This window comes from Oncorhynchus kisutch, unplaced genomic scaffold (genome assembly GCF_002021735.2).
Source record: "Oncorhynchus kisutch isolate 150728-3 unplaced genomic scaffold, Okis_V2 Okis03b-Okis08b_hom, whole genome shotgun sequence".
Classification (NCBI taxonomy): domain Eukaryota; kingdom Metazoa; phylum Chordata; class Actinopteri; order Salmoniformes; family Salmonidae; genus Oncorhynchus; species Oncorhynchus kisutch.
This window is the reverse complement of record NW_022261980.1, coordinates 4252543-4324631: the sequence shown is the minus strand read 5'-3', so window position 1 is coordinate 4324631 and position 72089 is coordinate 4252543. Positions and strand designations below refer to the sequence as shown.

The following is a 72089-nucleotide window of genomic DNA, read 5'->3' as shown; positions in this document are numbered from 1 at the left end:
TTGTGGATGGCTGTTCACAAATGGGGAATGTGGAAGACACATTTCAGCTGAATGCATTCAGTTGTGCAACTAACTAGACATGCCCTTTTCCTTCACACCCGTAAGGCGCAAATAAATTAGAGAGCAGCAGTGTGATTCACATCATCAATGCGCCATGTAGCCTAGATATCAATAATACGTGATATCAGTGTAGCCTGTAGGCTACTCGCAACCCTGTACACAGGTATGTACATTTGACATTTTATGACATAATAAATCATTAAATGAGGTAGAAAGTTAAACCCTTACCTGCGTTGACAATGGTGTAAAATGACAGAACAAACAGAAAGACAGACAGTTTGCCCATGATTTTGATAGTATAGCCTTGTGTAGTAAGAAGTGAGTCTGACAGACTTTCCCTTCAACTTAAACTGCGTAGCAAGAAGTGTCTGTCATACTTTCTCTTTCACTTAGTCAAGTGCGTAGCATGAAGTGAGTCTGAAATACTTTTTTTGTATAGAGCTTGCATGCTTGTAGTCAAAGGTATTTATAACTAACCCAATTGGCGATCACAATTGAATGTGCATTCCGCCACCTACTATACAGGATGGAAACAGGATTCACCCAAAAAACTGAACTAACAAAAAACTTCCCAACACTGTTCAAATAAATAAATACATAGACCAGAATCTGATCCCTACAGGCTCAAGGGGAACCTGGAGGTTGGGTATTCTGGTGCCAGTACCCCTTGTAAGTCTATAGATCCTTGAGAATCCTCAAGAATCCAGAATCCTTGAGTCCCAAACACTTTTCTGCCGCAGCCACAATAATGTCCAGTTTCTTCAACTTCTTTGAGACTTGTGCTGTACAGTTTATAACTGTGGCAATGGACGCAACAAAATCCACCTTTTTAACACACAGGGTATCTTTTGTCTGGTAGCAAACATTTACTACAGGCTGTATTCTATCCAATACCATATCTTCACTAGCATCCCTTGTCTTAGTCCCCTCCTGTACTCCCTGTTCACCCACGACTGCGTGGCCAAAAACGACTCCAACACACATCAATAAGTTCACTGACAACACAACAGTGGTAGGCCTGATCACCGATGACAATGAGACAGCCTATAGGGAGGAGGTCAGAGACCTGGCAGTGTGGTGCCAGGTTAACAACCTCTCCCTCATGTGACTCCCTCAATGGACTACGGAAATGGCGGGCCGAACAGGCCCCCATTAACATTGACGGGGCTGTAGTGGAGAGGGTCGAGAGTTTCAAGTTCCTTAGTGTCCACATCGCCAATTAACTATCATGGTCCAAACACACCAAGACAGTTGTGAAGAGGGCACGAAAACACCTTTTCCCCCCCAGGAGACTAAAAGAATTTGTCATGGGTCCCCAGATCCTCAAAAAGTTATACAGCTGAACACAAATTATACAGAGCATCCTGACCGGCTGCATCGCCGCCTGGTATGGCAACTGCTTAGCATTTCACCGTAAGGCACTACAGAGGGTAGTGTGTACGGCCCAGTACATCATTCAGGACTTACAGTTGAAATCAGAAGTTTACATACACTAAGTTGACTGTGCCTTTAAACAGCTTGGAAAATTCCAGAAAATGATTTCATGGCTTTAGAAGCTTCTGATAGATGAATTGACATCATTTGAGTCAATTGGAGGTGTACCTGTAGATGTATTTCAAGGCCTACTTTCAAACTCAGTGCCTCTTTGCTTGACATCATGGGAAAATCTAAAGAAATCAGCCAAGACCTCAGAAGAAAATTGTAGACCTCCACAAGTCTGGTTCATCCTTGGGAGCAATTTCCAAACGCCTCAAGGAACCACGTTCATCTGTATAAGCAACAGTACGCAAGTATAAACAACATGGGACCACGCAGCCGTCATACGGCTCAGGAAGGAGACTCGTTCTGTCTCCTAGAGATGAACGTACTTTGGTGTGAAAAGTGCAAATCAATCCCAGAACAACAGCAAAGGACCTTGTGAACATGCTGGAGGAAACAGGTACAAAGTATCTACAGTTGAAGTCAGAAGTTTACACCTTACACCCATACACCTTAGCCAATTACATTTAAACTCAGTTTTTCACAATTCCTGACATTTTTGGAGTCACTGCTCCAAACCAACTATAAAAAGCCAGACTATGGTTTGCAACTGCACATGGGGACAAAGATCGTACTTTTTGGAGAAATGTCCTCTGGTCTGATGAAACAAAAATAGAACTGTTTAGCCATAATGACCATCATTATGTTTGGAGGAAATAGGGGGAGGCTTGCAAGCTGAAGAACACCATCCCATCCGTGAAGCACAGGGGGTGGCAGCATCATGTTGTGGGGGTGCTTTGCTGCAGGAGAGACTGGTGCACTTCACAAAATAGATGGCATCATGAGGTAGGAAAATGATGTGGATATATTGAAGCAACATCTCAAGACATCAGTCAGGAAGTTAAAGCTTGGTCGCAAATGGGTCTTACAAATAGACATTGACCCCTGCATACTTCCACAGTTGTGGCAAAATGGCTTAAGGACAACAAAGTCAAGGCATTGGAGTGGCCATCACAAAGCCCTGAACTGTGCGACTTCAACTGTATATACTAGGCGGTGTCAGAGGAAGGCCCAAAAAATTGTCAAAGACTCCCAGTCACTCAAGTCATAGATTGTTCTCTCTGCTACCGCACGCAAGCGGTACCAGAGCACCAGGTCTAGGACCAAAGGCTCCTTAACAGCTTCTACCCCCAAACAATAAGACTGCTGAACAATTAATCCACCCCTATACAGATGTACAAATTACCTGGACTAACCTGTACCCTGCACATTGACTCTGTACCGTTACCACCTGTATATAGCCTTGTTTTTGCTATTTTATTGTGCTACTTTTTATTATTTTTTATATCAGTTCATTTTGAGAAATGTTTCTTTACTCTTTATTGAACTGCATTGTTTGTTAAGGGCTTGCAAGTAAGCATTTCACGGTAAGGTCTACACCTGTTGTATTTGGCGCATGTGACAAAGTTTGATTTGATTTGATCGTCTCCACATAGGATATTCGATTGACTGCTAACTTTTGCCACCCCAATTTCCTTCACCCTTATAGGGCACTCCAGGAACTCAGAATCATGATCCCCACCACAACTAACACCGTCGTCCTTCTACACAATGTTCTTCTATATACTCTGTTCATCTACACACACTTGAAACACGGCAAAATCCTTTAAAGTTCTCACACTGCAGTGGTTTGGGAATGAAAGCTCTTATGGTGTATCTTACATAACCAAGCTTCACATCATGGTAGTGTGTGCTGTTTATCAACAACAACAGTACCGATAGACTTTTCTCTTTTTCTCTCATTCACCCATTGGGTCAGATGCCGGGCACCAACCACACCAGGAATTGTGTTCAGGTATTCAACCTGAACATCCGTCATCACCTCTGAGATTTACATTTTGTTCCAGTTTTTGTTCCAGTTTTTGTTCCAGTTTTTAATACTTGTATTTATTTGTTTTATGTGACCTTTATTTAACAAGGCAAGTCAGTTAAGAACAAATTCTTATTTACAATGACAGCCTACCACAAGGCAAAATGCCTCCTGCAGGGAGGGGGCTGGGATTAAAAAATTAAATATAAAATATAGATATAGGACAAAACACACATCACGACAAGAGAGTCACACAACAACACTACATAAAGGGAGACCTAAGACCAAAACATAGCAAGGCAGCAACACATGACAACACAGCATGGTCGCAACACAACATGACAACACAGCATGGTCGCAACACAACATGACAACAACATGGTAGCAACACAACATGGTAGCAGCACAAACATAGTACAAACATTTTAGGGCACAGACAACTGCACAAAGGGCAAGAAGGTAAAGAAAACAATACATCACGCAAAGCAGCCACAACTGTCAGTAAGAGTGTCCATGATTGAGTCTTTGAATGAAGAGATTGAGATAAAACTGTCCAGTTTGAGTGTTTGTTGCAGCTCGTTCGGTCGATAGCTGCAGCGAACTGAAAAGACGAGCGACCCAGGGATGTGTGTGCTTTCGGGACCTTAAACAGAATGAAACTGGCAGAACGGGTGTTGTATGTGGAGGTTGAGGGCTGCAGTAGGTATCTCAGACGGGGGGAGTGAGACCTAAGAGGGTTTTATAAATAAGCATCAACCAGTGGGTTTTGCGACGGATTTACAGAGATGACCAGTTTACAGAGGAGTGATAGAGTGCACTGATGTGTCCTATAAGGAGCATTGGTGGCAAATCTGATGGCCGAATGGTAAAAGAACATCTAGCCGCTCGAGAGCACTCTTTACTTGCCGATCTATAAATTATGTCTCCGTAATCTAGCATGGGTCGGATGGTCATCTGAATTAGGTTTAGTTTGGCAGTTGGGGGGAAGGAGGAGCGATTACGATAGAGGAAACCAAGTCTAGATTTAACTTTAGCCTGCAAATTTGATATGTGCTGAGAGAAGGACAGTGTACCGTCTAGCCATACTCCCAAGCTTGGCACACAACCATTTATTCAAATATATGTTTAGTGTGAAATGTAATGAGAACATTGGTTTAATTCACCAAAACACAACATAATTATATTTCAATGTACCTGTTTTAATATCTATCTAATATCCAATCACCTGCCTTTTGAAGAGGCACCAGGTATCTATGAAACACATTTACCTGGTGCCTTTTGAGAGAAACAATGACCTGGTGAAACAACTGGCGGGCCGAGTATGTTCAGGTACAGCACTATATACTGTATTACTGTTATTATTTGATGTACATGCTACTTCACAATATCAAAATATATTTTAGAGGGTGATGGTTGCTTGATGCTGCTGTGAACCAAGTATATCTTTGTTGATGAAGCGGGCTTCAACCCTGGCCAAAGTTGGTTGCTGTGGGCGGAACCTCATCCGCCATCAGGCGACCGTCCAAGTGCCTGGACAACGTGGGGGAAACATCTCCATATGCTCCCTATCTCTGAAGATGGTGTGTTAGGACGTAGGCCATACTTGGATCCTACAACGCTGCACATCTCAATGTGTTTCTCAATTAAATTAAGCAGGCCTGTCAAGGTGAAGAGGTCACCTATGTCATTCTGTGGGACAATGTCAGGTTCCACCATGTAGAGGTGGTTCAGGCATGGTTTCGGGCCCATCGCCGATTCATGACCCTATACCTGCCACCAATACTCTCCTTTCAGCATGGAGGTGGAAGGTGTACGATCGCCATCCCCATGAGTGTGCCACCCTCCTTCTGGCCATGGACGAGGCATGAATGACATCAATGCAGAACATTGTCAAGCTTGGATTCGCCATGCCGAAAGGTTTCTCCCACGGTGCATGAACAATGAGCACATTCACTGTGATGTGGATGAGAATGTATGGCCCAATTAGCCAGACAGGCTTGATGCAAATGAATGCCTGCTAAATGTTGTTTTGTTTTCATTCTCATTTAATTTGTTTAATTACATTTCTTACATTTGATTACAGACATACACCTCTGTTGCAATTATATCGGAACAATGAAAAAAAATCTAAATTTGCATGAATGAATGTACAGGATGTCTTCACTGATCACATCTTTGATTACACATTGGATATATATGGGAATTATAGATGTTCTGTCAATTGTGTTGGGTAATGTAAGTGCATTGCCTAATGTGAAAACTGTGTAATCTACTGTAGTATATTTACAGTACTGTAGCATATTACTTTCTGCACTTCTAAGGGCGATTTGAAAACGTATCTTACATTGTTTGCTATTGGAATTAACTGGTAAATATCTCATCTTTTTTTCTAACTGTCCACACCTCAATTTTACATGTGACCAAAATCAGATTTGCACGTTCAGGATGTGGCATCTGTAGTAGCACACATATGCAATGCTCATTTCCTGTCACTGTTCCTTAAAATTTTGGGATGGTTGTCATGGTAATGGCAGGTCATGTACAATACTTCAGAGCAAAACCAATCTGATTTTTGAGCTTCCAGACTGAGGTCAAATGTGGAGCCGATTGTATCAGGATTGAGATCCAAATAATTGGCAAAAGATAGAGGGGGAGAGGAATCAGCTAACTTCCTACATTTCAACACATTTTGCCATGGTGCAGAGACAACATTTTGCAGTTTTATAATGCTATTCTACACATTTTGTCATGAGGCTAAAAGAAAATGTTGCAGTTTTAAAGCTTTCTAAACTTTTTCTTCTCACATGCTATCTAGGGGCCCCCGACCTCCAAGTCTGTCCGTACCGGCCTGTGTGTGTGACTGTGTGCCTGTGTGTGTGTCAGATGTGGATATTTTGGGTTATTTTGTGCCCCAGTGCAATTTCAGGAAGTATGAACGACAACCAGGCAAGTTTCACAATGAACAATACTTGATTTGGAAAAGGGTAGAAGCACTAACTCTGACCAATTTCAGATTGACAAATGACATTAACTCTTTATTAGGCATCAGTCTCCAAGACAATACAATTAAGCTTTTTTTCTACCTTTAGGTGTTTAAATGGTAAAACATTGGAGTGTGCAGACCTGGGGAACTTAATTGACTAAAGCCAGTATGTCACGTCCTGGCCTTAGTTACCTTTGTTTTCTTTATATTTTGGTTAGGTCAGGGTTGTGACATGGGAAGGTATGTGTTCACCTGGTCTAGGGGTTTTTGTATGTTTCTGGGGCTGTTTCCTTTCTAGGTAGTTTGTAGGTCTATGGTTGTCTAGATTGGTTCTCAATTAGAGGCAGCTGTCTATCTTTGTCTCTGATTGGGAACCATATTTAGGCAGCCATATTCTGTGGGTATTTTGTGGGTGATTGTCTTCTGTCTTTGTGTCATTGCACCAGATAGGACTGTTTCGGTTTTCACATTTATTGTTTTGTATTTTGTAGTGTTCTCGTTGATCGTCTATATTAAAGATGTTGAACACTAACGACGCTGAATTTTGGTCCTCCTCTCCATCAGCGGAAGAAAGCAGTTACACAGTAAATACGGATATGTCCCAAATGGCACCCTATTCCCTACATAATGCACTACTTTTAACCAGGGCCCATAATGCACTATATAGGGTGCCATTTGGATCACAGACATTGTGCACATGCCCTTTATGTCAGTAATGAAATGTAGATAAGATGTAGATGTTTATTTTATATCTAAAATTGCAGCAAGTTTAGGAATTTTGTCAGGGGTTGTGGGATTTGGCTCAGAGGGCTAACACAGAAGAACCTAGGTTCTAACCTAGCTGGGTTCATTAGGAAGAAGGTAACATGGAAGATACTTATTTAGAATGTGGAATGGAGACACTGGCTTTGCAGCCTTTTGATATACCATTCAGTGTTCATCATAAAATAATAGTTGAACTAGATCTTATATTAAAAATCATATGTTTATTGTTGTGGTCCAGCCTTAAAGTGGAAATGTAGGCATGAATCAATCCATTAATCGATTAGGCTACATTTTACTGTCTGTAATACATGTATTGTTGTGCAGTAATGATGAACATACACTACATACAATACAACACAGAGACTGTAAAGACATTCCAATAACAAACAGACCTCATACACATGATCACATGATTCTCCTTCTGGGTAAGATACTGGATATCAGCTGATACAGCACAGATATAGAGTACATTCTGAAATTAATGAATAGTCATGATTGGAAATGACAGCTCTGGACTTATGCCCAGATGTTGGTTACGTCTCCCCAAACTGATCCTTTACAGTTCTCTATTGAGGGTAAGGGAAGATTGACTGACCATAACAATCATTCATGCATTTTGTGTCTGCTCTGATAGGTGCTCTGGCAGTCATATTTTCATTGTGATTTGAGCTGAATCGACAAAGGTGCATCAGTGTCCCAAAAATGTATCAGGTCTCAGAATCTGAAGACAGGATAATTTCCTCTGACACTGTTGCATCAACATTGACCAGTTTAGACTGTGAGGCAGTGTTACTCCACCTCCCTTTGACACAAATGAAAATGCCCAATAGAATAACAACCAGCAGCATCACCAGTAGAACTGAGAGGGTGGATAGGTGAACTCTCTCTGTCCCAGACTCCCAACTGACATCCAGCTTGTTGTCCAGACTGAGGTGAGAGGCAGTACAGGTGTAGTTGTGTCTCTTCTTTAGCTCCTCAGTACTGACCTCCAGACTCTTCCTCAGCTGGTAGGTCCCATCTCCACTAGGCAGCACCTCCCCCCCTGTCAGCTCCTGTTCTGCCACTGGCTGGCCGTCTCTCAGCAGGGTCATGTTGATGTGGCGGGGGTAGAAACCAAATGCTAGGCAGCTCACCTGAAACCCTCCAGAAACCTCTTTCTTTATCAACCTGAGTCTGGGAGGAACTTTACGCATCACAACGTTCTTCTCTCTCTTCAGGATTGTCTTCAGTGTTCTGATGCAAAGAGTAAGTAAAACATTCTCATAAAGAATTTTTTCCTGTAATTGCCTCATTCCATCCCATCCTTGAAGTAGTTGACCAGCATCATATGTAAAATGTGTCATGTTGTAATATATTGCATGATCTACAAAAAACTGCATTGAAAGTGTTCTTTGTCATGATCAGGGCTGGTTCACCATTGTCAAACATCTCACAGCCAGCCATTCTTTGCTGAACTTGAACACCTTCCGTGAGATTCAAGTGGTGCTTTAGGTGAAAGTATCTCTCCTTCATGTGGTGGTACATAATTCTGAATACATAAGCTCCATCCTGAGCTTCGTCCTCATGTATTTTGTCTGAGGTGTTATGACCCCTGTAGATGAAGTGTTTCATGTTGGAGTCATAGTAAGTCACTTGAACATCATCCAACATCACCACAACCGTAAACTCAGGGAAAGGTGTCTCTCCACTTATATATGTTGCAAGTGCCCACAGAGAATGTGATCCTGAACCTGGGAGAGCAGTTAAAGTAAAATGAGTTATGAACATTTTATATTTTATAACATAAAACAATCATTAATGAGGTAAGAGTAAACAGTCCATATTACCTGACTTGACTATGGTGCAAAAGGAAAGAACAAACAAAAAGACAGACAGTTTGCCCATGATTTAGAAAATGTAGCCTCGCGTAGCAAGTTTCTAAGCTCTCAAGTGTGTCTGACAGACTTCCTTTTAGCTATGAATAACAATGTGCTACACAGTTGGTTATGTAGCTTTTGGGAGACAATACCAAATTCACGTAGAAATGTACGTTATAGATCTGTCATTCTCAATGAAAGCAAGTCTGAGAAGCGGTATATATGTTCTATTTCTGATATTTCTATGCTCCCTTTTATTAAAGCACGACTGCCCCTGAAATATCACTTCTCGTTTAGAAAATGTCCTGTGTGGCATCGATATGAGACAGAAACATTTATTCTAGTGTCAACATTGACTACAAAGTGTAAATAGGATAACTTTGGTCATAAAGTCAGTCTCGTCCAAAATGGAGATTTGCGAGATTATAGGAAAAAAGTGTATGTCACTGGAATTACTAAAGCCAATGATAATTATGCATCCCAAATGGCACCCTATTGTCTATATAGTGCACTTCTTTTGACCAGGGCCCATAGTGAACCATGTAGGGAATAGGGTGCCATTTGGAACATATCCTCTGAGCACCTGCCCTTTACATAATTAATAGAATGTAGGTTAGATAAAGATGTTTATGGCTTTTACATGGAAAAATGCACAAAGCAGGTTTAGGGAATCTAATATGGCCAGTGGTCCTAGGCTTTAGCTCAGAGGGCTACACAGTATTGTGATGTATCCAAGGTGGCATAGCAGTTCAGACGTCTTTTGTCCTCGTCTTGTCGTGTCCTGTATATATATATATTTACAACTTTTTCACATACATTTTATTTTTATTTTCCATCAACTCATCTTCAAAACACTCTCCTGCAACCCGCCTCACCAATGTATATTTATAAAAAAGTATTATTTACCTCAGATCTGTAATCCTCCAAGAAGCTAGCCAGAAACTCCAAGAAGCTAGCCTGAAACTAGCCAGAAGCTAATCCAGAAGCTAGTTCAGAAGCTAGTTAGCTCCTTTACTGGCAAATCGTTAGTATTCAGCTAACCACGGTTTGTGGTCATCAGCTATCCTTTAGCTCGAAAATCTATCGCCAGTTCTGTACGGCGCAGCGCGGCTCGGAACGGAACATACCGGACCAATTTTTCTCTCCATGTCCCTGGATTTCGACTGCTCTCTGGACATTCATACCCGGATCTCACAGCTAGCTAGCTGCTATCCGTGTGACTATCGGCCTTCGTCGATTCCGGAGCAAACATCAATTATTCCGGAGCCAGCAAGCTCCGTCAATCACTCCTGAGTTCCATCAATCACACCTGGGCTGCAGTCACCTATCCGGACCCGTTTTACTGCCTTCGCGGAGCCCCACCGGGCCTTCACAACTGGACTGCCGACGTTATCTACCCGAAGGAGTTATTCGGCTGGCTCCTCCGTCGCGACGTTACCTGAACGCCCATCTGCGGCCTGCTAACCATTCGCTGTCTTACCGGCTGCTATCTGAATAGACAATCGGACAATTTTTTTTATTTTTTTATTATTATTATTATGTTTTCTTCTTGGGCCTCTATAACTATATCTATTGTTTTTATTTTTGTTGTTGTTGTGTGATTTGGATTGATCCCCTCTACCACACGGAACCCCACTAATCTACTGACGGAACGCAAGAGGTGGCTAACAACAGACCTCCATCCTATGCTAGCTTGCTACCGATGCCCTGGCTAGCTGTCTAAATCACCAACCAACCTCTCCACTCACCGGACCCTTTTGATCACTCGACTAAGCATGCCTCTCCTTAATGTCAATATGTCTTGTCCATTGCTGTTCTGGTTAGTGTTTATTGGCTTATTTCACTGTAGAGCCTCTAGTCCTGCTCACTATACCTTATCCAACCTATTAGTTCCACCACCCACACATGCAATGACATCTCCTGGTTTCAACGATGTTTCTAGAGACAATATCTCTCTCTTCATCACTCAATACCTAGGTTTACCTCCACTGTATTCACATCCTACCATACATTTGTCTGTACATTATACCTTGATGCTATTTTATCGCCCCCAGAAACCTCCTTTTACTCTATGTTCCAGACGTTCTAGACGACCAATTCTCATAGCTTTTAGCCGTACCCTTATTCTACTCCTCCTATGTTCCTCTGGCGATGTAGAGGTGAATCCAGGCCCTGCAGTGCCTAGCTCCACTCCTATTCCCCAGGCGCTCTCTTTTGACGACTTCTGTAACCGTAATAGCCTTGGTTTCATGCATGTTAACATTAGAAGCCTCCTCCCTAAGTTTGTTCTATTCACTGCTTTAGCACACTCTGCCAACCCGGATGTTCTAGCTGTGTCTGAATCCTTGCTTAGGAAGACCACCAAAAATTCAGACATTTTAATTCCAAACTACAACATTTTCAGACAAGATAGAACTGCCAAAGGGGGCGGTGTTGCAATCTACTGCAAAGATAGCCTGCAGAGTTCTGTCCTACTATCCAGGTCTGTACCCAAACAATTTGAACTTCTACTTTCAAAAATCCACCCCTCTAAAAACAAGTCTCTCACCGTTGCCGCCTGCTATAGACCACCCTCTGCCCCCAGCTGTGCTCTGGACACCATATGTGAACTGATTGCCCCCCATCTATCTTCAGAGTTCGTGCTGCTAGGCGACCTAAACTGGAACATGCTTAACACCCCAGCCATCCTACAATCTAAACTTGATGCCCTCAATCTCACACAAATTATCAATGAACCTACCAGGTACCTCCCCAAAGCCTTAAACACGGGCACCCTCATAGATATCATCCTAACCAACTTCCCCTCTAAATACACCTCTGCTGTCTTCAACCAAGATCTCAGCGATCACTGCCTCATTGCCTGCATCCGTAATGGGTCAGCGGTCAAACGACCTCCACTCATCACTGTAAAACGCACCCTGAAACACTTCTGCGAGCAGGCCTTTCTAATCGACCTGGCCGGGGTATCCTGGAAGGATATTGATCTCATCCCGTCAGTAGAGGATGCCTGGATATTTTTTTAAATGCCTTCCTAACCATCTTAAATAAACATGCCCCATTCAAGAAATTTAGAACCAGGAACAGATATAGCCCTTGGTTCTCCCCAGACCTGACTGCCCTTAACCAACACAAAAACATCCTATGGCGTTCTGCATTAGCATCGAACAGCCCCCGTGATATGCAGCTGTTCAGGGAAGCTAGAAACCATTATACACAGGCAGTTAGAAAAGCCAAGGCTAGCTTTTTCAAGCAGAAATTTGCTTCCTGCAACACTAACTCAAAAAAGTTCTGGGACACTGTAAAGTCCATGGAGAATAAGAACACCTCCTCCCAGCTGCCCACTGCACTGAAGATAGGAAACACTGTCACCACTGATAAATCCACCATAATTGAGAATTTCAATAAGCATTTTTCTACGGCTGGCCATGCTTTCCACCTGGCTACTCCTACCCCGGACAACAGCACTGCACCCCCAACAGCAACTCGCCCAAGCCTTCCCCATTTCTCCTTCTCCCAAATCCATTCAGCTGATGTTCTGAAAGAGCTGCAAAATCTGGACCCCTACAAATCAGCCGGGCTAGACAATCTGGACCCTTTCTTTCTAAAATTATCTGCCGAAATTGTTGCCACCCCTATTACTAGCCTGTTCAACCTCTCTGTCGTGTCGTCTGAGATTCCCAAAGATTGGAAAGCAGCTGCGGTCATCCCCCTCTTCAAAGGGGGGGACACTCTTGACCCAAACTGCTACAGACCTATATCTATCCTACCGTGCCTTTCTAAGGTCTTCGAAAGCCATGTCAACAAACAGATTACCGACCATTTCGAATCTCACCATACCTTCTCTGCTATGCAATCTGGTTTCAGAGCTGGTCATGGGTGCACCTCAGCCACGCTCAAGGTCCTAAACGATATCTTAACCGCCATCGATAAGAAACATTACTGTGCAGCCGTATTCATTGATCTGGCCAAGGCTTTCGACTCTGTCAATCACCATATCCTCATCGGCAGACTCGACAGCCTTGGTTTCTCAAATGATTGCCTCGCCTGGTTCACCAACTACTTCTGTGTCAAATCGGAGGGTCTGCTGTCCGGACCTCTGGCAGTCTCTATGGGGGTGCCACAGGGTTCAATTCTTGGACCGACTCTCTTCTCTGTATACATCAATAAGGTCGCTCTTGCTGCTGGTGAGTCCCTGATCCACCTCTACGCAGATGACACCATTCTGTATACTTCCGGCCCTTCTTTGGACACTGTGTTAACAACCCTCCAGGCAAGCTTCAATGCCATACAACTCTCCTTCCGTGGCCTCCAATTGCTCTTAAATACAAGTAAAACTAAATGCATGCTCTTCAACCGATCGCTACCTGCACCTACCCGCCTGTCCAACATCACTACTCTGGACGGCTCTGACTTAGAATACGTGGACAACTACAAATACTTAGGTGTCTGGTTAGACCGTAAACTCTCCTTCCAGACCCATATCAAACATCTCCAATCCAAAGTTAAATCTAGAATTGGCTTCCTATTTCGCAACAAAGCATCCTTCACTCATGCTGCCAAACATACCCTTGTAAAACTGACCATCCTACCAATCCTCGACTTTGGCGATGTCATTTACAAAATAGCCTACAATACCCTACTCAACAAATTGGATGCAGTCTATCACAGTGCAATCCGTTTTATCACCAAAGCCCCATATACTACCCACCATTGTGACCTGTACGCTCTCGTTGGCTGGCCCTCGCTTCATACTCGTCGCCAAACCCACTGGCTCCATGTCATCTACAAGACCCTGCTAGGTAAAGTCCCCCCTTATCTCAGCACGCTGGTCACCATAGCATCTCCCACCTGTAGCACACGCTCCAGCAGGTATATCTCTCTAGTCACCCCCAAAACCAATTATTTCTTTGGCCGCCTCTCCTTCCAGTTCTCTGCTGCCAATGACTGGAACGAACTACAAAAATCTCTGAAACTGGAAACACTTATCTCCCTCACTAGCTTTAAGCACCAACTGTCAGAGCAGCTCACAGATTACTGCACCTGTACATAGCCCACCTATAATTTAGCCCAAACAACTACCTCTTTCCCAACTGTATTTAATTTTAATTTTTTATTTATTTTGCTCCTTTGCACCCCATAATTTTTATTTCTACTTTGCACACTCTTCCATTGCAAAACTACCATTCCAGTATTTTACTTGCTATATTGTATTTACTTTGCCATCATGGCCTTTTTGCCTTTACCTCCCTTCTCACCTCATTTGCTCACATTGTATATAGACTTGTTTATACTGCATTATTGACTGTATGTTTGTTTTTACTCCATGTGTAACTCTGTCGTTTTATCTGTCGAACTGCTTTGCTTTATCTTGGCCAGGTCGCAATTGTAAATGAGAACTTGTTCTCAACTTGCCTACCTGGTTAAATAAAGGTAAAATAAATAAATAAAAATAAAAATGTGCATCAGACCTAGCTGATCTCATTAGCAAGCAGGTAACATGGAGGGATACTTATTTAAAATGTGGAATGGAGACATTGGATTTGCAGCTTTTTGATATATTATTGGGTGTCCAATACAAAATAACAGTTAATTAAAACAGACCTTATATTCAAAAGCTATGTTTTATGTTGGGGTCCAGCCTTGGAGTGGAAATGTAGGCCTGAATATTTGACTGGGTAAAAGTAGCACTAAAAAAATTATGTTTAGAACGAGCGGTGTGCATATTGTAAAACAGAAAATGACTTTTCATGGCCCTGAACATGATCAAACAGATTCATTCTCTACTAAAGGTGTTCTATCATAAAACTGTTTCATTGTAGTCAGAACAACATTCACCTTAGTTTAATACTCATGCCAGTCTTAAACTGGAGTGAAATAGAGTCAGATTTCTTCCTTCCACAGGGATAAACTAGTTCCTGAGAGAAGTTATGGTGTACTTGACATTGCTTTATTACATTCATTAATGTTGTAGTTAACATGAATCAATGCAGTAATACATTTGGCTACATGTTATTGTCTGTAATAAAGGTATTACTGTACAGCCTGGGGGTAACAAACACTACATACAATACAACACAGAGACACTGTAAAGACATTCCAATAACAAACACTACATACAATACAACACAGAGACACTGTACAGCCTGGGGGTAACAAACACTACATACAATACAACACAGAGACACTGTAAAGACATTCCAATAACAAACAGACCTCATACACATGATCACATGATTCTCCTTCTGGGTAAGATACTGGATATCAGCTGATACAGCACAGATATAGAGTACATTCTGAAATTAATGAATAGTCATGATTAGAAATGACAGATTACATAACAGAAATAACTACCAGATTACAATTGTTAATGCTCAGGATGCCAAACCAGCCTATAAAATATATAAATGCAGATCTAGACTAACGCCCAGATGTTGGTTATTGTCAACAGTCTCCCCAAACTGATCCTTTACAGTCCTTTGTTGAGGGGAAGGGAAGATTGTCTGACAATAACAGAACCATTCACACATTTTGTGCCTGTTTCCCTGTTGCAGGAAATGTAAAGCATGTAGGATTTTTCCTGTTCCTGCAGTGTTGTTTTCCCGCTGTCGCATACTGGCTCAAATTAAGATCCTACATCTGTAATACTGCAATAATAATAAAAATGATAATAGTGTGGGTAGTCCTATTTTGTGAATTTAGCTGAATTGTTCTGAAAAGTTCTGTCCCAACATTTTATTAAATCTCAGAATCTGAAGACAGGATCATTTCCTCTGACACTGTTGCACCAACGTTGACCAGTTTAGACTGTGAGGCAGTGTTACTCCACCTCCTTTTAACACAAATGAAAATGCCCAATAGAATAACAACCAGCAGCATCACCAGTAGAACTGAGAGGGTGGATAGGTGAACTCTCTCTGCCCCAGACTCCCAACTGACATCCAGCTTGTTGTCCAGACTGAGGTGAGAGGGAGTACAGGTGTAGTTGTGTCTCTTCTTTAGCTCCTCAGTACTGACCTCCAGACTCTTCCTCAGCTGGTAGGTCCCATCTCCACTAGGCAGAACCTCCCCTCCTGTCAGCTCCTGTTCTGCCACTGGCTGGCCGTCTCTCAGCAGGGTCATGTTGATGTGGCGGGGGTAGAAACCAAACGCCAGGCAGCTCACCTGGAACCCTCCAGAAACCTCTTTCTTTATCAACCTGAGTCTGGGAGGAACTTTACGCATCACAACGTTCTTCTCTCTCTTCAGGATTTTTTTGAGTGATTTTATACAAATAGGAAGGTAAACATTCTCATAAAGTGTTCTTTCATATGCTTGCCTCATCCCATCCCATCCTAGTAGTAGTTTCCCAGCATCGTACGTAAAATGTGTCATGTTGTAATATAATGTTCGATCTGTATAAATGGCATTGAACACATCCTTAAACATGACCAAGGCTTGTTCTCCATTGTCCAACATCTCACAGCCAGTTATTTTTTGCTGAACTTGAACACCTTCCGTGAGATTCAAGTGGTGCTTTAGTTTAGCTGATCTGTCCTTCATGCTCTGGTATATTACTCCAAATACATAAGCTCCATCCTGAGCTTCATCGTCCTTGTTTTTCTCTGTGATATGTTGTCCCCTGTAGACAGACTGTTTGTCATTGGAGTCATAGTAAGCCACTTGAACATCATCCAACATTAACACAACCGTAAACTCAGGGAAAGGCGTCTCTCCGGTGATGTAGGTTGCAAGTGCCCACAGAGAATGTGATCCTGAACCTGGGAGAGAAGTGAAATTATACACAATTGTGTACATTTTACATTTTATAAGATAAAATGGAAACATAGATTAGCCAAATTGTTTTACCTGAGCATAACCCACTAATTAGCCTAATCTGTTATTTTTTATTTTGTTGTAATGGAGGACTGATTGGGCTCATTGCTTCTCGTTGAGAAAGAAAAACGAGATGGTAATTTTCCATTAAGAAAATAAAAGCCCCACTGGTGTCTTCTTAAATGAAACTAGTTTATGACGAGTGGAGCACAATACCACAGGGGAGTTTAGAAGGGAGGAACTCTAACGTTCACTCCAAAGGTTGGGATCCACAGCTGTTGTTGGAGCGCATTTTCACTGGCTGTCTACTGGGGCATATTCTCACATTTCAGTTGACTGCATTCCGTTGTGCAACTGACTAGAGCTGCGTTTCAAACTCATAAAAGACACCCTTGTCCACTTACCCTCGCCTTATGCCCTTGGGGGAATCACCGCAGCCATATTTGTCGTCGGTCCAAACGATTAGATAGCAAGGGACGTTTGCAACATAAGCCCCTCAGCCCTCGTTTTTAATGGAGTTTGCGAGTGTACAATTGTGTTCACTTTGAGGCCTTTATAAACCCCATAATTCAATTCACGATGTTTGTACGTCTGCTAAGAAAAGTCAGCAAAAACGTAAAACCTCAACGTCAATATGGAGTCAACATACAAATGTAAGTAAAAACACATGTAAATAAGTCAGAAATTGTGCTGCTAATGAACATGACGGCACAAACACATCTCCTAAAAGTAATGATGGTTTTTTTCGGTCAGCTTTTGGAAATTGGAGAAATAACGTTAGTTAGCTAATTAATTTGATAGCGATCATACATTAGGCATAATAATTATTATTATATAATTAATAATTATATAGTAAATTTAAGTAGACATAAAATCATAATTGACTGTAGCGCATATAAAGCACCCACAAGCTACATGTGGCTGAAAACACAACGTGGGATGAACGAGTGACGAATTTCCGAGCAAGGGAGGAGGGAATGACTTTTAAATGGACTTGCCCGGAAATTTGTCACTCGTTCATCCCGCGATGATTGCCCCTTGCCCTGCAAGTGTATACCCGTCAGAAGTCATGAGACGTCATCAGAAGTGTCCACTTAATTTGAGGGCACCGGGGATAGGCCGTGTCTTTCAAGTGTTTGGAATGCAGCCAAGAAGATATAGAGAGCAGCAGTGTGATTCACATCATCAATGCACCATTTAGCCTAGATATCAACTATAAATTATATCAGTATAGTCGGCACACTACTCCCCAACCCTGTAAACAGTTATGGACATTTTACATTGTCTAATAAATCATTAAATGAGTAAGTGAGTAAGCGACAAAGTTAAACCCTTACCTGCGTTGACAATGGTGTAAAATGAAAAAACAAACAAAAAGACAGACAGTTTGCCCATGATTTTGATAGTGTAGCCTCGCGTAGCAAAAAGTGAGTCTGTCAGACTTTCCCTTCCACTTAGCCGATTGCATAGCAAGAATTGAGTCTGTCAGACTTTCTCTTTCACTTAGCCAACTGCCAATGGCGACCTGTCATTCAGGGCAGGTGGGGCAGAGCAATAGGCTTGCCTGTTTTGCATGTTCTTTTGGCATTAATGTCCCATATCAGTGTCACATATCAGTTTGCAAACAATGTAAAAAAATATATATTTTAAATATAGAAATACAGGCTTGCCTGTATAAATATATATAAAAATATATAACAAATTCTTATTTTCAATGACGGCCTAGGAACAGTGGGTTAACTGCCTTGTTCAGGGGCAGAACGACAGATTTTTACCTTGTCAGCTCGGGGATTCGATCTTGCAACCTTTCAGTTACTAGTCCAACGTTCTAACCACTAGGGTACATCACAGAGCATTGCGCCGTGATTGGCTCAGTGTTCTGTCACTCATGGGGACACTACGTCACCGAAAAGTCTTAAGGGTAGACCTCGAAAACTTTAGCCCCTTGGATGCTACCATAGAGTTACATTAGATGTGCCCATCCAAGAAGGCTCAAGGTCATTGGCCACAGATAAAATGACGTCAAATCACGTTATATCTACAGTAGCTTTGATTGGTCTGATCATGTCAACATCATACTTTCAAAATCTTAGCTAGCAAGCTAGCAGTCATCATCATGAATCACGTCGACAATCTACTGGCAAATCCTTTTTAATCCTCGTCATATTAAGAGAATTAATGAAGAGAAATTATAGATAAAGCGTATCGGTGCTCATCGGCCATTGTACATAAACATTACACAAGTTTTAAAATCGCTGATTCAACCATGAGTGGTTTGGAAGAAATCAGTGACAGTTGATGTGTGGTCCCAAATCTGGGATTAAGTTCTTTCCCAATTTTAAAATGATAAATATTCAACATCGGCCATGCTGTCAAAACAACTGTTAACTCGGAACTGCGAAAACCTGACTTCAGTGAGTTCAAGACAACTGGGAATAAATGAGCTAAGACTGCTGGGAAGTCAGACTGCGAAAATACGTTTTGAACGGTCATCCAACTCAGATTTGTAAATCCGGCCTCTTTCTAGAGCTACGACCTGAAGATCAATGACGTCATCATGATTCAACATAGTTTTTTTTCAGAGTTCCCAGTTGTCTTGAAAGCATCATCAATCCAGAGAATGTCGGACTTTGATGACAACATTTGCCCACGAAGGGCCGCCGCGCCACCTTCCTGTTCAAGTGAGAACAGCAAAGCAAGGTGAGTCCAAAAATGCATTTTATGGTGCTGAATAAATGATGTAATATGGCAGGGATATATGTATACTGTCGCTAAGAAAGTAATACTAAGTGTATGTTGTGTAGTAAGATGTTAGTAGGCCATGTGCCTCACCCTAATCATTTGATCTATTTATCCCTCTTAATTTTGCCTACTGTTCTGACTTGGTGGTGCACATCTAGCCTATAACCTGTTTTAGAGAAATGTAATCATTGAATATTGTAAAAGCTTTCATTGTCTGCTTATTTATCATACGGTTCTGACTTGGTGTAGAGGGAGAACACTGTAAGAACCGCCCATGTTCTGAATTCTGTCACAATACATTTCAAAATTGCTGAACAAATAGTTATATGGATTACGTCCGTCCTAGCTCGCTCATTAATGTCCTAATCGAAATTACGGATCGCCTCTTATTCGCTTGTCATCCCCTTATGCCATAGTTTGTACATCTCAATACTTATTAGAAACCATATTTGTTTAAACAAGTCAGCCGTATCAGCTATATTTTTTTTAATCCAGTAAATGAGGCTGAATTAACTGCTTTGCTGCCGGATAAGGCTCCGCTGATGGCCAGGTGTAGCAATGGTAAGATGTTGAGACTGCTGTTGGGACAGCTTTATGGAGGCCCTAACTGTTTGAGGGCACTGTTTGTCACCGTTATAGTTTCATTCATGTATTGTTAAGTGTTGTGTTGTGTAGTGGCATTGCTGGCATGCATCCCACTTATTATTATTTTTGCCCCATCAAGATTTACATGCTAAAATCGCCACTGCCAACTGCATAGCAAGAAGTGAGTCTGAAAGACTTTCCCTTTCACTTAGCCAACTGAGTAGCATATTTTTTGTATAGAGCTTGCATGCTTGTTGTCAAAGATATTTATAACTAACCCATGATTGTTCATTTGTGTCTTCTTCTTCTATGGTATATTGATGATCACAATTGAATGTGCATTCCACCACCTACAATACAGGATGAAAACAGGATTCCCCAAAAATCTGAACTACCAAAAAACGACCCAAAAATAAATAAACTAAACAACTTTTCTGTTAATATAACTATATGACACAGATCTGATCCCTACACAGGCTCAAGGGGTAACTGGGAGGGCGGGTCTTCCGGCTCCAGTACCCCTTGTAAGTCTACAGATGTAAAATCCTTGAGTCCCAAAAACTTTTCTGCCTCAGCCACAATAATGTCAATTTTCTTCAACTTCTTTGAGACTTGTGCTGTACAGTATATAACTGTGGCAATGAATGCAACAAAGTCCACCTTTTAACACACAGGGTATCTTTTGTCTGACAGCAAACATTTACTACAGGCTGTATTCTATCCAATACCATATCTTCACTAGCATCTGACAGTGAATCTCAACACAGGAGATTTGGCTGACCAAACTTTTGCCACCTCTACCTCCTTCACCTTTACAGGGCACTCCAGGAACTCAGGATCATGATCCCCACCACAATAGCAACACCGTCGTCCTTCTACACAATGTTCTTCTATATACTCTGTTCATCTACACACACTTGAAACACGGCAAAATCCTTTAAAGTTCTTACACTGCAGTGGTTTGGGAATGAAAGGTCTTACGGTGTATCTTACACATAACCAGGCTTCACATGGGTAGGGATGTGCTGTTTATCAACAACAACAGTACCGACTTTCTTCTTTTTCATGTAACTTTCTGGCAGGCTAGACGCTGTGTTGCATATTGCTGCCTTTCACAGGTTTTGGTGTGGATTGCACATTTTGGTCACAAAAAGAAATAAAAAATACAAGGAAAAGGGAAATAGGAAAATATTGAATTGCACCACCATCTAACCTGCCGTTATACAGTGTCCCCAAAACAGCACCCCATCCCACCACTGTGGCCCTAAACGATCCTACACCAGGCCATCGGCCTGTTATGATGTAACCCATTCTCTCAACTTCCTGTAGATCTCTGCACTGATATCTCTCACATCCAAATACTTCTCTGCTGCTGTAACTACCACATCTATCTGCTGTGACGTCCACTCCATCATTACAGTGCAGATGATCCCTATGGCTATAAACTCAAGAAATCCAACCTTACTGAAACTCATCCTCTCAGGATCTCTCTCTTCAGGCCTACTCACAGGGAATCAGCCAGTCAACTCACTCACCCTTGGTCTATCCTCTGCTCTCTTCACTGCCTCAGCATAGGACACATTCTGTCCCACTCAAACTCTGGCAATCTCAACCTGTCTCTCTCACTTCAGGTCCTCAGCTGCATGAGCACCCCCACAGTTGACACACAGATTTTTCTCTTTCGCAACTGTACACTCCCTCTGACTATGCCCTCCTGGACATTTCTCACAGCGTGGTGATCTCCCTTCTACACACTGCTGCAACACGTATGAATCCTTGACACGTAAAACATCAGTGGATTATAAACATAGGCCCTCACAGAATAGCAAATATAACCCAACCTGACCTTATAAGGTAAAAACTCTGTGTCAAAGCTCAGCCCCACTTCTCAAAACTTTCACTGAATCGACCATTCCCAGTTTGTCATTTAACCAGCGCGACACAACGTGTGGGTCGGTGTGGGTCGGCCAAAAGTATTACTCCTACCGGTCCAAAATCATCTCTGGTAGAATTCTCAGGACAAACGTTGGAACTCTCCAATACACCTGTCGCTGCAGGTAGGCCCCCTTGATCCTGGGCTGGCTCAAGGAGAGCATGAAGACCAATAAGTCATATTTGTTGGTGTGTATTAGGAAGACGAAGGTATGTAATCAAGAGGCAGGAGATGAATCTCTGATCTTAACGGTACCATTCTTTCCCTTTCTTGTCATAGCGCCTCCTTCCGGTCTCCGACCCACAGCTGGACTTGCTCTCACTACCATATTTGGTGCTGAGAAAACGTTCTTCTTCTATGGTATTATGGCGGTCTGCAAACAAACGTTCAAAGTGTATCTTCTTCTTTGAGGTATTATGGCAGACTACAACCTACTGCTCTATTGCCGACACCTACTGTACGGGATGGGGAAACAAAAATGTTCCATTGTGGGAAAGTTAGGGGAAAACACAGACATCATACAAAATAAAATAAAAAATAAAAACATCCCACTTCAGTCACAATTCAAATCACATCCCTACACCGGCTCGGGGGCCTTCATCGACAGGATTCCTTGTAGTGCCTCTTTGGAAAGTCCATGAGTCCCAAAAAACTTTCAGCCGCACAGAACGGTGCCTATTTTCTCAGATTCCCTCTCTGTTTGCGCTGTGCAGTTGATAACCAATGCAATAAACACTACCATGTCCACCTTCTTTACATGCAACAGGTCAGGATCCCTCTGTTGACAAGAAACATTCTCTGGTGTCTCTTCTCCTACTACCATTACTTCTTCAACTTCACTCCTTTCTTCCACTCTTCTCACCACCTCAGGACAGGAGACATGCTGGACAGCCCTTATTCTCACCACCTCAGGACAGGAGACATGCTGGACAGCCCTTATTCTCACCACCTCAGGACAGGAGACATGCTGGACAGCCCTTATTCTCACCACCTCAGGACAGGAGACATGCTGGACAGCCCTTATTCTCACCACCTCAGGATAGGAGACATGCTGGACAGCCCTTATTCTCACCACCTCAGGATAGGAGACATGCTGGACAGCCCTTATTCTCCCCACCTCAGGATAGGAGACATGCTGGACAGCCCTTATTCTCCCCACCTCAGGATAGGAGACATGCTGGACAGCCCTTATTCTCCCCACCTCAGGATAGGAGACATGCTGGACAGCCCTTATTCTCACCACCTCAGGACAGGAGACATGCTGGACAGCCCTTATTCTCACCACCTCAGGACAGGAGACATGCTGGACAGCCCTTATTCTCACCACCTCAGGACAGGAGACATGCTGGACAGCCCTTATTCTCACCACCTCAGGATAGGAGACATGCTGGACAGCCCTTATTCTCACCACCTCAGGATAGGAGACATGCTGGACAGCCCTTATTCTCCCCACCTCAGGATAGGAGACATGCTGGACAGCCCTTATTCTCACCACCTCAGGATAGGAGACATGCTGGACAGCCCTTATTCTCATCACCTCAGGACAGGAGACATGCTGGACAGCCCTTATTCTCATCACCTCAGGACAGGAGACATGCTGGACAGCCCTTATTCTCATCACCTCAGGACAGGAGACATGCTGGACAGCCCTTATTCTCACCACCTCAGGATAGGAGACATGCTGGACAGCCCTTATTCTCACCACCTCAGGATAGGAGACATGCTGGACAGCCCTTATTCTCATCACCTCAGGACAGGAGACATGCTGGACAGCCCTTATTCTCATCACCTCAGGACAGGAGACATGCTGGACAGCCCTTATTCTCATCACCTCAGGACAGGAGACATGCTGGACAGCCCTTATTCTCATCACCTCAGGACAGGAGACATGCTGGACAGCCCGGTACTCCTCCCATCTACATACACTTGACACATGGCCAAATAATTTGCATTTATCACACTGCACAGGTTTAGGCATGAAGGCTCTCACACGGTATCTTGTAAAACCCAAATACACCAGAGAAGGGAGAGACTCTTCTCCTTATATACTTCCATTAATCTTTTTAACTGGTACTGGGGAACCTACAGACAAATCTTGTGAGGCCTGTGGGCATCCTCGAGCCAAACAACAGACATGTACATATTAGTGTGTAGTCCAAACGGTTTGGACGCTACAGACAGAAGTTGGTAGATCGGCTGTAGCGACTTCAGATGAGGGGGACAAACCTCATGGCTTGGTTTTTGCTCTGACATGCACTGTCAACTGAGGGACCTTATAGAGACAGGTGTGTGCCTTTCCAAATAATCTCTAATCAATTGAATTTACCACAGGTGGACTCCAACCAAGTTGTGGAAACATCTCAAGGATGATCAATGGAAACAGGATGCACCTGGCCTCAATTTTGAGTCTCATAGCAAAGGGTCTGAATACTGTAAACAAGGTATTTTTTTTTTTTTTTTTTATCCAGTTCCAAACCTGTTTTTGCTTTGTCATTAGCGAGTATTGTGTATAGATGAATGAGGAAAAAAATGTATTTAATCCATTTAGAGTAAGGCTGTAATGTAACATAATGTGGAAAAGGTGGATGGGTCTGAATACTTTCCGAATGCACTGTACATATTAATCATTTGAGGCTCCACAGAGGAGGACCATCCTCCTCAGTGAATTTCATGAAAATAAAAATGTTAAAAACATTTAACAAAGTTACTAAATATAATCCCGTCACAAAATAATTGACTAAAATACACTATTTTGCAATGAAGGTCTAGCGTAGTTTCAATAGCACTCTGTAGGGTAGCGCCATGGTGTAGCCAGAGGACAGCTAGCTTCCGTCCTCCTCTGGGTACATTGACTTCAATACAAAACCTTGGAGGCTCATGCTTCTCACCCCCTTCCATAAACTTACACAATGATTGTGACAGCTTCCGGAGGACATCCTCCAACATATCAGAGCTCCTGCAGCATGAACTGACATGTTGTCCACCCAATCAAAACATCAGAGAATGAATCTAGTGCTGAAAGCAAAAGCTACAGCTAGCTAGCACTGCAGCACATAAAATGTGGTGAGTAGTTGACTCAAGAAGAGAGCTAGACAATAGTTTAACAATTTTGAAAAAATGAATTTCTTACAAAATGAAGGAGAAGCAAGAAAGATTGTATTTTTTTCACATTCAGTTTCACTTACTTAGCTAGCAAATGTGTCTAGCTAGTTTAGTCTACTGAAACACCCTGCTCAAACAGAGGGATGCTATGTTACCTAGCTGGCTATATCTATTGAACACAACACGGGAACTCTTCCAAGACAAGGTAAGCTTTTGGTTTTACTAATTTATTGCCACCGGGCCTGTGGTGTAAGTGCTAAACTGCTTACTGACTGTACACTGTAACATTAATGCATTATTGTAGCAGTTTACTAACATGTTAGTTCTATTAGCTATGTTGACTATGACGTTACTTTAGCTAATATGGTGACAACGGTGTAGGCTGTGTAGTGGTTATGATATGGTTTGGCTTGGAAAGGTTTTTGCGCCTGGTCACATACAGCTGATTCATTGTGCATTAAAGTCCACAAGCGAAGGGAAAAGGGGAGGGGAGGAGAGCGCATAGGTACGAGAAGGGCTACAACGTGGCTGCTATGAAAGGGAACTGTGTTTACACGTTATCAGGGGTATATTCATTCCATTGATTATGTTGAAAAACGTTTTTTAAACAGAAGCGAACAGAACAAAACGGATAAACATACATTCATTTGTTCAATAGAAACTTTTGTTTGCTACTGTTGGACTGTTGGACTAGTGATTACTCCCTCTATCAGCTAGATGCAGGCAAGAGTGTGCAAGGCACAGTCTGTCTATGTGTCACTGTCTGTCACCTCATTTTTCTCTCGACCTTTGTCCCCCCCAGTTGTACATTTCATTCATAGGCTAGGTTGTAGCAACCTCATGATGGGTATAGGGAATATTTGAGTATCATGTAGTAGCCTAAACCTTTCACTTTTATATTGAACTGGGTGAATGGAATATGAATAACAGTCATCCAATGTAATGTAATAGAAACAAGGCCATGCTCATGAAAAAAATGGTCCTCCCACATCGTAAATGGCACTGATATTATTATTAATATTTGTTTTAAAATTATTTTTCAGGGGGTGCTGCAGCACCCATACTTCCTGCAGCTATGGAGACACTAAAGCCATTCCGAAAATAAACTGACCTCATACACATTATCACATGATTCTCCTTCTTGTTAAGATAGGGGCTCTCAGCTAATAGAGCACAGATATAGAGTACATTGTGAAATTAATGAATAGTCATGATTAGAAATGATAGAATGCATAACACATATAACTACCGGATTACCTTTGTTAATGCTCAGGATGCCAAACCAGCATGTATAATAAACTTAGCAAAGAAAGAAACGTCCCTTTTTCAGGACCCCGTCTTTCAAAGATCATTCATCAAATCCAAATAACTACACAGATCTTCATTGTAAAGGGTTTAAACACTGTTTCCCATGCTTGTTCAATGTACCATAAACAATTAATGAACAAGCACCTGTTGAACGGTCGTTAAGACACTAACAGCTTACAGACAGTAGGCAATTAAGATCACAGTTATGAACTTAGGACGCTAAGGAGGCCTTTCTACTGACTCTGAAAAACACCAAAAGAAAGATCCCCAGGATCCCTGCTCCTCTGAGTGAACGTGCCTTAGGCATGTTGCAAGGAGGCATGAGGACTGCAGATGTGGCCAGGGCAATAAATTGTAATGTCCGTACTGTGAGACGCCAAAGACAGCGCTACAGGGAGACAGGATGGACAGCTGATCGTCCTCGCAGTGGCACACGTGTAACAAAACCTGCACAGGATCGGTACATCAGAACACCACACCTGCGGGACAGGTACAGGATGGCAACAACAACTGCCCGAGTTACACCAGGAACGCACAATCCCTCCATCAGTTCTCAGACTGTCGCAATAGGCTGAGATAGGCTGGACTGGAGGCTTGTAGGCCTGTTGTAAGGCAGGTCCTCACCAGACATCACTGGCAACAACGTTGCCTATGGGCACAATCCCACCGTCGCTGGACCAGACAGGACTGGCAGAAAGTGCTCTTCACTGACTAGACGCGGTTTTGTCTCACCAGGGGTGATGGTCAGATTCGCTTTTATCATCGAAGGAATGAGCGTTACGACGAGGCCTGTACTCTGGAGCGGGATTGATTTGGAGGTGGAGGGTCCGTCATGGTCTGGGGCGGTGTATCACAGCATCATCGGACTGAGCTTGTTGTCATTGCAGGCAATCTCAACGCTGTGCGTTACAGAGAAGACATCCTCCTCCCTCATGTGGTACCCTTCCTGCAGGCTCATCCTGACATGACCCTCCAGCATGATGCCACCAGAACATACTGCTCGTTCTGTGCATGATATCCTGCAAGACAGGAATGTCAGTGTTCTGCCATGCCATGGCCAGCGAAGAGTCCGGATCTCAATCCCATTGAGCACGTCTGGGACCTGTTGGATCGGCGGGTGAGGGCTAGGGCCATTCCCCTCAGAAACGTCCGGGAACTTGCAGTTGCCTTGGTGGAAGAGTGGGGTAACATCACCCAGCAAGAACTGGCAAATCTGGTGCAGTCCATGAGGAGGAGATGCACTGCAGTACTTAATGCAGCTGGTGGCCACACCAGATACTGACTGTTACTTTTGACCCCCCCTTCAGGGACATTTTATTCAATTTCTGTTGGTCACATGTCTGTGGAACTTTTTCAGTTTATGTTTCAGTTGTTGAATCTTATCTTCATACAATAATGTACACATGTTAAGTTTGCTGAAAATAAACGCAGTGAAACACGTTTATTTTTTTGCTGAATTTATATAAATGCAGATTTGGACAAATGCCCAGATATTTATAGTTGTCAACAGTCTCCACAAATTGAACCTTTATAGTAATTTGTTGAGGGGCAGGGAAATCGACTGACAATAACAAAATCTTTTGCACATTTTGTGTCAGCAATACAGATGTAGGATCTTCATTTGATCACCCTGTTTCAGGTGAAGGTTTGAGGTTAAAAAGAATTCTGAAAGTTGTATTTTCCGCTTTGAAATTTCAGACTTCCTTGACGAAAACTGTATCAACCCCTTCAAAAGTAATCCACATAATAATTATCATTTGCTGTTGCTGCAGCATTGTTTTCCTGCTGTAGCAAACTGGCTCAAATTAAGATCCTTCATCTGTAATACTGCAATAACAATAATAATAATAATAATAGTGTGGGCAGTCATTTTATTGGTCTGAGAATCTGAAGACTCTGGTCTGAAGAATCTGAGAGGGTGGATAGGTGTAACCTCTCCCTAACATAAAACAGTTTCATTGTTTATGATGCATACAACATTCACCTTAGATTAATCCTCATGACAGTCTTAAACTGGAGTGAAATAGAGGGTCAGATTTCTTCCTTCCAGAGTGATAAACAAGTTCCTGAGAGAAGTTAAGGTATATAATTAACATGAATGAATGACATAGTCATTGTTATTGTCTGTAATAAAGGTATTACTGTACAGCCTGGGGGTTACATACACTACATACAACACAGAGACTCTGTAAAGTCTTTCCAATAATAAACAGACCTCATACACATGATTACATGATCTCCTTCTGGTTAAGATACTGGATATCAGCTAATACAGAACTTATATAGAGTGCATTGTGAAATTAATGAATAGTCATGATTAGAAATGACAAATTACATAATGAATTAACTACCATATTACCTTCATGCCCTGATATTTGTTTTTGTCAACAGTCTCCCCAAACTGATCCTTTACAGTCCTTTGTTGAGGGGAAGGGAAGACTGACTGACAATAGCAGAATAATTCACACTTGCCTTCATAGGTGCTCTGGCAGGCAGTCATATTTTCATTGTGAATTGAGCTGAACTGACAAAGCTACATCAGTGTCCCAACATTTTATTAGGTCTCGGGATTCTGAAGAAAGGTTCATTTCCTCTCACGCTTTTGCAGTGAGAGTTCCAGATGGGAGGCAGTGCATCTCCACCTCATAACACAAATGAACATGCCCAATAGAATAACAATCAGCAGCATAACCAGTAGAACTGAGAGGGTGGATAGGTGAACTCTCTCTGCACCAGACTCCCAACTGACATCAAGCTTGTTGTCCAGACTGAGGTGAGAGGCAGTACAGGTGTAGTTATGTCTCTTCTTTAGCTCCTCAGTACTGACCTCCAGACTCTTCCTCAGCTGGTAGGTCCCATCTCCACTAGGCAGCACCTCCCCCCCTGTCAGATCCTGTTCTGCCACTGGCTGGCCGTCTCTCAGCAGGGTCATGTTGATATGGCGGGGGTAGAAACCAAAAGCCAGACAGCTCACCTGGAACCCTCCAGAAACCTCTTTCTTTATCAACCTGAGTCTGGGAGGAACTTTACGCATCACAACATTCTTCTCTCTCTTCAGGAATCTCTTCAGTGATTTGATGCAAATGGGAAGTAAAACGTTCTCAAATAGTGCTTTTTCATATGCTTGCCTTATCCCATAATATCCTACAAGTAGTGTCCCAGAATCGTATGTAAAATGTGTCATGCTGTTATATATCGCATGATCTACAAAAATGCCATTAAAAGTCTCCTTAAACATGATCAGTGCTGGTTCACCATTGTCCAACATCTCACATCCAGACATTCTTTGCTGAACTTGAACACCTTCGGTGAGATTCAAGTGGTGCTTTAGGTGAAAGTATCTCTCTTTCATGCTCTGGTATATAATTCCGAATACATAAGCTCCATCCTGAGCTTCGTCATCATGCATTTTGTTAGGGGTGTTATTTACCCTGTAGATGAAGTGTTTCATGTTGGAGTCATAGTAAGCCACTTGAACATCATCCAACATCACCACAACCGTAAACTCAGGGAAAGGTGTCTCTCCGTTGATATATGTTGCAAGTGCCCACAGAGAATGTGATCCTGAACCTGGGAGAGCAGTTATATTATACAGTTGTGGACATTTTACATTTTATAACATAACAAACCATTAAATGAGTTTGATAGTAAGTAAGTAAGTAGTCAAATCTACCTGCATTGCCAATGGTATAAAACAAAATAAAAAACAAGACAGACAGTTTGGCCATTTGAGTGTTCACTATTTTCCAATAGCCTTCACTTAGCAGGTTTCTATATCTCAAGTGAGTCTGACAGACTTTTCCTTTCGCTAAGCAAAATAAGGTAAGGTTCTTTAAAGTTGTTGAACGAGTCAAACAAGTATAGGTCAAACAAGTGGAGGAGGGAATTCAAACCGATATGCACTGAGAATGGAATGAGGAAGAGACTGTACAAGCAGAGGGAGTGTTGTTGCCGTGGCAAATATCAGCAGTGCATATACAGTGTTATGTTGAGGTGTGCATAGTGCAAATGCACAATGGTGCAGATCAGTATTTGAGGTCATTGATGACAAGGTGCAGTAATCAGCCCAATGCAAAGTCACTTATCTCTACAAGCCCGATGCTCAGTGGACTATTGAATGTTGTCGCTTTAAAAAGTGGCACTCCAGTCTACTTTTCACCTTATTTAACACCTGATTTACTTAACAAAAGGTACATCTCAATAATAGATCAAGGTAAGTTATGACATAACACAAGTGGGGGGTTGGGCCTTTCCTCTTTTATTCTCTAATGCTCCTCTATTGTTCCTCAAGCTCGGGGGGGAGGCTGATGACATCACAACTTCCCATCAGTCCAACTCCTTGAAGTTCTTCCCTCTTTAGTGTGTGGACTTTACTGTACTTATACTTGGGATTTCAATTTTCAACTCTGAAATTGTTGGAGGATGTCTTTATTAAGAATGTACTGTATCTTGTGCAGTGTGTGTACAGATGTGTGAGGTTTACATAAGTTTGTACGAGTTGCTAACATGTGGATCTGAAGTGAAGACGTTCAGTTTAATTGCACAACAAGTGAGTTTGTCAAATGTATCTTGCCCCCACCGTCTCCAACCGTTTCTACCGGTCCCTGGAGATCTAAACTGTACCTTGCCACAGCACTGTGAACCGCAGCACATTGAAGCATATGATTGGTCTAGAGGGGAACTGAATGGAGAGAGTGTCACGTTCTGACCTTAGTTCCTTTGTTATGTCTTTGTTTTAGTACGGTCAGGGCGTGAGTTGGGTGGGTTGTCTATGTTCTTTTTTCTATAATTTGGGATTTTCTGTGTTTGGCCTGGTATGGTTCTCAATCAGAGGCAGCTGTCAATCGTTGTCCCTGATTGAGAATCATACTTAGGTAGCCTGGTTTCACTTTTGAGTTGTGGGTGTTTATTTTCTGTTCTGTGTTTTGTTGCACCGTTCAGGACTGTTCGTTTGTCGTTTATTGTTGTTGTTTCAGTATTCATTCTTTATTAAATTACAATGAATACTTACCCACGCTGCACCTTGGTCCTCTCTTTCCCCCGACGACAACCGTTACAGAGAGAGAGAGAGAGCGTCCTCCGCTGAGTTTATAAAACTGTAAAAAGAGAAGCACAGTAGCGCTGTTTCATGTATAATGTAAACTAAATGACGTTGCTGTTACTCCCGCCCCTATTGCAGAATGCAGCCTTTTGACAGCATGTACCAAAGTCAATATAATCCACACTTAAATTAGTCTCCTGGTTTGGAGATTGGCTTTAAGGCTGTGACAACGAAAAGGTTGCAGACAGACCTACAGTATGTTTTCGCAGGGATGTTTGGTTGGGTGGCCTGATATGCAACTATGAAAATCCTTTTGCCTAACAGATTGTGAACGCAAAAGTGTAAATTTGATTCTAGAGAGGGAACATACTGCTTGACTAGTTGGGCCCAAGCTTGCTGTACAACATTAAAACCTATTCAGTCTGTCTACAAACAGGCTCTCAAAGTGCTTGATAGGAAGCCCAATAGCCATCATTATTGTCACATCCTTAGAAAGCATGAGCTCTTGAGTTGGGAAAATCTTGTGCAATACACCGACGCATGTCTTGTATTCAAGATCCTCAATGGCCTGGCTCCCCCTCCACTCAATATTTTTGTTAAACAGAAAACCCAGACATATGGCAGCAGATCCACAAGGTCTGCCATGAGAGGTGACTGTATAGTTCCCCTAAGGAAAAGCACCTTTAGTAAATCTGCATTCTCTGTGAGAGCTTCCCATGTCTGGAATACACTGCCATCAGACACACATAACTGCACCACATATCACACTTTCACCAAATGCTTGAAGACATGGCTAAAGGTCAATCAGATTTGTGAACATGGTCCCTAGCTGTGTGTTGCCACTCTCCATGTTGTCTGTTGTCTGTAGCTTGTGAGGTGTGGAAACACTTTGTTGCTTTTATGAATTTTGTCTTGCTGCTTTTTGTTTTATGCTGCTCTGTCTGTATGCTACGTCTTGCTTGTCCTATGTTGCACTGTCTGTATGCTATGTCTTGCTTGTCATATGTTGCTATGTCTTGCTTGTTCTATGTTGCTATTGTCTATATTGTAATTGTTTTTAATAACCTGCCCAGGGACTGCGGTTGAAAATTAGCCGGTTGGCTAAAACCGGCACTTTTACTGAAATGTTGATTAATGTGCACTGTCCCTGTAAAAATAAAAATAAACTCAAACTCAAACTCAAACAATGAATATAAGAATGATTTGGTTAGGGTGTAGAGGAAGATTCATGTGATCTTGTCTTCAGGAAATTTTATTATCCATTTACTCTATTTGGTCTGATCAGTTGAACAATTCTCATTCTTAACAAAGGCATAAAATACAGGGTATTTTACAGGGTAGAACACTACTGCTATTCCCCATGTAACGGATGTGTTATACTGTTACACCCCATGTAACGGATGTGTTATACTGTTACACCCCATGTAACGGATGTGTTATACTGTTACACCCCATGTAACGGATGTGTTATACTGTTACACCCCATGTAACGGATGTGTTATACTGTTACACCCCATGTAACGGATGTGTTATACTGTTACACCCCATGTAACGGATGTGTTATACTGTTACACCTCATGTAACGGATGTGTTATACTGTTACACCCCATGTAACGGATGTGTTATACTGTTACACCCCATGTAACGGATGTGTTATACTGTTACACCCCATGTAACGGATGTGTTATACTGTTACACCCCATGTAACGGATGTGTTATACTGTTACACCCCATGTAACGGATGTGTTATACTGTTACACCCCATGTAACGGATGTGTTATACTGTTACACCCCATGTAACGGATGTGTTATACTGTTACACCCCATGTAACGGATGTGTTATACTGTTACACCCCATGTAACGGATGTGTTATACTGTTACACCCCATGTAACGGATGTGTTATACTGTTACACCCCATGTAACGGATGTGTTATACTGTTACACCCCATGAGGCTATGAATAAGATGATGGCAAGAGGGATACTGCTGGTGGCACATGTGAGAAGAATAAGTCTTAAGTGGCTTTGCTCCAGTGTCAATCACCAGTGAGGTTTTCACTCCTTCAATGTAGCCACATTGTTTGAACACAACTGAGATAGTTGCAAAAATCGCTGAAGCTGGAGACTTATATTTCCCTCACTAACTTTAAACATCAGCAATCTGAGCAGCTAACCGATCGCATAGCCCACAAAGCCCATCTGTAAATAGTCCACCCAATCTACCAACCTCATCCCCATATGTTACATCTGCTCCCACTACGCCCTCTGGTGTTCATCCGGTGTCATCCTAACCTGCAGTTCTCCTGTATAATCCTCTCTCCCTCTCTCTCCCCCTCTCTGTCCCTCTCCCTCCCTCTCCCTATCTCTCCCTCTCTCTCCCCCTCTCTGTCTCTCTCCCTATCTCTCACTCTCCCTCACTCTCGCTCCCTCCCTCTCTCTCCCCCCCCTCTCTGTCTCTCTCCCTCTCTGTCTCTCTCCCTCCCTCTCTGTCTCTCTCCCTCTCTGTCTCTCTCCCTATCTCTCACTCTCCCTCACTCTCGCTCCCTCCCTCTCTCTCCCCCCCTCTCTCTACCGTTTTCTCTCTCCCCTCTACATATACTCTCATTCCTGCCACCTCCACTCTGTCAGTAAGTTGTTATCCAAGCCTTATGTCAAGACCCTATTGTCTTGCTGTGCTTGTTTCCCTGCCTTACACCGTTTTGTCCTCTCGTTGCAGTTACCACTCTGTCTCTGGCTCCTGTACCACATCTCACCACCCAACCACCTTGCTCTGGACTTCACTCACCACCACCACCTTGGATTCCCCTCAGGACCTGTTTACCCTATTCAACTCCAACCTCACTCTACACTTCGGGTTTTCCTGCAACTCATCTGAGCTACTCTGGTTCTACACTCCATATCTCTGTGTACAATAAACATTTTGGTTCATTCATCCCTGCTTCCGCATCTGAGTCCGCTCTTGGGTTCCTCTGTGTTTGCTCCACATGACATCATATTGTTTTTATTTACTTCTGCTCTTTTGCACACCAGTATTTCTACTTGCACATCATCTGCACATCTATCACTCCAGTGTTAATTTGCTAAATTGAAATTACTCCGCTACTATGGCCTATTTATTGGCTTACCTCCTCACGCCATTTGCACACAGTATATAGACTTGTTTTCTATTGTGTTATTGACTGTATGTTTGTTCCATGTGTAACTGTTTGTGTGGCTTTGCTTTATCTTGGCCAGGTCGCAGTTGTAAAGGAGAACTGCTTTGCTTTATCTTGGCCAGGTCGCAGTTGTAAAGGAGAACTGCTTTGCTTTATCTTGGCCAGGTCGCAGTTGTAAAGGAGAACTGCTTTGCTTTATCTTGGCCAGGTCGCAGTTGTAAAGGAGAACTGCTTTGCTTTATCTTGGCCAGGTCGCAGTTGTAAAGGAGAACTGCTTTGCTTTATCTTGGCCAGGTCACAGTTGTAAAGGAGAACTGCTTTGCTTTATCTTGGCCAGGTCGCAGTTGTAAAGGAGAACTGCTTTGCTTTATCTTGGCCAGGTCGCAGTTGTAAAGGAGAACTGCTTTGCTTTATCTTGGCCAGGTCGCAGTTGTAAAGGAGAACTGCTTTGCTTTATCTTGGCCAGGTCGCAGTTGTAAAGGAGAACTGCTTTGCTTTATCTTGGCCAGGTCGCAGTTGTAAAGGAGAACTGCTATGCTTTATCTTGGCCAGGTCGCAGTTGTAAAGGAGAACTGCTTTGCTTTATCTTGGCCAGGTCGCAGTTGTAAAGGAGAACTGCTATGCTTTATCTTGGCCAGGTCGCAGTTGTAAAGGAGAACTGCTATGCTTTATCTTGGCCAGGTCGCAGTTGTAAAGGAGAACTGCTTTGCTTTATCTTGGCCAGGTCGCAGTTGTAAAGGAGAATTGCTATGCTTTATCTTGGCCAGGTCGCAGTTGTAAAGGAGAACTGCTTTGCTTTATCTTGGCCAGGTCGCAGTTGTAAAGGAGAACTGCTTTGCTTTATCTTGGCCAGGTCGCAGTTGTAAAGGAGAACTGCTTTGCTTTATCTTGGCCAGGTCGCAGTTGTAAAGGAGAACTGCTTTGCTTTATCTTGGCCAGGTCGCAGTTGTAAAGGAGAACTGCTTTGCTTTATCTTGGCCAGGTCGCAGTTGTAAAGGAGAACTGCTTTGCTTTATCTTGGCCAGGTCGCAGTTGTAAAGGAGAACTGCTTTGCTTTATCTTGGCCAGGTCGCAGTTGTAAAGGAGAACTGCTTTGCTTTATCTTGGCCAGGTCGCAGTTGTAAAGGAGAACTGCTTTGCTTTATCTTGGCCAGGTCGCAGTTGTAAAGGAGAACTGCTTTGCTTTATCTTGGCCAGGTCGCAGTTGTAAAGGAGAACTGCTTTGCTTTATCTTGGCCAGGTCGCAGTTGTAAAGGAGAACTGCTTTGCTTTATCTTGGCCAGGTCGCAGTTGTAAAGGAGAACTTGTTCTCAACTAGCTTACCTGGTTAAATAATGGATAAATAAATAGTTCCCCCAAATCCTAAATGTTTGTGACCTTATGTAACAGTCTAATGTTATACTGTTACATTGGTAACATGACCTGGATCACTGGTTGCTGCAGAAAAGGAGGAGGTCAAAAGGGGGGTGAGTGTAACAGATGTGAAACGGCTAGCTTAGTTAGCGGTGCGCACTAAATAGCGTTTCAATCGGTGACGTCACTTGCTCTGAGACCTTGAAGTAATGGTTCCCCTCTGCAAGGGCCGCGGCTTTTGTGGAGCGATGGGTAACGATGCTTCGTGGGTGACTGTTGTTGATGTGTGCAGAGGGTCCCTGGTTCGTGCCCGGGTATGGGCAAGGGGACAGTCTGCACACATCAACAACAGTCACCCCCCTTTTGACCTCCTTTTCCGCAGCAACCAGTGATCCAGGTCAACAGCATCACTGTAACAGTATAACTTTAGACCCTCCCCTCAAGCGAACCAGGGACCCTCTGCACACATCAACAACAGCCGCTAACTAGCTAGCCGTTTCACATCCGTTACACTTACCTTGAAAGAAGTCTATGGACAAGGAGACTGCAATCTCTGATTTGGTTACCTACCGCCATCAGCCATTAATATTAGTAGTTAATGTGCAGAGCATTCCCACTGTTTCTCACGTTTGCCTGTCTCGCCATCTAATTTAATTCCAGTCTTAAAGTGTCAAACCACATATGTGTTAAGGTTTTCTTCCGATGAAGGAGAGGAGGACCAAACTGCAGCGTGGTTATTTCGATACATCTTTAATAAAGATACTAAACGTACCGTGACAAAAACAAAACAGCCCTATCTGGTGCAAACTAACACAAAGACAGGAACAATCACCCACGAAACACTCAAAGAATATGGCTGCCTAAATATGGTTCCCAATCAGAGACAACGATAAACACCTGCCTCTGATTGAGAACCACTCCAGACAACCATAGACTTACCTAGACAACTATACTACACCACAATCCCATAACCTACAAAAACCCCAAGACAAAACACACCACATAAATAACCCATGTCACACCCTGGCCTGACCAAAATAATAAAGAAAACACAAAATACTAAGACCAGGGCGTGACAATATGTTCAAATAAATACTAGCATATCTTAAATTTCATTCTCCTAAAAGTAGTGAATTTTGAGTGTTCATTTAATGTTCAAAACATTCTGAATACACCTGCCCTGTTTTCTCTCTCTATCCTGGTCAAATGCCTAAGCCATGTTAAAATACATAGAACAGCAGGAAATGAGTTTTAAAATAGTGACATTTTCCTGGGGGAGGACCCCCAGACCCCGTCTAAGCAAAATCTCACTCCAAGCTGTCTTCAAAGATCGGCAGCCCTGGTGTATGGAGCTGTACATCTGTATAGAGCTGCAGAAACACACAGGCCATTCTACTCCGTTGTCTTGGTGCTGAGGGACAACACGTCTTCTACACTCTACAGCCGGTGGATAACCAGTTTCTCTTGCCAGTCCAAACCCATGCCCCTACTAGCTCTCTAAACGGAGACAAACTGCGCTAAGGTGTTAATAGTCATTTCACAGGCTTTTTTTTACCTCACCTGCAAATTCTTTGTGAACCATGTTTTACTTTTCACTGTCTGCATTTCACCTGTTATAATTCGTGCAAACAAATACTTCTAATTAGAATCTATAGAGCATCTTGAAGTGATACAGTGTACTGTGTTCTCATCCCACCTCTGTTCTCTCTGTAGAGCATCTTGAAGTGATACAGTGTACTGTGTTCTCATCCCACCTCTGTTCTCTCTGTAGAGCATCTTGAAGTGATACAGTCTACTGTGTTCTCATCCCACCTCTGTTCTCTCTGTAGAGCATCTTGAAGTGATACAGTCTACTGTGTTCTCATCCCACCTCTGTTCTCTCTGTAGAGCAGCTTGAAGTGATACAGTGTACTGTGTTCTCATCCCACCTCTGTTCTCTCTGTAGAGCATCTTGAAGTGATACAGTGTACTGTGTTCTCATCCCACCTCTGTTCTCTCTGTAGAGCAGCTTGAAGTGATACAGTCTACTGTGTTCTCATCCCACCTCTGTTCTCTCTGTAGAGCATCTTGAAGTGATACAGTCTACTGTGTACTCATCCCACCTCTGTTCTCTCTGTAGAGCATCTTGAAGTGATACAGTCTACTGTGTTCTCATCCCACCTCTGTTCTCTCTGTAGAGCATCTTGAAGTGATACAGTCTACTGTGTTCTCATCCCACCTCTGTTCTCTCTGTAGAGCATCTTGAAGTGATACAGTGTACTGTGTTCTCATCCCACCTCTTTTCTCTCTGTAGAGCAGCTTGAAGTGATACAGTCTACTGTGTTCTCATCCCACCTCTGTTCTCTCTATAGAACATCTTGAAGTGATACAGTCTACTGTGTTCTCATCCCACCTCTGTTCTCTCTGTAGAGCAGCTTGAAGTGATACAGTCTACTGTGTTCTCATCCCACCTCTGTTCTCTCTGTAGAGCATCTTGAAGTGATACAGTCTACTGTGTTCTCATCCCACCTCTGTTCTCTCTGTAGAGCAGCTTGAAGTGATACAGTCTACTGTGTTCTCATCCCACCTCTGTTCTCTCTGTAGAGCATCTTGAAGTGATACAGTCTACTGTGTTCTCATCCCACCTCTGTTCTCTCTGTAGAGCATCTTGAAGTGATACAGTCTACTGTGTTCTCATCCCACCTCTGTTCTCTCTGTAGAGCATCTTGAAGTGATACAGTGTACTGTGTTCTCATCCCACCTCTGTTCTCTCTGTAGAGCAGCTTGAAGTGATACAGTGTACTGTGTTCTCATCCCACCTCTGTTCTCTCTGTAGAGCATCTTGAAGTGATACAGTGTACTGTGTTCTCATCCCACCTCTGTTCTCTCTGTAGAGCATCTTGAAGTGATACAGTCTACTGTGTTCTCATCCCACCTCTGTTCTCTCTCCACCTGCCTTCTCTGTCACTTTCTCCTCCTTGGCTCAACTGAAAAGTAGCAAGGTAGAGTTGTAACATGCCTTTAGTTCGTTTTGTTCATTAGCGACCACCACTGAATTCAACCATGAGTTGATTTCAGGGTGGGGTTTGATGTGGGAAGAGTGAGACAAATTATGTTGCCAATTAGCTTCATCCGGCTGGTGTGCCACCTGACTTTGGATAGCCTCTCTCCAGGGCTAACTTTTAGTTCTCTCATTAACTGCTTTCAATATTTGTATATGCATTTCTACAATTACCCAAATGTAAATGAGACAATATTTTCATGTTACATAACTTTTAGTTCTCTCATTAACTGCTTTCAATATTTGTATATGCATTTCTACAATTTATAGTTGGTTTGAGGTCAAGTCATTGAAATTTGCAGCTATTGTAATTTGAACATATTGTCCCATGTATATTGTACAATAAACCGATGGTCCTTAACTAGCCCCATAGGGATATCCTAAGTCAACCCTAATGTACGTGTGTGCTGCCAGCTTTATGTTTTATTTTTTGTTAGGACAAATCAAGTCTGACATTTTCAAGAGGAATTTACAAACTTTAGAAGCCTTTTTTAAACCTCAAATACGAGCTTGCACTTCCTGTTCTCAGCGACAAAAGAGGGATCGAATTAAGATCTGTAGCACGTAATACATTTTACTGGCACGGACAAATAATGATTGGAGTTCAGGAATTTTGGTGGGAATTCAGTTATATATATTTATTGTATATTTTTTGTTAAAATAAAGAAAATATTTGAATTATTTGCATAAATACACTGTGGAACAGGGCTGTCAAACAACCACAAACATCTTAAACAGATCCCTAAACAACTCCAAACAACCACAAACAGGATCCCCAAACAGGATCCCCAAACAGGATCCCTAAACAACCCCAAACAGGATCCCCAAACAGGATCCCCAAACAGGATCCCTAAACAACCCCAAACAGGATCCCTAAACAACCCCAAACAGGATCCCCAAACAACCCCAAATAGGATCCCCAAACAGGATCCCTAAACAACCCTAAACAGGATCCCTAAACAACCCCAAACAGGATCCCCAAACAACCCCAAATAGGATCCCCAAACAGGATCCCTAAACAACCCTAAACAGGATCCCTAAACAACCCCAAACAGGATCCCCAAACAACCCCAAACAGGATCCCCAAACAACCCCAAACAGGATCCCTAAACAACCCCAAACAGGTTCCCAAACAACCCCAAACAGGATCCCCAAACAGGATCCCCAAACAACCCCAAACAGGATCCCTAAACAACCCCAAACAGGATCCCTAAACAACCCCAAACAGGATCCCTAAACAACCCCAAACAGGATCCCCAAACAACCCCAAACAGGATCCCCAAACAACCCCAAACAGGATCCCTAAACAACTCCAAACAACGAGAAACATGTACCCCAAACAACCCCAAACAATGGCAACAAGGTACACTAAACAACTCCAAACAACCACAAACATGTACCCCAAACAACCCCAAACAATGACAACACGGTACACCAAACAACCAGAAACATGTACCTCAAACAACCTCAAACAATGACAACACGGTACACCAAACAACCAGAAACAACCACAAACATGTACCCCAAACAACCCCAAACAATGACAACACGGTACACCAAACAACCAGAAACATGTACCCCAAACAACCTCAAACAATGACAACACGGTACACCAAACAACCAGAAACATGTACCCCAAACAACCTCAAACAATGACAACACGGTACACCAAACAACTCCAAACAACCAGAAACATGTACCCCAAACATTGAAAAGCATCCACCTCAAGATTATGTGCGCTGAGGCCACCTGGTCTGCGAACCTCAAAGTGAACCTCATGCGAACCTCATGCGCTTGCGTTTCAGATGGTATTTTTTGTGTTTCAGTTGGTATGTGTCGCTTTGGTGTCAGTCTGGAAATGACCTCAACCAGTTTAATCTGGAAACTCCAGTCTGTTCAAGGGGCTGCCCAGATTACTTATTCTGTAACATGTTTACTGCCCTTAGATTTAGCTTGGTGTCTTGATTGTCTAAACACAGTCATGTTGCATGTTGGGCGCGCTGCCAAAGACCAGTTAGATGACATTATAAATGCTTGTGTGCATACATCAGTCTCTGCTTGTGTGTGTGACAGTGCCAGTGTGTCCCCTAGAGAATACCATATTTGGAGTTTCCTTCCCGACACTAGTCTCTGTAGCCTTCTGCAACAGTGTAAATCAATGGCATCGTCTGGGCAGTGGCTGGTAGAATAGAAGATCCACTGTTTTGTTACACTCAGAATGACAGAACTGCGGAGGCAGGATCTGGTTAGAAATGTAAAATAAACTTGTTAAGGCGATGGGTTCCCCTACAGGAACTCCACCCCCCCCCACCCCCGTTCAGCTGAAAAGGTGGCGCAGGGAATGCAAAAATATTCTTTAGAAATATTTAACCTCCACAGATTAACAAGTCCAATACCTCAAATGAAAGATAAACACCTTGTTCATCTACCCAGCGTGTCAGATTTAAAAAATGATTTACGGCGAAAACACAACATATATTTATGTTAGACCACCACCAAACCAAAGAAAAAAACATAGCCATTTTTTCTGGCAAAAGATAAAAATCACAAAAGCAGGATAAAAAAAAAAATCTAGCACCAACCTCTTGAAAATCTTCATCAGATGACAGTCATATGACATGTTACACAGTACATTTATGTTTTGTTCGATAATATGCATTTTATATCCATAAATCTCGGTTGACGCCATGTTCAGAAAATCCTCCAAAATATCCGGAGGAATTATAGAAAGCTACGCCAGATAACAGAAATACTCATCATAAACTTTGACTAAAGATACATGTTCTACATATAATTAAAGATATACTGGTTCTTAATTCAACCGCTGTGTCACTTTTTTTTTTTACGTTACGGAAAAAGCCTAACATTGCAATTTTCTGAGACGGCGCTCAGACATAACAATATTTCTCCGCCATGTTGGAGTCAACAGAAATACAAAATTACAACATAAATATTCCCTTACCTTTGATGATCTTTCATCAGAATGTAGTGCAAGGAGTCCTAGTTCAACAGTATATTGTGTTGTTTCATAATGTTCAATTCTAGTGTCCAAGTAGCAGCATTTACTACCACTTTCAGCTCAAATGCCCAAAAAATGACTTCTGGTCCAGGATAACTTTGCATCAAAAATTCCAAATGACATATTACAGGTCGAAGAAACTGGTCAAACTAAGTGCAGAATCAATCTTCAGGATGTTATAATCATATATATCCAATAGCATTCCAACCGGATCATTCGTTTTCATCTGGGGCTGATTGGAACAGCCGAAGCACTCAAAGGCAAACGCGCCTCAACAAAATGGCATCCTTTTGCGACACCAACTACTTTCCTTCCATTAGGTAAAATGCTCCATTACACTTTCTACTGTATGAGGACATCTAATGGAAGACGTAGGAAGTGTTTCCAGATCCATAACTTGTTGGGAAGGGAGGGGGCGATGACGTCAAAGTTGCCCCAACTTTCAGGATTTCAAAACTTATTTGGAAGATTGCCTGCCCTGTGAGTTCTGTTATACTCACAGACATAATTCAAACGGTTTTAGAAACTTCAGAGTGTTTTCTATCCAATATTAATAATAATATGCATATATTAGCAATTTAGGACAGATTTTGATGCAGTTCACTATGGGCACGCAATTCATCCAAAGTGGAAATACTGCACCCTATCTCTATTAAGAAGACTTGATTCATTATTATAAACTGGGTGGTTCGAGCCCTGAATGCTGATTGGCTGACAGCCATGGTATATCAGACCGTATACAACGTGTATGACAAAACATTTATTTTTACTGCTCTAAATACGTTTGTAAGCAGTTTATAATACGGCTAAGGGCTGTATCCAGGGACTCCGCGTTGCTTCGCCACTAAGAGCAGTCCATAGCTGTGATATATTGGTTATATACCACACACCCTCAGGCCTTATTGTTTAATTATAATCTGGCAGTATAATTTCATTTGACACTTTTCTTGAACAATGTGCGTTATACATAGGTGATTATTTAACGAGAGTTTAATAAACTGAGTGATGCATAATTAATCCACAGTGCCTGATTATAGTATATATATACAGTGGGGCAAAAAAGTATTTAGTCAGCCACCAATTGTGCAAGTTCTCCCACTTAAAAAGACGAGTAATTTTGTAATTTTCATCATAGGTACACTTCAACTATGACAGACAAAATTAGAAAAAAAATCCAGAAAATCACATTGTAGGATTTTTAATGAATTTATTTGCAAATTATGGTGGAAAATAAGTATTTGGTCACCTACAAACAAGCAAGATTTCTGGCTCTCACAGACGTGTAACTTCTTCTTTAAGAGGCTCCTCTGTCCTCCACTCGTTACCTGTATTAATGGCACCTGTTTGAACTTGTTATCAGTATAAAAGACACCTGTCCACAACCTCAAACAGTCACACTCCAAACTCCACTATGGCCAAGACCAAAGAGCTGTCAAAGGACACCAGAAACAAAATTGTAGACCTGCACCAGGCTGGGAAGACTGAATCTGTAGTAGGTAAGCAGCTTGGTTTGAAGAAATCAACTGTGGGAGCAATTATTAGGAAATGGAAGACATACAAGACCACTGATAATCTCCCTCGATCTGGGGCTCCACGCAAGATCTCACCCCGCGGGGTCAAAATGATCACAAGTACAGTGAGCAAAAATCCCAGAACCACACGGGGGGACCTAGTGAATGACCTGCAGAGAGCTGGGACCAAAGTAACAAAGCCTACCATCAGTAACACACTATGCCGCCAGGGACTCAAATCCTGCAGTGCCAGACATGTCTCCCTGCTTAAGCTAGTACATGTCCAGGCCCGTCTGAAGTTTGCTAGAGAGCATTTGGATGATCCAGAAGAAGATTGGGAGAATGTCATATGGTCAGATGAAAAATATAACTTTTTGGGAAAAACTCAACTCGTCGTGTTTGGAAGACAAAGAATGCTGAGTTGCATCCAAAGAACACCATACCTACTGTGAAGCATGGGTTGGAAACATCATGCTTTGGGGCTGTTTTTCTGCAAAGGGACCAGGACGACTGATCCGTGTAAAGGAAAGAATGAATGGGGCCATGTATCGTGAGATTTTGAGTGAAAACCTCCTTCCATCAGCAAGGGCATTGAAGATGAAACGTGGCTGGGTCTTTCAGCATGACAATGATCCCAAACACACCGCCCGGGCAACGAAGGAGTGGCTTCGTAAGAAGCATTTCAAGGTCCTGGAGTGGCCTAGCCAGTCTCCAGATCTCAACCCCATAGAAAATATTTGGAGGGAGTTGAAAGTCCGTGTTGCCCAGCAACAGCCCCAAAACATCACTGCTCTAGAGGAGATCTGCATGGAGGAATGGGCCAAAATACCAGCAAGAGTGTGTGAAAACCTTGTGAAGACTTACAGAAAACGTTTGACCTCTGTCATTGCCAACAAAGGGTATATAACAAAGTATTGAGATAAACTTTTGTTATTGACCAAATACTTATTTTCCACCATAATTTACAAATAAATCAATTAAAAAACCTACAATGTGATTTTCTGGATTTTTTTTCTCATTTTGTCTGCCATAGTTGAAGCGTAGCTAAGATGAAAATTACAGGCCTCTCTCATCTATTTAAGTGGGAGAACTTGCACAATTGGTGGCTGACTAAATACTTTTTTGCCCCACTGTATATAACATATAATATAGCATGGGGAGATATAAAATGACAGAGCAGCCCTGTGTGTGTGTGTGTGTGTGTGTGTGTGTGTGTGTGTGTGTGTGTGTGTGTGTGTGTGTGTGTGTGTGTGTGTGTGTGTGTGTGTGTGTGTGTGTGTGTGTGTGTGTGTGTGTGTGTGTGTGTGTATTTTCTGAAAGCAAATACAGTATTTGTGTTGTATTAATCTCTGCTCTCAAGCATCACCAACTCTGACTCATTTCAGATTGACAAATGACATTTACTCTTTATGAGGCATCCGTCTCCATGACAAATATAATTCTGCCTTTTTTCTACCTTCAGGGTTTTGAATGGGAAACCACTGGAGTGTGCAGAACTGGGGAATTTGACTAAAGCCAGTGGTTATAACTGCATCCCAAATGGAACCCTATTGTCTATATAGGGCACTACTTTTGACCAGGGCCCCTAGTGCACTATGTAGGGAATAGGGTGCTATTTGGAACATAGTCTATGAGCACCTGCCCTTTACATCGGTAATGAAATGTAGGTAAGTTATGTTTATGGCTTTTACAAAAATGCACCAAGCAGGTTTAGGAAATCTAATGTTGCCAGTAGTTCTAGGATTCAGCTCAGAGGTCTACACAGTGTCGTGGTGTGCAGGAGACCTAGGTTCTAACCTAGCTGATCTCATTAGTAATCAAGTAACATGGAAGGATACTAATTTAAAATGTGGAATGGAGACGTTGGCTTTTCAGCCTTTTGATATACCATTCAGTGTTCATCATAAAATAATAGTTGAACTAGATCTTATAATCAAACACATTGTTTTCTATGTTGTGGTCCAGCCTTGAAGTGGAAATATAAGCCTGAATATTTGACTGGGGAAAAGTAACACTAAAGGACTTTTTCATGGCACTGACTGCAGATATGAAGTGCATTGTGAAATGAATGAATAGTCATGATTAAAAATGACAGATTACATAACATAAATAATACAAATATTACCTTTGTTAATGAGCAGGATGCCAAACCAGCCTATAAAATATATGAATGCAGATCTGTACTAATAATACCCAGATATTTGTTCTTGTTCAACAGTCTCCCCAAACTGATCCTTTACAGTCCTTTGTTGAGGGGAAGGGAAGATCAACTGACCATAACAATCATTCATGCATTTTGTGTCTGCTCTGATAGGTGCTCTGGCAGTCATATTTTCATTGTGATTTGAGCTGAATCGTCAAAGATGCATCAGTGTCCCAAAAATGTATTAGGTCTCAGAAACTGAAGAAAGGTTCATTTCCTCTGACACTTTTGCATCAACGTTGACCAGTTTAGACTGTGAGGCTGTGTTACTCCACCTCCTAACGCAAATGAAAATGCCCAATAGAATAACAACCAGCAGCATCACCAGTAGAACTGAGAGGGTGGATAGGTGAACTCTCTCTGTCCCAGACTCCCAACTGACATCCAGCTTGTTGTCCAGACTGAGGTGAAAGGCAATACAGGTGTAGTTGTGTCTCTTCTTTAGCTCCTCAGTACTGACCTCCAGACTCTTCCTCAGCTGGTAGGTCCCATCTCCACTAGGCAGCACCTCCCCCCCTGTCAGCTCCTGTTCTGCCACTGGCTGGCCGTCTCTCAGCAGGGTCATGTTGATGTGGCGGGGGTAGAAACCAAACGCCAAGCAGCTCACCTGGAACCCTCCAGAAACCTCTTTCTTTATCAACCTGAGTCTGGGAGGAACTTTACGCATCACAACATTCTTCTCTCGAGACAGGAGTGTCTTCTGTGTTCTGATGCAAATGGGAAGGTGAACATTCTCAAATAATACTCTTTCAAACGCTTGCCTCATCCCATCCCATCCTCGTAGTAGTTTCCCAGCATCATATATAAAATGTGTCATGTTGTAATATACCATTTGATCTGTATAAATGGCATTGAAAGTGTCCTTTACCATGAACATGACCGGTTCACCATTGTCCAACATCTCACAGCCAGACATTCTTTGCTGAACTTGAACACCTTCTGTGAGGTTGAAGTGGTGCTTTAGGTTAAATGATCTCTCTTTCATGTTGTTGTACATCATTCCAAGTATATAAGCTCCGTCCTGAGCTTCGTTATCATGCATTTTGTTAGGGGTGTTATTTACCCTGTAGATGAAGTGTTTCATGTTGGAATCATAGTAAGCCACTTGAACATCATCCAACATCACCACAACCGTAAACTCAGGGAAAGGTGTCTCTCCACTTATATATGTTGCAAGTACCCACAGAGAATGTGATCCTGAACCTGGGAGAGGAGTGATATTATACACAGATATGGATATTTTTATAACATAACAAATCATTAAATGAGTTATGAGAGAAAGTAGATAGTACATCTTACCTGCGTTGACAATGGTGGAAAACGAATGAACAAAAAGAAGGACAGACAGTTTGCCCATGATTTAGAAATGTTCACTACTTTTCCAGTAGCCTCACGCAGCAGGTTTCTAGCTCTGAAGTGTCTGACAGACTTTTCTTTTCACTTGTCAAAACAAGGTAAAGTACTTTAATGTTGTTGAACGAGTCAAACAAATGGAGGTGGAAATTTAAGACCAAATGAAGCTGAGGGTATAATGAGGAAGAGAGGGTGATGTTGCATGTTGCGCATACAGCCAAACACCAATCAGATGATACTGTAAATGAATTACAAAAAATCCTTAGACATGAATGTGACTGTGTGTGTGTGTGTGTGTGTGTGTGTGTGTGTGTGTGTGTGTGTGTGTGTGTGTGTGTGTGTGTGTGTGTGTGTGTGTGTGTGTGTGTGTGTGTGTGTGTGTGTGTGTGCGTATTACCTTACTAATTCTTCCCCTCTCTCTGTTTTGCCTGTCCAGCTCTCCTCATACACAAACATACACACTCCTCCCTCCCCGTCTCCTCTGAGTGTGTGTTCAGGAATGGGAATTTTTTATTTTACCTTCTGAACACTTTCCAATCCTGATAAACTTCTATAAGAGGCTAAGTAAGATTGAGGACCACTTTGTCAAAAAATGTACTGACTGTTGCCTTTAAATCAATGAAACAGGAAAAGGAAGGGAACGTTTTGGGGCCACTCTTGACTTGAATAGACTTGTGGAAAAGATCAGTTTCCAATACAGCTGGTCAAATATTAACCACCATTAGGTATTGTGCTTTGGAATGGGGACTTTGAACCAGTTAGTTTAGGTTGTTTGTGCTTTTGGATGGATATTACAGTAGCCATCTTTTGTTTTAAAATGGCAGGGTGACATTAAATGATGTATGAATTATATTGTCATACACATGATAAAAACAGCAGCTGTTCATATAAAAGTATAACCAAATACAGTATGTTGTAGGTATTGCTTATGTTTAGTTCCTATAACTTTCCAACACTAGACTTTTATAATAGACTTTTCAACAACTAACTAAGTAAAGCCTTATTCTTGTGGTAGAAAACAGACATTTTAACAGATTTAAGTGTTGCAAAGTTTCACTAACTTTCCCAGAATTCCCGGGTTTCCCAGAATTCCTGTGTTTCCCAGAATTCCCGTGTTTACCAGAAAGAGTGTTTTGAGGATTCGTTCTTATTCTCTCCTGATTCCGGAAATCTTCCAACCAGGATTTCTGAAAAACCTGGGAATTTTTGGGAAAGTTACCAGAATTTTGCAACCGTAAGCAGAGCCAAGACAAGCTAATAAAACAATTTCAATGCCAGGGAAGCTCTTCTCTGACTGTAGCAGAAGCCTAGTGATGGGTTCAAGTGGAGTCATTTCCCTGGGCGGCTGAACCGACACGCTAATTAGCTAAACTTATTCCTCATTCCTCCTTGCTCGGAAAACCACAGGGATTTGAAACGTCAGATCTCTCCTCCTTCCCCCAGCCGTTTGATTTGGTTTGATTCTGTCTTTGTGTTTGAGGGCAATTTCACACCTGAGTGTGAGATATGGGGGAGATAGGAGGAAGGTTAAGCCCTAAAACGATGGTGTCTGTGTATGTCGTGAGATGTCACTCGTTTGCCTTCCTATAAAAGGGGATTGCGCAGATAAAAAAATCACAAGTAAGTAAGCTATATACAGGGTCAGTGCCAATACCATCTTTACAATGTGCAGGTATACTGTGTGTGTGTGTGTGTGTGTGTGTGTGTGTGTGTGTGTGTGTGTGTGTGTGTGTGTGTGTGTGTGTGTGTGTGTGTGTGTGTGTGTGTGTGTGTGTGTGTGTGTGTGTGTGTGTGTGTGTGTGTGTGTGTGTGTGTACATAGAGTCAGTGCAAAAATAAAAGGGTCAACTCAGATAGTCCGTGTAGCCATTCTGTTAGCGATGTAGCAGTCTAATGGCTTGGGGGTAGAAGCTGTTCAGGAGACTGTGTCAGACTTGATGCACTGGTACCTGTACAGCCAGTCAATATGCTCTCAGTAGTGCAGCTGTAGAACTTTTTGAGGATTTGAGGGCCCATACCAAATACTTTCAGTCTCCTGAGGGGAAGAGGCGTGGTCACGTCTTCTTCATGACTGTGTGTGTTTGTGTGGACCATTTTAAGTCCTGGAGTCATGCGTGGCCACGCAGTCGTGGGTGAACAGGGAGTACAGGAGGGGACTAAGCACACACCTCTGCATAGAGAGATTGGGGTTTCACGAGGACAACTGAAGGGACAACTGTTTGCTCTCCTACAGAAGGGGAGTAGAGGAGGAGGGAAGGAAGGAGAGGGGAGGAGAGGAGGGGAGGAAGAGGTTGGGAGGAGAAGGGAGAGTCAAGGGGGGAGGAGCAAGGTGTGAAAGAAGACTGTAAGCATTAGATACAATGACGGAGTAACACACACGCATGCTGAATGTTATGAATGTTGTACTTGTGCCCCTGAAAGCATGTTCAACACGAGAACAACTCCGACCTTCACAACACAGTGAGTGTCAGAGCTGGAGGCCTCATTCTGCTGTGGAGAGAAACAGGCTTAGCGAAACAGAGGGAGGGAGGGAGGGAGGGAGGGAGGGAGGGAGGGAGGGAGGGAGGGAGGGAGGGAGGGAGGGAGGGATTTATCCTAAAAGGAGTTAGAGCATCTACATGACAGCCTGTCTCCCTGAGGAACATTTATTTCCTGAAACTTTATTTTATTCTAATTTAACCTGATTAGCATAATGCTCATATGTATTAGCTGGTCTGTTTGCAGACTGTGGACCTAACCTTGAAACCTCAAGATTGTCGAGATTTTACATCAAGGATTTGTCCCAAATGGCACCTTATTATCATGATCATACCCTTGACCATAGGGCTCCGGTTAAAAGTAGTGCTCTAAATAGGGAATAGGGTGCCATTTGGGTCTCATAGTGTGGTGACTTGGACTCGAGCTACAACACGGAATTCAAAATGGTAGTAGCACACTAACTATTTCTAAGTCTTCTATATGAAATAGGGGTTGATGAGAATGGCCCTTAGGGAACTTAGAGAGTTACCCGTGGGTGAACATTGAGCGAAATGTCATCAGGCTTTCCACACGACCCAATTACGTGTCCGAGATCATGTAAGATTAGATTCCGTTAGGTTTTCATTTACAGCTAATTACAATCTCACACCAAGACAACTCGCTCATCCAAAAGACGTTTTTTTGTCATTCATAATCATCTTTATTATAGACAGGCTAAATGTAGCACAATCTGGGTTCATATCAAATCGTCACCTGCCTCTAATTTGCCAGTTAACGTTTGTCAATAACCTGCTCAAATCCAAACCGACCCGAGTCCCTGCATCGGGCAGGTTAAATCACATATCATGGTGATTGCCTTGCTTCATCTTGTCTTCTGATTGGCTAGAAGAAATTTTCACCCTATTGCTCACACCTATCCATAGAATAGAGGGGAGGAGTTGATTTGGAATTCAGCCAAGCTTTTCTATTCTGTGGTGTCAGCTGAGGCACTTCATAACATGCAAGTCAGACAATCCTTTCACAAGTAATAAACGCACTGGCTAGAGACATAAGTCATCATAAGAGAACATAGAAATACTAGACCAACATAACCGTTTTGTGCTCAAGCTAATGGGCAGACAGCAGCCGCAAACAAGGATGATTTATGACTGGAAGAGGACAAGGCTGGGGATGATAGTTCATTGCTATGAGCCACAAGTTATTGGAGCGAGGTGCCTGCTCTACAGTTTGGTGAGCAGTGTATTGTGTGTGTGTGTGTGTGTGTGTGTGTGTGTGTGTGTGTGTGTGTGTGTGTGTGTGTGTGTGTGTGTGTGTGTGTGTGTGTGTGTGTGTGTGTGTGTGTATAGACTGTAACAGATGACATTAATTCCCCACTGCTTTGCCATACTGTTGCCTGATACATTTTCAGACATGACACATGGATAAAGTTTCTCTGAGCCTTATTAGTCGATAAGCTGAAAAACACAGGCCCTGTTTCATGAGCAATACTATTATGTAGACAAAGTCATTGTTATTTTCCATATAAAATGTACAAAACTTCAGATGTTTTTTGTAAGATCAATAAATTAACTGAAAAAAATCATAAAGTACTAAATAGTCTTTCTCTTCATCATCATCATGACCAGTATTGCCTAGTGTGTACAGGAAGCAGTTTACAGGGTGAAGGAGTAGACACAGACTGTAACGCGTCCAGACCATGGTTGATTGTCACCCAGTCCAGCGCTTCTCAAGTACTGACTGATACCAGACAATAGATGTGTTGACAGGCAGTGTTACTGTTTGGGACCATAACTCTCTTCTCCTCTCCTCTCTGGTCAAGCTCTCCTCTCTTCTCCTCTCCTCTCTGGTCAAGCTCTCCTCTCTTATCCTCTCCTCTCTGGTCAAGCTCTCCTCTCTTCTCCTCTCTTCTCCTCTCTGGTCAAGCTCTCCTCTCTTCTCCTCTCTTCTCCTCTCCTCTCTTCTCCTCTCCTCTCTGGTCAAGCTCTCCTCTCTTCTCCTCTCTTCTCCTCTCCTCTCTGGTCAAGCTCTCCTCTCTTCTCCTCTCCTTTCTTTTGTGCATGTGTGTGTTTACCCACACTTGCGTTCATGTGCATGTCCCTACGTGCCTGTGCGTCTGCACCCTCACAGGTGTGGCTATATGTGTAACAGCACAGCTTGTTCCACGCTAGTCATCCAGGTGCTGCTCTTCCCAGGTGGAGGTGGGTATAGCGCTGTAGGGGTCCATGATGACCCGGGCACAGCGGATGATCATGGCCACCAGGAGAAGACAGAGGAAGGCCACACAGGCCAGCGTCATGCCCTGGTCCACGTCCACAAACTCTGGGTCGGGAGTGGCCCCCTCCTCCATGCCTGCTGCTGCTGCTGGCGTTGGGTCTCTATGTTGTCACTGTCCTCCGCCGCACACACACACACCTCTACCATCCTGAGAATGGTTCTGGAGGAGGGGGAGGAGGCGGGAGGGGGAAAAGGAAGGAGGCAGGATGGGGAAAAGGGAGGAGGCAGGATGGGGAGAACAGAGGAGTCAGGAGGGGAAAGGGAGGAGGCAGGAGGGCAAAAAGGTAAGAGGCAGGAGGGAAAAAAGGGAGGAGGCAGGAGGGAGAAAAGGAAGGAGGCAGGAGGGAGAAAAGGGAGGCAGGATGGACAAAAGGGAGGAGGCAGGAGGGGGGAACAGAAACAGACAGAAAAAGTTGAATATGGTAAAGACATTCCCAACTACTTCTAGCCAGTCAGTTGAATATGGTATAGACATTCCCAACTACTTCTATCCAGTCTGTTGAATATGGTAAAGACATTCCCAACTACTTCTAGCCAGTCAGTTGAATATGGTAAAGACATTCCCAACTACTTCTAGCCAGTCTGTTGAATATGGTAAAGACATTCCCAACTACTTATATCCAGTCTGTTGAATATGGTAAAGACATTCCCAACTACTTCTATCCAGTCAGTTGAATATGGTAAAGACATTCCCAACTACTTCTAGCCAGTCAGTTGAATATGGTATAGACATTCCCAACTACTTCTATCCAGTCTGTTGAATATGGTAAAGACATTCCCAACTACTTCTAGCCAGTCAGTTGAATATGGTAAAGACATTCCCAACTACTTCTAGCCAGTCTGTTGAATATGGTAAAGACATTCCCAACTACTTATATCCAGTCTGTTGAATATGGTAAAGACATTCCCAACTACTTCTAACCAGTCAGTTGAATATGGTAAAGACATTCCCAACTACTTCTATCCAGTCAGTTGAATATGGTAAAGACATTCCCAACTACTTCTATCCAGTCTGTTGAATATGGTAAAGACATTCCCAACTACTTCTAGCCAGTCAGTTGAATATGGTAAAGACATTCCCAACTACTTCTATCCAGTCTGTTGAATATGGTAAAGACATTCCCAATACTTCTAACCAGTCAGTTGAATATGGTAAAGACATTCCCAATACTTCTAGCCAGTCTGTTGAATATGGTAAAGACATTCCCAATACTTCTAGCCAGTCAGTTGAATATGGTAAAGACATTCCCAACTACTTCTATCCAGTCTGTTGAATATGGTAAAGACATTCCCAACTACTTCTATCCAGTCTGTTGAATATGGTAAAGACATTCCCAACTACTTCTATCCAGTCTGTAAGCTTTACGTTGTTTTGACAGTAAATGCTAACAGGAAGTTTCTGACTTAAGGACAGTACCTGATAAATAAACCACATCAAAATGACTGTTGATTTTTTTATTCAAATAAAATTGTATTTGTCACGTGCCGAATCCAAACAGGTGTAGACCTTACAGTGAAATGCTTACAAACACTTAACACTTATTTGTTTTTAAAACTGCATGGTTAGTTAAGAAAGTAGTTACAAAAGGAAACAGAAGTAAAAAATAAAAAATAAGAACAAAAATAAATAAATAGGAAAATAACAAATAATTAAAGAGCAGCAGTAAAACAACAGTAGCGAGGCCATAAACAGGGGGTACCGGTACAGAGTTAATGTGCCGGTTAGTTGAGGTGATATGTATGTGTAGGTAAAGGTAAAGTGACTATGCATAGATAATAAACAGAGTAGCAGCAGCGTAAAAATGGAGGTGGGGGGTCAATACAAATAGTCTGGGTAGTGTCATGGAAATTGCAAGATTATGTTATAATGCTTGTATTGCATTATAATGGTTGTTTTATTCGACAGAATAGAGTATTCTGTTAACTATTGTGTTTGTGTTCTACTGAGGATGGGCCTCTATGAGATAACACTGACAGAGGAGATTTACGATGTCTCTGGGTAATACAACCTAAAGAGCATTCCAGAGAACATGAGGTCATGTTTTTGTGCTATACCGTACCAGGGTGAGATGGTTCCAGTTTGGAGTAGGAGGACCAGACACTGGTCTATACTATGAAAACTGTTGACACAGCAGTTGCTGTCTGCTATGTATTATAGATATCTTTCATACAGATCTTAACCTTGTGACCATTCTATGTATCTGTTGTTCTTCATGTAGGTTGAGAAGAGTGTATCTTGGTTAAAAAGATCTTTGTACTTTTGTTTTATCACTCTCAACGGTTCATTAGAAATGGTGCATCGTTGAAAGTCATTGCTATTGCAAAGCTCTTATTATTAAAGATGTAGTTTAAGTATAACTCTGACTTGTGTGTTAAGTTTGTCTCATTTGATAAGACAGAAATTAACCACCAGAGTAGCCATTTGATTAGCTGTTCAGGAGTCTTATGGCTTGGAGGTAGAAGCTGTTAAGAAGCCTTTTGGACCTCCGGTACCACTTCAAATCAAATAAAATTTTATTTGTCACGTACACATGGTTAGCCAATGTTAATGCGAGTATAGCGAAATGCTTGTGCTTCTATTTCCGACCGTGCAGTAATATCTAACAAGTAATCTAACCTAACAATTTCACAACAACTACCTTATACACACAAGTGTAAAGGAATGAATAAGAATATGTACATGAAAATATATGAATGCCAACGTATATGAATGCCAATCCTCAAGATGTTTGAGTCATGAAGATGCAGTAGATGGTATAGACTACAGTATATACATATGAGATGAGTAATGTAGGGTATGTAAACATTATAAAGTGGCATTGGTTAAAGTGGCTAGTGATATATTTATTACATACAGTTTTGCATTATTAAAGTGGCTAGAGATGAATCAGTATGTTGGCAGCAGCTTCTCAAATCTCTGGCCAGTTTAATAAATTGATTTAATAAAGGTATCAATAGTCACTTTAAATAATGCCACTTAAATAATGTTTACATATCCTACATTCTCATCTCGTATGTATATACAGTTGAAGTCGGAAGTTTACATACACTTAGGTTGGAGTCATTAAAACTCGTTTTTCGACCACTCCACAAATTTCTTGTTAAAAAACTATCGTTTTGGCAGTCGATTAGGACATCTACTTTGTGCATGACACAATTCATTTTTCCAACAATTGTTTACATACAGATTATTTCACTTGTATTCACTGTATCACCATTTCAGTGGGTCAGAAGTTTCCATACACTAAGTTGACTATGCCTTTAAACAGTTTGGAAAACTCCCAAAAATGATGTCATGGCTTTAAAAGCTTCTGATAGGCTAATTGACATCATTTGAGTCAATTGGAGGTGTACCTGTGGATGTATTTCAAGGCTTACCTTCAAACTCAGTGCCCCTTTGCTTGACATCATGGGAAAATAAAAATAAATAAGTCAAGCCATTGTGGACCGCCACAAGTCTGGTTCATCCTTGGGATCAATTTCCAAACACCTGAAGGTACCACGTTCATCTGTACAAACAATTGTACGCAAGTATAAACACGCAGCCGTCATACCACTCAGGAAGGAGACGCGGTCTGTCTCCTAGAAATGAACGTACTTTGGTGCGAAAAGTGCAAATCAATCCCAGAACAACAGCAAAGGACCTTGTGAAGATGCTGGAGGAAACAGTTACAAAAGTATCTATATCCACAGTTAAACGAGTCCTATATCGACATAACCTGAAAGGCTGCTCAGCAAGGAAGAAGCCACTCCTCCAAAACCGCCATACAAAAGCCAGACTATGGTTTGCAACTGCACATGGGGACAAAGATCGTACTTTTTGGAGAAATGTCCTCTGGTCTGATGAAATAAAAATAGAACTGTAGGCCATAATGACCATCGTTATGTTTGGAGGAAAAAGGGGGAGGCTTGCAAGCCGAAGAACACCATCCCAAGCACAGGGGTGACAGCATCATGTTGTGGGGGTGCTTTGCTGCAGGAGGGACTGGTGCACTTCACAAAATAGATGTCATCATGAAGCAGGAAAATGATGTGGATATATTGAAGCAACATCTCAAGACATCAGTCAGGAACTTAAAGCTTGGTCGCAAATGGGTCTTCCAAATGAACAATGACCCCTGCATACTCCCAAAGTTGTGGCAAAATGGCTTAAGGACAACAAAGCCAAGGTATTGGAGTGGCCCTCACAAAGCACTGACCTCAATCCTATTGAAAATGTGTGGGCAGAACTGAAAAAGCGTGTGCAAGCAAGGAGGCCTACTAACCTGACTCAGTTACAGCAGCTCTGTCAGGAAGAAAGGGCCAAAATTCACCCACCTTATTGTGGGAAGCTTGTGGAAGGCTACCCAAACGTTTGACCCAAGTTTAAATTGTTTAAGGCAATGCTACAAAATACTAATTGAGTGTTTGTAAACTTCTGACCCACTGTGAATGTGATGAAAGAAATAAAAGCTGAAATAAATCATTCTCTGTACTATTATTCTGACATTTCACATTCTTAAAATAAAGCGGTGATCCTAACTGACCTAAGAGAGGGAATTTATACTTGGATTAAATGTCAGGAATTGTGAAAAACTGAGTTTAAATGTATTTGGCTCAGGTGTATGTAAACTTCCAACTTCAACTGTACTGTATTCTATACCATCTACTGCATCTTGCCTATGCTACACGGCCATCGCTCATCCATCTATTTATACGTACATATTCTTATTCATCCCTTTACATTTGTGTGTATAAAGTGGTCATTGTGAATTTGCTAGATTACTTGTTAGACATTACTGCACTGTCTAAACTAGAAGCACAAGCATTTCGCTACACTCACATTAACATCTGCTAACCATGTGTATGTGACCAATAACATTTGATTTGATATTGATTTGATTTGAGTTATTACATGGACACTGTAGTATACCCTAATTCTATTGGCCAGAAAAAATCATTTAGAGTTACAGCTCCTAAATCATGACATGTATTTTTAAGAAAATAAATCCCACACCCCAATGAGTGATACTGCCTTGACAGTTTTACACAGGGGGATATACAGTATAGAGTAGAGAGTGCAAAGTGCAGTAATGAATTGTGGCTGTGTTCAAAGTTTTTGGAAATAACAGAGGCACTTAGTCGATATCTGGTGTTCACTTTTAGTATCCAAGCAGAAAATACAAACCAGGTCTCCTGAAATTCCCATTAGTGGTAAACACTACTTCTCCACCAGGCCCATTCACAACTGATCAACAAACAAACAACAAACATCCTTATCGACAGTAATAAAAACAACACAATAACACTTTTAATAACATCCTATAATTCATTGTTTAGAGAAGTATTTGTTAATAGTCGGTTCAGCATCTAATAAATGGCGAACAGACTAATAGTTTATAAATGATTTATTAGAGATTATTATAAAGTATTACAGATTATTCAACACGTCTGTATGCTGTAGTGAAGGTCAGGATACAACTACACTGAAGCAAAATATGAACGCAACATTTAAAGTGTCCCATGTTTCATGAGCTGAAATAAAGATCCCAGAAATGTTCCACACACATTGGTTCCACACAAATGTTCCACACACATTGGTTCCACACAAATGTTCCACACACACAAATTTGTACACATCCCTGTTAGTGAGCCCATAAGCCCATGAGCCCATCCTTTGCCAAGATAATCCATCCACCTGACAGGTGTGGCATATCAAGAAGCTGATTAAACAGCTTGAGCATTACACAGGTGCACCTTGTGCCCGGGACAATAAAATTACACTCTAAAATGTGCAGTTTTGTCACACAACACAATGCCACAGATGTCTCAAGTTTTGAGGTAGCATGCAATTGAACTGCTGACTGCAGGAATGTTCACCATACCTGTTGTCAGAGAAGGTAGTGTTAATTTCTCTACCATAAGCTGCCTCCAATGTCTTTTTAGAGCTTTTGGCAGTACGTCCAACCGGCCTCACAACCACAGACCATGTGTAATGTCAGCCCAGGACCTCCTCATCTGGATTCTTCACCTGCATCTGAGACCAGCCACCCGGACAGCTGATGAATCTGTGGGTTTGCACAACTGACAGTCAGAAACCACCTGAGGGAAGCTCATCTCCGTGCTTGTTGCCCTTACTAGGGTCTTGATCTGACTTCAGTTTGGCGCCGTAACCGGCTTCAGTGAGAAAATGCTCACCTTCGATGGCCACTGGCATGCTGGAGAAGTGCGCTCTTCCCAGAGTAATCCCGGTTTCGACTGTGCTGGGCAGATGGCAGACAGCTTGTATGGCGTTGTGTGGGCGAGAGGTTTGCTGATGTCAACGTTGTGAACAGAGTGCCCCATGGTGGCACTGGGGTTATGGTATGGACAAGCATAAGCTACGGACAATGAACACAATTCCATTTTATCGATGGCAATTTGAATGCACAGAGATACCATGATGAGATCCTGAGGCCCATTGTCGTGCCATTCATCCAACGCCATCACCTCATTTTTCAGCATGATAATGCAAAGCTCCATGGCGCATGGAGCTTTGCATTATTTTCCATGGCCTTTTCCATGGCCAGCATACTCACCAGACATGTCACCCACTGAGCATGTTTAGGATGCTTTAGATCGACATGTAAGACAGCGTGTTCCAGTTCCTGCCAATAACCAGCAACTTCACACAGCCATTAAAGATGAGTTGGTCAACATTCCGCAGGCTACAATCAACTGATCAACTCTATGCAAAGGAGATGTGCCACGCTTCATGAGGCAAATGGTGGTCACACCAGATACTGACTGGTTTTCTGATGCATGCCCCTACCTTTTTTTAAGGTATCTGTGACCAACATATGCATATCTGTATTCCCAGTCATGTGAAATTGATAGATTCGGCCCTAATTTATTTATTTGAATTGACTGATTTCTTATATGAACCGGAACTCAGTAAAATCTTTGAAATTGTTGCATGTTGCGTTTATATTTTTGTTCAGTGTAAATATAAATTCATTACAGTAGATATTATACTGTATAAAACAAACATTCAACAAATAATGACTTTGTGAAAAAATAAAAGCCTGGTCAATGCAACATGTTTTAGTTTTTATGTCGTTACTCCTTTAGTTTTCTCATCATACAAACACTATAAAACATGATTCAACTAAGACAAAGTATTAAAAAAGTCACTTTGTGAAAAAGCAGGTCCTGACCAGATGTCTATAAATCCATCTACTGCAGAAAATAGACAAGGAACACAACCCTGAATGAAGCTATAAAGAAGGGATTGAAAGACGGCTAATGAAAGACAGAGGCCACATTTTCACCTCTGCTGTTCTTCACAAACTTCACAGCCTGTTGTTTGTACGTCCCTTTTGGTTATTTGCTTGTTTGGCTTTTTTTCAGTCACTATCTTTAAAACATGAAGCTATTCTCACTTTGGCTCTATTGCTTCCATAATGTCATCCAATGTATTTGTCATGTTCAGTTTTTTAATAACATAAAAACATTGACATCCCAGACCTGTGTTATATTACTCCTCTAGTACAGTATAAATACAGTCCTGTGTTATATTACTCCTCTAGTACAGTATATATACAGTCCTGTGTTATATTACTCCTCTAGTACAGTATAAATACAGTCCTGTGTTATATTACTCCTCTAGTACAGTATAAATACAGTCCTGTGTTATATTACTCCTCTAGTACAGTATATATACAGTCCTGTGTTATATTACTCCTCTAGTACAGTATAAATACAGTCCTGTGTTATATTACTCCTCTAGTACAGTACATATACAGACCTGTGTTATATTACTCCTCTAGTACAGTATAAATACAGTCCTGTGTTATATTACTCCTCTAGTACAGTATAAATACAGTCCTGTGTTATATTACTCCTCTAGTACAGTATATATACAGTCCTGTGTTATATTACTCCTCTAGTACAGTATAAATACAGTCCTGTGTTATATTACTCCTCTAGTACAGTACATATACAGACCTGTGTTATATTACTCCTCTAGTACAGTATAAATACAGTCCTGTGTTATATTACTCCTCTAGTACAGTATAAATACAGTCCTGTGTTATATTACTCCTCTAGTACAGTATATATACAGTCCTGTGTTATATTACTCCTCTAGTACAGTATAAATACAGTCCTGTGTTATATTACTCCTCTAGTACAGTACATATACAGTCCTGTGTTATATTACTCCTCTAGTACAGTATATATACAGTCCTGTTTTATATTACTCCTCTAGTACAGTATAAATACAGTCCTGTGTTATATTACTCCTCTAGTACAGTACATATACAGTCCTGTGTTATATTACTCCTCTAGTACAGTATATATACAGTCCTGTGTTATATTACTCCTCTAGTACAGTACATATACAGACCTGTGTTATATTACTCCTCTAGTACAGTATATATACAGTAGCCTACAGCAGGTGTTCATTTTGTTCAGTTGTACAGGTGTAGGATCTTCATTTGATCACTCATTTGCTGCTGAGACCTTTCCTGCACTGCAGAAAATTTAGATGAGCTTCGTGATTTACATAGATTCACTGAAAACCCGCACTAACACATGGTTATATAAACAGTATTACACTTTTCATGTAATCTAATTCTATCCAGCTAATAACCTTTATGGAATAACTGTTCAAATCCTGCTTGATTATTCTGCTGCTACAATACTGGTCAAATGATGCTCTTATACCTGTATATCAGTAGTTTTCAGCTTCTGAATAACACTATGTTGACACTAGGTGGGGTAAAGACAGGATAGTCTTTTAGTTATGGCAAACCCTCTGTCTACTACACCCACTGCCTGAGATCTAGTCCTTAATGACACAGGAGATTGTGCTTGTCCTGTAAACGCCCTCTTCAATCACTGCTTTAATTAACTCCCAAAGATACATACATGTACAGTATGTGCTACGAGTTTTATCATGAATAATAATGATACATCTGTTCATTCAGAAAGGGCTTTTCAAACCAACTAAACTACACTAACTTACTAAAACACAATGATGTATACTAAGAGCTTTGCAGCAAGACAATACAAACCTGTATCATGGTCTATGTGGTGAGCTAGTGAGCCGATCTGTCTGCAATAAGTACTCCGTGTCCGTGCGTGTGTGTGTGTGTGTGTGTGTGTGTGTGTGTGTGTGTGTGTGTGTGTGTGTGTGTGTGTGTGCTTGTATGAGCAGTAAGAGCTCAGACGAACCCAGTCTGGGAGCAACTGTCAGGCTTCATCCCAAATGGCATCCTAATCCCTATATAGTGCACTACTTCTAACCAGGGTCCATAAAGAGCCACTTTAGACACAGCCTCAGTGTTTTCAAATAGCTGCAGTGTTCCTGACTAACCCAGTCTGGTATAACATCAGTGTTCCTGACTAACCCAGTCTGGTATAACATCAGTGTTCCTGACTAACCCAGTCTGGTATAACATCAGTGTTCCTGACTAACCCAGTCTGGTATAACATCAGTGTTGCTGACTAACCCAGTCTGGTATAACAGCAGTGTTCCTGACTAACTCAGTCTGATATAACATCAGTGTTCCTGACTAACTCAGTCTGGTATAACATCAGTGTTCCTGACTAACCCAGTCTGGTATAACATCAGTGTTCCTGACTAACCCAGTCTGGTATAGCAGGATGTTCCTACCTCAGGAGGTGATGTACGGTCTGGCTGACTGGAACTGATAGGACTGAAAGCCCAGGTCAGGCTGCACACTGAAACTCTCAATGGCCCCACCCGCCCCACCGCTCTCTCCACGCCCGCCCCACCGCTCTCTCCCCACCCGCCCCACCGCTCTCTCCACGCCCGCCCCACCACTCTCTCTCCGCCCCACCTCTGTCTCCCCGCCCCACCTCTCTCTCCCCGCCCGCCCCACCTCTCTCTCCTATGTCAGCACTTTTGGGATTACAGTACATACATCAGCCTAATAATAAGGAGTTTACTTACAAAGAAGAGTTCAGTTAACTTTTTTCTTGCTGTTGTTTGTCCTTATGAAAGGTTGGTTATTTCTCTCTCCATCTATCTCTCTCTCTCTCCATGTCTCACTCTCTCTCTCTCCATATCTCTCTCTTTCTCTCTACCCCCACCCCACCCCTATTCTCTCTCTCTTTCTCTCTACCCCCGACTGCCACCTGTCTCTCGCTCTCTCGACCCCTGCCCCACCCCACCCACCCTCTCTCTACCCCTGCCCTACCTCTCTCTCTTTCTACCCCACCTCTCTCTCTCTCTCTCCCCGACCTGCCCGCCCGCCCCACCTCTCTCTCTCTCTCTCTCCCCACCTGCCTGCCCGCCCGCCCGCCCCACCTCTCTCTCTCTCTCTCTCTCTACCCCTGCCCCACCTCTCTCTCTCTCTCTCTCTCTCTACCCCACCTCTCTCTCTCTCTCCGCCCGCCCGCCCGCCCACCCCACCTCTCTCTCTCTCTCTCTCTCCCGCCGCCCGCCCGCCCCACCTCTCTCTCTCTCTCTCTTTCTCTCTACCCCCGCCCCACGTCTCTCTCTCTCTTTCTCTCTCTCTCTCTCTCTCAGGGACTCATGCAACTGTAACCTTGGTAACTCCATTAGCAATTTAATGGAGAATTACAGCTGACTCCGTCAACCAAAGCCTTTTCTGACAAAACAGCCTCCTTTCATCTTTGAATGAACTTAGCCAGCGCAGAGGCAACATGTACAACCATACAGCTTTGATATATCCATCTGTTTATGCAAATATACACAGACAGAGAGCGAAAGAGAGAGAGTGGAGAGACAGAGAGAGAGGGGAGAGGAAGAGAAATAGGGAGAGAAAAGATAGAGCCAGACCCATCAAACAACTCCTCCAGTTTGTCTTTGTAAAGAGAAACACCCTCCATTTCTGAATGATACAGGTTTCTTTTTACCTTGAGTTCGGAGGTCATTTGAGTGTATTGCCTGGCCTTTGAAGGACCATAATCTGATAGATTATATCAGAAAGTGTTTTGGAAGATATCTAAGTGGGGGGAAGATAAAACACAGTATACTGAATATAGCTCAGTACAATTAATGATATGCTAAGATCTTAGCACCCACCCCCCTCTGTCTTCTCAGTGGAAACTGCCACCACCTTCAGCATACAAATCAACCAGATTAGTGTGTTAGCCGAAGCAAGGTAGAATAAATGGAATGTGTTTTCAATGATAAAACAACCCACATATTCCAGGTTGTGTCTAGCATGCAAATTTACTTGAAAAAAGACAACTCCAACTGTCTAAAGAATGGGAGTGATTTATATTATTGTCATCAGCCTACAGCATACATACCGTACCTAAAGAAAGACTCTGGACTCTTGGTAAAAAGACCAGAACTACTATAGTAGAGTTGAACTCCATTAGATCATCAGGTCAATAAACTAGAACTACTATAGTAGAGTTGAACTCCATTAGATCATCAGGTCAATAAACTAGAACTACTATAGTAGAGTTTAACTCCATTAGATCATCAGGTCAATAAACTAGAACTACTATAGTAGAGTTTAACTCCATTAGATCATCAGGTTAATAAACTATAACTACTATAGTAGAGTTCAACTCCATTAGATCATCAGGTCAATAAACTAGAACTACTATAGTAGAGTTTAACTCCATTAGATCATCAGGTCAATAAACTAGAACTACTATAGTAGAGTTTAACTCCATTAGATCATCAGGTCAATAAACTAGAACTACTATAGTAGAGTTCAACTCCATTAGATCATCAGGTCAATAAACTAGAACTACTATAGTAGAGTTCAACTCCATTAGATCATACAGCGATGACAAACTGATGTCCCTAGGTACAGACTATAACTAAGGCTATAACTAAGGCCCAGAAAACTAAACAAGCAAAAACCTCCTGGCCCCAAGCATACAGCAGCCAGATAGAAGAGCCAGAGCCAGAGCCAGTCAGAGCCAGTCAGAGTCAGAGCCAGTCAGAGTCAGAGCCAGTCAGCTATTACAGGGGCTGAGTCACTGGCTTACTGGGGCTCTCTCATGCCGTCCCTGGAAGGGGTGCGTCACCTGAGTGGGTTGATTCACTGATGTGGTCATCCTGTCTGGGTTGGCGCCCCCCCTTGGGTTGTGCCATGGCAGAGATCTTTGTGGGCTATACTCAGCCTTGTCTCAGGATGGTAAGTTGGTGGTTGAAGATATCCCTCTAGTGGTGTGGGGGCTGTGCTTTGGCAAAGTGGGTGGGGTTATATCCTTCCTGTTTGGCCCTGTCCGGGGGTGTCCTCGGCCACAGTGTCGCCTGACCCCTCCTGTCTCAGCCTCCAGTATTTATGCTGCAGTAGTTTGTGTCGGGGGGCTAGGGTCCGTTTGTTATATCTGGAGTACTTCTCCTGTCCTATTCGGTGTCCCGTGTGAATTTAAGTGTGCTTTCTCTAATTCTCTCTTTCTCTCTTTCTTTCTCTCTCTCGGAGGACCTGAGCACTAGGACCATGCTCCAGGACTACCTGACATGATGACTCCTTGCTGTCCCCAGTCCACCTGGCCGTGCTGCTGCTCCAGTTTCAACTGTTCTGCCTTATTATTATTCGACCATGTTGGTCATTTATGAACATTTGAACATCTTGGCCATGTTCTGTTATAATCTCCACCCGGCACAGACAGAAGAGGACTGGCCACCCCACATAGCCTGGTTCTTCTCTAGGTTTCTTCCTAGGTTTTGGCCTTTCTAGGGAGTTTTTCCTAGCCACCGTGCTTCTACACCTGCATTGCTTGCTGTTTGGGGTTTTAGGCTGGGTTTCTGTACAGCACTTTGAGATATCAGCTGATGTACGAAGGGCTATATAAATAAATTTGATTTGATATGGTCAGAGCCAGTCAGAGCCAGTCAGAGCCAGAGCCAGTCAGAGTCAGAGCCAGTCAGAGTCAGAGCCAGTCAGAGCCAGAGCCAGTCAGAGTCAGAGCCAGTCAGAGTCAGAACCAGTCAGAGCCAGTCAGAGCCAGTCAGAGTCAGAGCCAGTCAGAGCCAGTCTGAGTCAGAGCCAGTCAGAGCCAGTCAGAGCCAGTCAGAGACAGTCAGAGCCAGTCAGAGCCAGAGCTAGTCAGAGCCAGTCAAAGTCAGAGCCAGTCAGAGCCAGTCAGAGCCAGTCAGAGCCAGTCAGAGTCAGAGCCAGTCAGAATCAGAGCCAGTCAGAGCCAGTCAGAGTCAGTCAGAGCCAGTCAGAGCCAGTCAGAGCCAGTCAGAGTCAGAGCCAGTCAGAGCCAGAGCCAGTCAGAGCCAGTCAGAGCCAGTCAGAGCCAGTCAGAGTCAGTCAGAGCCAGTCAGAGCCAGTCAGAGCCAGTCAGAGTCAGAGCCAGTCAGAGCCAGTCAGAGCCAGTCAGAGTCAGAGCTAGTCAGAGCCAGTCAGAGTCAGAGCTAGTCAGAGCCAGTCAGAGTCAGAGCTAGTCAGAGCCAGTCAGAGTCAGAGCTAGTCAGAGCCAGTCAGAGCCAGTCAGAGCCAGTCAGAGTCAGAGCCAGTCAGAGTCAGAGCCAGTCAGAGTCAGAGCCAGTCAGAGTCAGAGCCAGACCCAGTCAGAGTCAGAGCCAGTCAGAGTCAGAGCCAGTCAGAGTCAGAGCCAGTCAGAGCCGCCAGTCAGAGCCAGTCAGAGTCAGTCAGAGCCAGTCAGAGCCAGTCAGAGCCAGTCAGAGCCAGTCTGACATCAAGTGCATTGGTGTCTTTCCAATAGCACACAGTGATCAATGATAATGGCTCCTATATCATCAGTAATTACAATGGTGAATAGGCTTCATGATGTAGTGTTTCTGCTTAAACCACTAGGCAGGGCATTATGTGCACCCATCCGTTAGTAAGTACACACACACACACCATCTCTCACTGTACCTTGCGTTGGAGGTGGTGTATTTATACATGACGGGGTCTGGGAAGCACTACCCCCATACAGAAAGACGAGAGGGAGAAGTGGAGAGAAGGAGGGAGTGGGGGAGACAGAGAAACTGAGAGAGAGAGAGAGAGAGAGAGAGAGAGAGAGAGGGATAGATGATGATAGGTAACATGACTGAATACAAACAGTGCAACTATTCCCTCCGCAAGGCTATCAAACAAGCTAAGCGCCAGTACAGAGACAAAGTAGAATCTCAATTCAACGGCTCAGACACAAGAGGCATGTGGCAGGGTCTACAGTCAATCACGGACTACAGGAAGAAACCCAGCCCAGTCACGGACCAGGATGTCTTGCTCCCAGGCAGACTAAATAACTGTTTTGCCCGCTTTGAGGACAATACAGTGCCACTGACACGGCCTGCAACGAAAACATGCGGTCTCTCCTTCACTGCAGCCAAAGTGAGTAAGACATTTAAACGTGTTAACCCTCGCAAGGGTCTGTACAGCACTTTGAGATATCAGCTGATGTACGAAGGGCTATATAAATAAATTTGATTTGATTTGATTTTGCAGGCCCAGACGGCATCCCCAGCCGCGCCCTCAGAGCATGCGCAGACCAGCTGGCCGGTGTGTTTACGGACATATTCAATCAATCCCTATACCAGTCTGCTGTTCCCACATGCTTCAAGAGGGCCACTATTGTTCCTGTTCCCAAGAAAGCTAAGGTAACTGAGCTAAACGACTACCGCCCCGTAGCACTCACATCCGTCATCATGAAGTGCTTTGAGAGACTAGTCAAGGACCATATCACCTCCACCCTACCTGACACCCTAGACCCACTCCAATTTGCTTACCGCCCAAATAGGTCCACAGACGATGCAATCTCAACCACACTGCACACTGCCCTAACCCATCTGGACAAGAGGAATACCTATGTGAGAATGCTGTTCATCGACTACAGCTCGGCATTCAACACCATAGTACCCTCCAAGCTCGTCATCAAGCTCGAGACCCTGGGTCTCGACCCCGCCCTGTGCAACTGGGTACTGGACTTCCTGACGGGCCGCCCCCAGGTGGTGAGGGTAGGCAACAACATCTCCTCCCCGCTGATCCTCAACACTGGGGCCCCACAAGGGTGCGTTCTGAGCCCTCTCCTGTACTCCCTGTTCACCCACGACTGCGTGGCCACGGACGCCTCCAACTCAATCATCAAGTTTGCGGACGACACAACAGTGGTAGGCTTGATTACCAACAACGACGAGACGGCCTACAGGGAGGAGGTGAGGGCCCTCGGAGTGTGGTGTCAGGAAAATAACCTCACACTCAACGTCAACAAAACTAAGGAGATGATTGTGGACTTCAGGAAACAGCAGAGGGAACACCCCCCCATCCACATCGATGGAACAGTAGTGGAGAGGGTAGCAAGTTTTAAGTTCCTCGGCATATACATCACACAGACAGCATCGTGAGGAACGGGGCAGCAGCGCCTCTTCAACCTCAGGAGGCTGAAGAAATTCGGCTTGTCACCAAAAGCACTCACAAACTTCTACAGATGCACAATCGAGAGCATCCTGGCGGGCTGTATCACCGCCTGGTATGGCAACTGCACCGCCCTCAAACGTAAGGCTCTCCAGAGGGTAGTGAGGTCTGCACAACACATCACCGGGGGCAAACTACCTGCCCTCCAGGACACCTACACCACCCGATGCTACAGGAAGGCCATAAAGATCATCAAGGACATCAACCACCCGAGCCACTGCCTGTTCACCCCGCTGTCATCCAGAAGGCGAGGTCAGTACAGGTGCATCAAAGCTGGGACCGAGAGACTGAAAAACAGCTTCTATCTCAAGGCCATCAGACTGTTAAACAGCCACCACTAACATTGAGTGGCTACTGCCAACACACTGTCAATGACACTGACTCTACTCCAGCCACTTTAATAATGGGAATTGATGGGAAATGATGTAAATATATCACTAGCCACTTTAAACAATGCTACCTTATATAATGTTACTTACCCTACATTATTCATCTCATATGCATACGTAGATACTGTACTCTATATCATCGACTGCATCCTTATGTAATACATGTATCACTAGCCACTTTAACTATGCCACTTGGTTTACATACTCATCTCATATGTATATACGTACTCGATATCAACTACTGTATCTTGCCTATGCTGCTCTGTACCATCACTCATTCATATATCCTTATGTACATATTCTTTATCCCCTTACACTGTGTATAAGACAGTAGTTTTTTGGAATTGTTAGTTAGATTACTTGTTCGTTATTACTGCATTGTCGGAAGTAGAAGCACAAGCATTTCGCTACACTCACATTAACATCTGCTAACCATGTGTATGTGACAAATAAAATTTGATTTGATTTGATTTGATTTGACAACCAAACAAACCAAAACAAAGGCAAAGTCTTCTCATGCTTTGTTGATTTCAAAAAAGCCTTCGACTCAATTTGGCATGAGGGTCTGCTATACAAACTGATGGAAAGTGGTATTGGGGGTAAAACATATGACATTATAAAATCCATGTACACAAACAACAAGTGTGCGGTAAAAATTTGCAAAAAACACACACATTTCTTCACACAGGGTCGTGGGGTGAGACAGGGATGCAGCTTACCCTCTTCAACATATATATCAACGAATTGGCGCGGGCACTAGAAAAGTCTGCAGCACCCGGCCTCACCCTACTAGAATCCGAAGTCAAATGTCTGCTGTTTGCTGATGATCTGGTGCTTCTGTCACCAACCAAGGAGGGCCTACAGCAGCACCTAGATCTTATGCACAGATTCTGTCAGACCTGGGCCCTGACAGTAAATCTCAGTAAGACCAAAATAATGGTGTTCCAAAAAAGGTCCAGTCACCAGGACCACAAATACAAATTCCATCTAGACACTGTTGCCCTAGAGCACACAAAAAACTATACATACCTTGGCCTAAACATCAGCACCACAGGTAACTTCCACAAAGCTGTGAACGATCTGAGAGACAAGGCAAGAAGGGCATTCTATGCCATAAAAAGGAACATAAATTTCAACATACCAATTAGGATCTGGCTAAAAATACTTGAATCAGTCATAGAGCCCATTGCCCTTTATGGTTGTGAGGTCTGGGGTCCGCTCACCAACCAAGACTTCACAAAATGGGACAAACACCAAATAATGCATGCAGAGCAGAATTAGGCCGATACCCACTAATTATCAAAATCCAGAAAAGAGCCGTTAAATTCTATAACCACCTCAAAGGAAGCGATTCCCAAACCTTCCACAACAAAGCCATCACCTACAGAGAGATGAACCTGGAGAAGAGTCCCCTAAGCAAGCTGGTCCTGGGGCTCTGTTCACAAACAAAAACACACCCTACAGAGCCCCAGGACAGCAGCACAATTAGACCCAACCAAATCATGAGAAAACAAAAAGATAATTACTTGACACATTGGAAAGAATTAACAAAAAACACAGAGCAAACTAGAATGCTATTTGGCCCTACACAGAGAGTACACAGCGGCAGAATACCTGACTACTGTGACTGACCCAAAATTAAGGAAAGCTTTGACTATGTACAGACTCAGTGAGCATAGCCTTGCTATTGAGAAAGGCCGCCGTAGGCAGACATGGCTCTCAAGAGAAGACAGGCTATGTGCACACTGCCCACAAAATGAGGTGGAAACTGAGCTGCACTTCCTAACCTCCAGCCCAATGTATGACCATATTAGAGAAACATATTTCCCTCAGATTACACAGATCCACAAAGAATTCAAAAACAAATCCAATTTAGAAAAACTCCCATATCTACTGGGTGAAATTCCACAGTGTGCCATCACAGTAGCAAGATTTGTGACCTGTTGCCACAAGAAAAGGGCAACCAGTGAAGAACACACACCTTTTTATATACAACCCATATTTATGCTTATTTATTTTATCTTGTGTCCTTTACCATTTGTAGATTGTTAAAACACTGTATATATATATTATATTATATATTATATATTCTGTATGTGTAATGTTTACTGTTAATTTTTATTGTTTATTTCACTTTATATATTATCTACCTCACTTGCTTTGGCAATGTTAACACATGATCATTCAGAGATCCTCACTGAACTTCTGGAGAGAGTTTGCTGCACTGAAAGTAAAGGGGCTGAATAATTTTGCACGCCCAATTTTTCAGTTTTTGATTTGTTAAAAAAGTTTGAAATATCCAATAAATGTCGTTCCACTTCATGATTGTGTCCCACTTGTTGTTGATTCTTCACAAAAAAATACAGTTTTATATCTTTATGTTTGAAGCCTGAAATGTGGCAAAAGGTCGCAAAGTTCAACGGGGCCGAATACTTTCGCAAGGCACTGTAATTACACCCCTTCGACTAAACCTTTACTTTAGCCCAAATATAAACAGTTGGGAAGAGAGAACCTCTCCCAGCTCCTCCAAGCTGAGAACCAAGAAGTGATCAGGCCAATCATCCCGACCAACCTGGGACACTGTAAAAACAGATGTGCCAGAGTTTCAGACTCAGCACAGAATGGACACCCTTCCCCAACTGTCGGATCCAGGTGTACCAGATGCATATGGGTAGCTATGGCTCCATGTATTATCCTCCATTGAAGGTAAGCTGTTGTCTTTTCAATAGGCAGTTTGTATAAAGATCGCCAACAGCCTTTTGGGGATGCACCTGGACCAAACACACCCACCCACCTTGTCGATTTTACCCCTTCCAGGGAAGAGGCATGGGACACTTTTACACACATTTTTTACAGGGCCTTCTTTCCCACCTCCTTGAACTCCCCCAGCTCCGGGGTATGGAAGGACAGCAGCATCCCCACGTCCTCCTCGAATGACCCCACCGCAGCACTAACAATCAGTGCAGGAAACACATAATCCAGACCCTCCTTCCACCAATCAGAATTGGAAGTGTCAGTCACATACTGCAGATAAAGTACTGGCAAGGAATCACAGACCTCAGCAACGACCTTCCTCAGTAGGCGAAATGATCAGATCCCCGCTCTTTCTCTCAGCTCCTCCAACGACCTGCTCCTGCTCTGCATCAGATGACCCAGCTTAGTACACCCCACACCTAACAGGCATGAACATAGGCTGGCTGAACCCAGAGCACGGGACGGGTACCAAACCCGACGCGCACCAGTAAACATGTGCACAAGCACTTACAACAAGCAATTCCACACAAAGACATGGGGGGAGGGTTTACTGAGGGTTAAATGCACAACAATTAATGAGGGAAATGAAAACCAGGTGTGTAGGAAAACAAGACGAAACAAATGGAAAATGAAAAGCGGATTGACGATGGCTAGATGACCGGTGACGCCGACCGCCGAACGCCGCCCGAACAACGAGAGGAACCGACTTCGGTGGAAGTCGTGACAGGGACTGGATGGCAGTGTTTTAAAAAAGAGGATCTTCAAAAAGCCACATCCCTGGTGGCATGCCGGCCTTACGGGAACTCTCCAAGCCTGCATAACAGACTCATAAAATGGAGTCAGGCCAGACAAATCACCCCCCTCCAGCTTTAAGAGGAAACGGTGCTTGTCTAAGCCCAAACAGCCCAGTCTCCTCATCAATGTGTAGGCTGTGTCGACCCCGCTAGAACCGTCACTGTACAACAGTCTCTGGGATGCTTGAAGCCGTAAAGCTATGATCCTGGAAGAAATGTCCACCAGGCCTTGCCCACCCTCATGCAGTGGCAGGTACAGGGCTGCAGCTTTAATCCAGTGTTGTCCAGACCAGAAGAAATTGACAAGGGTCCTCTGAAGCTCTTGTATCGGTGGCTACAAAATCATTAGTCTGTGCCACAGGGTAGAGGCAGCAAGATTATTAGCTACCAGCACCAGCTGGGGTAGCACCCATTTCCACATTGACAGTCTGGCACACACCTTCTCCACTACACCCTCCCAGTTCTTTTTGTGAAATACATCAGAGCCTAGAAAAAAAACAAAGTCTTCACCCCATCTCTGCCCCACTGAAGCCCCCCTGGTAACCGTGGAAGGAGCCCGTCTGAAGCTGACCTGCCCACAGTGATTCACTCTTTTCCCAATTGACTCTAGCTGAGGAGGCCCCCTTATACACCTTTAAAGCATTTGAGAGAACCTTAACATCTTTACAGGGGGTGTTAACAACCTTAACACCCCCTGTAATAAAAACTGTCAGGTCATCAGTATACGCAGACAGTTCGATCATGGAACCCTTCATTACTCCCAGCACAGAGAAACCAGTCAGCCTCAAAAAAAAAATCTTAAAAAACAAAGCATTGGTTCAATTGCCAGTCAATATTTCTGCCCTGAAATTGGGCATCCCTGCCTGATGCCCCTTTTGACAGGG

At 42.9% G+C, this 72089-nt stretch overlaps 4 protein-coding genes and 1 pseudogene across 4 annotated transcripts; all 5 read right to left on the bottom strand.

The window, feature by feature from the left end:
• Positions 1-7358: 7358 nt before the first annotated feature.
• Positions 7359-9119, bottom strand: LOC116359625 (major histocompatibility complex class I-related gene protein-like; annotated as a pseudogene).
• A 5825-nt stretch (positions 9120-14944) lies between these two features.
• Positions 14945-18440, bottom strand: LOC109886748 (major histocompatibility complex class I-related gene protein-like). The gene is made up of 2 exons (XM_031812630.1): positions 18163-18440; positions 14945-16770 (listed from the first exon to the last, which is right to left on the bottom strand). Exons 1-2 carry the CDS (start codon positions 18218-18220, stop codon positions 15749-15751), a joined length of 1080 nt encoding a protein of 359 aa, XP_031668490.1. The 5' UTR covers positions 18221-18440; the 3' UTR covers positions 14945-15748.
• A 9499-nt stretch (positions 18441-27939) lies between these two features.
• Positions 27940-31254, bottom strand: LOC116359674 (major histocompatibility complex class I-related gene protein-like). The gene is made up of 2 exons (XM_031812942.1): positions 30169-31254; positions 27940-30065 (listed from the first exon to the last, which is right to left on the bottom strand). Exons 1-2 carry the CDS (start codon positions 30221-30223, stop codon positions 29080-29082), a joined length of 1041 nt encoding a protein of 346 aa, XP_031668802.1. The 5' UTR covers positions 30224-31254; the 3' UTR covers positions 27940-29079.
• Positions 31255-44993: 13739 nt separating this feature from the next.
• On the bottom strand, positions 44994-47406 carry LOC116359673 (major histocompatibility complex class I-related gene protein-like). Its single transcript, XM_031812941.1, has 2 exons — positions 47117-47406; positions 44994-47020 (listed from the first exon to the last, which is right to left on the bottom strand). Exons 1-2 carry the CDS (start codon positions 47172-47174, stop codon positions 46002-46004), a joined length of 1077 nt encoding a protein of 358 aa, XP_031668801.1. The 5' UTR covers positions 47175-47406; the 3' UTR covers positions 44994-46001.
• A 4228-nt stretch (positions 47407-51634) lies between these two features.
• On the bottom strand, positions 51635-52078 carry ctxnd1 (cortexin domain containing 1). Its single transcript, XM_031812438.1, has one exon. The coding sequence runs from the start codon at positions 51992-51994 to the stop codon at positions 51812-51814; it is 183 nt and encodes a 60-aa protein (XP_031668298.1). The 5' UTR covers positions 51995-52078; the 3' UTR covers positions 51635-51811.
• Positions 52079-72089: the final 20011 nt, after the last annotated feature.

Coding starts and splice junctions, on each gene's coding strand:
- LOC116359674 (XM_031812942.1), bottom strand. CDS start 30,223: ATGGCCAAACTGTCTGTCTTGTTTTTTATTTTGTTTTATACCATTGGC. Junction 30,066..30,168: donor TTATACCATTGGCAATGCAG/GTAGATTTGACT, acceptor CTGCTCTCCCAG/GTTCAGGATCACATTCTCTG.
- LOC109886748 (XM_031812630.1), bottom strand. CDS start 18,220: ATGGGCAAACTGTCTGTCTTTTTGTTTGTTTTTTCATTTTACACCATT. Junction 16,771..18,162: donor TTACACCATTGTCAACGCAG/GTAAGGGTTTAA, acceptor CTTCTCTCCCAG/GTTCAGGATCACATTCTCTG.
- LOC116359673 (XM_031812941.1), bottom strand. CDS start 47,174: ATGGGCAAACTGTCTGTCCTTCTTTTTGTTCATTCGTTTTCCACCATT. Junction 47,021..47,116: donor TTCCACCATTGTCAACGCAG/GTAAGATGTACT, acceptor CTCCTCTCCCAG/GTTCAGGATCACATTCTCTG.
- ctxnd1 (XM_031812438.1), bottom strand. CDS start 51,994: ATGGAGGAGGGGGCCACTCCCGACCCAGAGTTTGTGGACGTGGACCAG.